The sequence below is a fragment of the Hyaena hyaena genome, unplaced genomic scaffold, assembly GCF_003009895.1.
Source record: "Hyaena hyaena isolate Hyena2069 unplaced genomic scaffold, ASM300989v1 scaffold_100, whole genome shotgun sequence".
In the NCBI taxonomy this organism is placed as follows: domain Eukaryota; kingdom Metazoa; phylum Chordata; class Mammalia; order Carnivora; family Hyaenidae; genus Hyaena; species Hyaena hyaena.
The window spans coordinates 718,124-789,215 of NW_024080732.1; the positions used below are offsets into that span (position 1 = coordinate 718,124).

At 45.7% G+C, this 71,092-nt stretch overlaps 2 protein-coding genes across 2 annotated transcripts; one reads left to right on the forward strand and one right to left on the reverse strand.

Moving 5' to 3' along the window:
• Positions 1-2,864: 2,864 nt before the first annotated feature.
• Positions 2,865-26,276, forward strand: AP3M2 (adaptor related protein complex 3 subunit mu 2). The gene is made up of 9 exons (XM_039235658.1): positions 2,865-2,940; positions 5,079-5,421; positions 8,562-8,733; positions 12,773-12,910; positions 20,201-20,286; positions 20,547-20,680; positions 22,229-22,436; positions 22,711-22,855; positions 24,023-26,276. The coding sequence occupies exons 2-9, from the start codon at positions 5,149-5,151 to the stop codon at positions 24,121-24,123; spliced, it is 1,257 nt and encodes a 418-aa protein (XP_039091589.1). The 5' UTR covers positions 2,865-2,940; positions 5,079-5,148; the 3' UTR covers positions 24,124-26,276.
• A 4,574-nt stretch (positions 26,277-30,850) lies between these two features.
• PLAT (plasminogen activator, tissue type) lies at positions 30,851-54,840 on the reverse strand. The gene is made up of 14 exons (XM_039235574.1): positions 54,775-54,840; positions 43,499-43,593; positions 42,936-42,978; positions 41,048-41,185; positions 39,857-39,967; positions 39,319-39,493; positions 38,563-38,654; positions 37,163-37,337; positions 36,533-36,618; positions 34,776-34,971; positions 34,529-34,665; positions 34,228-34,368; positions 33,214-33,380; positions 30,851-31,660 (listed from the first exon to the last, which is right to left on the reverse strand). Exons 2-14 carry the CDS (start codon positions 43,565-43,567, stop codon positions 31,502-31,504), a joined length of 1,689 nt encoding a protein of 562 aa, XP_039091505.1. The 5' UTR covers positions 43,568-43,593; positions 54,775-54,840; the 3' UTR covers positions 30,851-31,501.
• Positions 54,841-71,092: the final 16,252 nt, after the last annotated feature.

The window sequence follows — 71,092 nt, forward strand, 5'->3', positions numbered from 1 at the left end:
ACACACACACACACACAGAATACGAAGCAGGCTGCAGGCTTGGAGCTGTCAGCACAGAGCTCAATGCAGGACTCGAACCCATGAACCGCAAGATCATGACCTGAGCTGAAGTCAGATGCTTAACCGACTGAACCACCCAGATGCCCCTCCCCAAAGTCCTTTTAATCTCATTTGATGGAACTGTCCTTCCAGATGCTCAGGCTGAGTTGCTCCTCACTTTTCTCTTGTTCTTCCTCCTTACATCCCATCCATCTGGGAATCCATCTGGCTCCTCCTTCAGGCTGGAGACAGAACCTGACTCCTCCTTACAATATTCACGGCTGCACTATGGTCCAAGCCCCATCGTCTGTCACCTGGATTACTCTAGTGGCCTCCTGACAGGTCTCCTTCCCCCGTGTCCTCTCCACAGTCTCTTCTCAACCCAGCAGATTGGTAAATCAGACCCTGTCACTCCTTTGCTCAGACCTTCCATTGGCTTCTCACTTCACAACTACTACAAGCCAAAATCTTTATGATAGATTTTAAGATCCTGTGTAGTCAAGTCTTCACCCTCCAGTCTGTAACCTCGTTCCCTACTTTACCCGTTGTCATTCTACTCCAGCTATAGTGTCATCCTTACTTTTCCTGGGACTTCTCAAGCATGCTCTGGTCTTAAGGACTTGGCATTGCCTATTCACTTTACTGGAATGCTCTTCCCCCAAATATCTCTATAGCCAACTTGTCTCCTCCTTTAAGTCTGTGCTCAAATGTCTCTTCTCAGTGAGATGTACTCTCACTACCCTTTTAAAAACTATAACTTTGCCTGCAGTCACATGGCATCCTAATCTCCCTTCTGATTTTTTTCCATTACACTTACCAGCCTCTAACATACTATATACTTTACTTATTGTGTTGATAGATTATTATTTGTCTTCTGCTAGAATGTAAGCTCCACTGGAGCAAGGATTTTTGTTTTATGTTCACTGGTGTTATGTATCCAAACACTAGAACAGTGCTGGTACATAGTAGGGTCCACCAGATATCTATGGAATGAATGGATAGTCCATGGCGCACATTTATAACTTATACTTATAATTATAATATATATTATTATATATTATTTTATAAACAAAATGTGCAGATAATTATTAAGCTTACAACTGCCTGGTTCCCATGTATCTTCCTAATCTCATCCCCCCGCACTCTTTCTCCAATTCTAGCTCAGCTATACTTAATTCTCTCATCTCTAGAGCTTTCCACATGTAATCTCTCTGTCCATTCATCTTTTTATTTGAGGAAGCTATGTTCATCTTTCAGGTTTCAGTTTGGAAGGACTTCCCTGATTCTAGGTCAGCCCCCTCCACCAGCAACCCCCCTCCCGCCACCATGTGTTCCTTGCTCATCACACTGATTTCTAATTACTCGCTTCTCATTCATCCTCTCAGCCAGTCTCTGGGCCTGTGATGGTAGTCATTGCAGCATCCCCAGCACCCAGCACAGGGCTTGATACATAGGAGGCTCTCAGTAAACATTACTGCAATGAATGAGAACGGCCCACAGCAGTGGTTGCATTTCTGCACCTTAGGCACATTTGCCTGGTTACCATGTGCAATTGCATCTTGTGCTGCTTCTTAGGTAGTAACCATTGCTGACACTTTTCTAACTCAGTCCTCACAACTCTGCGAAGTAGGTACTGCTAGTGTCCTTATTTGAGAAGGTAGCAACTTGAAATTTAGAGAAGTAAAGGTACTTTCTCAAGGTCACAGAGCTGGCAAGCACTGGATCCGGATTAAAACCCAGGCAGTCTGTCACCAGAGCTTATGTGATGCCACGTCATTCAGCCATTTTGATGTTGGATTTTCTCTTTTACTTACTTAAAAATTAGTCAACTATCTGTCCTTAGCAAGTATGTAAAAGAACAATCCATACTGCCTTCAATATACATTTATAATGGGCTTCTTTACGGAGGAAGTTACTCATGCTTCCTTTCACCTAAGTGAAAACTAAAGCTCAAGCAAGTTAGCAGCCTTGTGGGCTAGATCAACATTATTACCACTAACATCAGTTGCTGTTTTATTGAACCCTTATAATGTTCCAGGCACCCTTCCCTATGTCATCTCACTTAATAACTAATTTTTAGTTTAGCCGAAGGCGAACCTTGTTTTCTGACTTCCACTCCATGACTCTGTGGATCACAATGATTTAAATCACTTAAAAACGTATTATCAAAGTCATTAGAACTCCAATGCAATTTGCAGAAAGGCCTGCCCAACTCTCTCATTTTCAGATCTGGGAACTGAGATTCTGAAAGGTTTAAGTGTCTTGTCCAAGGTTCAGTTGTCTAGTTGGAGCTGAAAGAGGCCTCCTACATCCAGGTCCAGAGCCCTCGATGCTATATACAGCCAATCACCTTTACCGGATGCACATGCATGAAAAGGCATCGTGGCTCTTTTTAAATGCATTTACTTAATGGATATTAGTTGTTACTGCTCATGATTTATTATCCATGATGTGCTATTTCACAAATCATGCCCTGTAAGTCACACTTTTTAGCAACCCCCTCGAGGTTCCTTCCACGTTTACGCAGGTGGCGGCAGCAGCCGCCCCTTTGTGACTGGTTGACTAAGGGCCAGGGGGCCCTCAGACCGATCACGACAGCCAATCAAGGCTCGGAGCCACGGAGACGCACCAGTCGGAGGTTAGCGAAGCCTCAACAAGGGCCAATTGGGAGCTCGAAGCCAGGAAGAACGTGACTGTAGGACAGCGATCAATCAGAGGGGAGGAGCGGATCACCGACGTCCAATCAGCGGCTCTTAGACCCCGGTCGTGGGCGGTGCTGGCGTGAGGCCCGCCGGCCAGCCAATCAGCAGGCGAGCGGCTGTCGGCGCGAGTGTGGGGGGCGGCCGGGGGTGGGGCTTGCCCGCGCGTCGGAACTGTGGACGCTGCGAAGAGCAAGGCTGGGTGAGAAGGGCTGAAGACCCGGGGGCGGGGGGGAGGGGGGACAATGCGGGCCTGCACCCGGCCAGGGCGGGGGCTGGAGGCTGAGGCACGCGAAGGGCCGGGCGGGGGCGCGCGGGGGTCCCAGAGGGGCGTGGGTGGCAGGGGCAGACTTAGGGGATGAGGCAGGATTGACCCTCAGAACTACAGGATGTGGCGGGGAGAGGTGAGGGACGAAGTACCGGGCTGGGGAGGTGGCCCACAACGACCAGGTGGCTGAGGGAGGAGGGGACACTGTTGCCATGGCAACGCACGTGTGCAGTCTGGCGACCCTTTTCACCGCCTGAATGTGCGCACACCTTAAATCCGCCCCCTGACCACCTCCACCCTAAACGGCCTCCATCATCCTTTGCTCGCAGGCAGCTGGGCTGAGACCAAAAATAACCTACTTTAGCAGCCGCCTCTCCCCCTCTCCAGCCTAGTTACCCCCCCCTTCCCTCCTGCTGTCTCTTCCGCTGGCAGAGGGATTAAGCTTGCCCTGGGGCCCTTGGTACAACAGGCCTTTGCGGTTTGACCATCTGGGCCAGTTCGCAGCTAGCTTGGGGAATGGCCACAGCTGGGGGCCAGCGCAGCCGCCTCTTACTGGGAACTGGCACCGTAGAGACGCTGCCGCCTGAGAGACCTGGGGTATCCCTCCGATTTTTTAAAGGCGTCCAATGCAGAGCCTTGTGCATAACAAGTACTCAGAGAATGCGGTGTGACTCAATGAATAAAGACCACAATGATAGCTTCCCATCCATGGATCAGCGCCGTCCAGTAGATCTATAACGCAAACCGGATACGTAATTTTACCTTTTCTAAGTAGCTACGTTTTTTTAAAAGGTTCAGTTAATTTTAATATACTGTATGTAACCTGATATCAGAATATCAATATTAACTGAATATTAATGAATCAATATTAAATTCTTGGTGTCTAAAATTCCCTTTTAATACAAGGCCTTCAAAATCTGGTGTGAACTTATACTTACTGCACATCTTATAGTTCAGACCGGGCACATTTCAAGTGCTCATTGGTCGCCTTTAGCTGATGGCTACTGTATCAGACTGGGCAACCATAAGCATTTCTCATTTCATGTGGCTGAATCCATGAAACTCCTCAGTATTCTTTGAAACTCTCTTCGGTGCAGGGAGCACTGTGTGAGGCAACAAAAAACATGAAGCATGGTCTTTTTTTTTTTTTTTTTAATTTATTTCTAGGAGAGAGAGAGAGAGCGTGAACAGGGGAGGGTTAGAGAGAGAGAGAGAGGGAGACACAGACTCTGAAATAGGCTCCAGGCTCTAAGCTGGCAGTCAGCACAGAGCCCGACGCGGGGCTCGAACCCACGAACCGCGAGATCATGACCTAAGCGAAAGTCGGACGCTTAACCGACTAAGCCACCCAGGCGCCCCAGGTCTTTTTTTTTTTTTTTTTAATGTTTATTTATTTTTGAGAGACAGAGACAGAGACAGAGAACAAGCATAGTAGGGAGACATAGAATCTGAAGCAGGCTCTAGGCTCTGAGGCCGACGCAGGGCTCAAACCCACAAGGTGGAAGATCATGACCCGAACCAAAGTCGGACATTCAACCAACTGAGCCTTTCAGTTGCCCTATGGCATGGTCTTCTTTGTCAAGGAGCTTCCAGACCAGTTGAGAAATCAGACATCCAAAAATTAAGTTGAATTTTAAATGGTAATGATGAAGGTAGTAGTAAAGATAACCAGGCAAACAAGATGGCTGATGACTTATCCTTGGGAATTTTAGGGAGGGATACTTCAGGGTCTTAGAGAAGAGGAGGACTTGGGTCTACTCTTGAAAGATAGGTAAGGGGCGCCTGGGTGGCTTAGTCGGTTGAGCGTCTGACTTTCGCTTAGGTCATGATCTCGCGGTTCGTGGGTTCGAGCCCCGTGTCGGGCTCTGTGCTGACTGCCAGCTCAGAGCCTGGAACCTGTTTCGGAGTCTGTGGCTCCCTCTCTCTCTGACCCTCCCCTGCTCACGCTGTCTCTCTCTCTCTCTCTCCTGGAAATAAATAAAAAACATTAAAAAAATTTTATAAAAAAAAAAAGAAAGATAGGTAAGGTGTTTTGGTTGAGTGGAACTGACAATAACTTCTTTTATTTTTAGGGTTGAAAATTGGCAGTCCTGAGGCTTTCAGACTGAAAGAGACTTTTCTGTCTCACTGAAAATCTCCATCATGATTCATAGCCTTTTCTTGATCAACTCCTCTGGAGATATTTTCCTGGAAAAACATTGGAAAAGTGTGGTCAGCCGTTCTGTCTGTGATTACTTTTTTGAGGCGCAAGAGAGAGCTACTGAGGCAGAAAACGTACCTCCGGTTATCCCGACCCCTCACCACTATCTCTTAAGTGTTTACCGTCACAAGATCTTTTTTGTGGCTGTGATCCAGACAGAGGTCCCACCTCTGTTTGTCATTGAGTTCCTTCACCGAGTAGTGGACACGTTTCAGGTGCGTGGATGTGAGGAGGCTCATATGTGTAAATTATAAAGTGTCTGCATAGATCTGTTTCCATTGTACTCAGCTTCAATTAAGGAACTTTTTAAAAAAATCACAACTGACTTTGCTCACTTCCTCTCCCATCTGATAAGATCCTTGTTTCTGTTTATTGAACTGGCTGCATCTGAAATGCTACATTGAATACTTTTGAACCTGTTGGGTAAGGAAGCCACTCTACTTGGTATGATTATATACAGTCATTTTAGTTTTAGAGATTGGAATTACCCTACTTTTTATTCATAAATCAGAGGAATTTAGTTTTTTTTTCTTTTTTTAGTGGATTTGAGGCTAGCCATTGTTAACTGCATTGCTTTGAGTTGCATCAAAAAGTGATGCATGTGTAAAGATACGTATATTTTCGAGTGTTAGAAAAAGCTAAGTTGTCCTTGTTTCACTCTCCTTGACAAGAGTAATTTGTGAAGCCAAACTTCATCTTGGGTTTGGGGTGCTTATTCAGTGTGTGAGTACTGGTGATGAGCTCTCATTGCAAACTAAGATTGGAAAATCTTCTGTTCCTCTAAGAATTTAAGTGACACATTTTAAAAGACACAGTTTTCACTTCGAGTTTTTCTTTCAGGAGTAGATTTGAAGATCTTGGGGAGCAGGGTACAGGGGAGGTATAAGTAAGTTATATCAAGATGTCAGCACTATTTATAGCACAGAATTTTAAGCTGCCCAGACTCTGGATTCAAACACGGGATCCTCCCTCTAAAAGAATTGCTCAAATTCTGTTATAGTCATTTGCTTAGCTCAGACAATAAGTGAGAAGCAAGGGCCTTTTGGTTTAACTTCTGTGTCACGTGAGGTCTGGAGTTGGTCATATGAATACAGAAATTGTGGAATTAAAGAAGAAGAGAATGATGACTCAGATATGACAATGAAATTAAAAAATAAGTCAAAGAGCCCTTTCATTTCCAGTCATATCTGTATCACATGTCTGGAAATTGAAAATAGGTTTTATAATTTTTTTCCCACAAATGCTTTCTGGTAGTACTGTTCTGGGTTTCCAGTTCTCATGTGGCATACCAGTTCCTTCCCACAGTGAAAACTTGAGAATTATAAACCCCGGTATGTGGAGGAACTAAAAGTAGAAGAACCCAGTAGTTACGACCTTAAACTACTCTAATTTGGGCCTTATTATGATTTCCACATATGATATTTTAACCCCATTCTAAGATTAACAGTCCCATTGGTGAAACCCAGCATTTGCTTCATCCCTCCATAGTAATATTATGTAATTTATTATGAGACAGGAAGTGAGAAAAGTTGTTTAATCTAGTTGAAACCACAGAGGACTTTGGGATAACAGTAAAGTCCCTAGTTTGGAAGTCGGGGACTTCAGAGCTTGTCATTTTTGAAGGATTTGTTAAAAGTAAATGGACATACCCTGATTTTAATGTCTTTTCTTTCTGGCTGCATTATTTGTTTAGTACTAGAATATGATGGAAGAGTTCCAGCTATAGAATTGCAAATAATATTGCTATAACAACTTGTCACACTCATAAGTCTTCTTTCCAACTGCTCAGTTCATATTTTGTCTGATTGATAAAATCTGGTGAGGTGTTTTATTTATTTTTCAAAATAAAACACTCTTGGGGAGGACATGTGTCTCCCCCCACAAGTCCTCATTTTTCAAGAAGTCTTGTTTTAGAAACACATTCCTGACTCTTAGTGTCTTGGGTATTGGACTGTCTCTGATAATTGTTATTATCTGATGTAATTTAGATCACATGTAGAGTCTGTTCAGTTTTGGATGTCATGATTTTAGGAGCATATTGGAAAACTAGAGCATATCCAAAAAAATAGCAAGATGGTGAAATGATCTAGAAACCATACCATAGCGTGAGTAGTGGAAAGATCAAACAGGGTTTGGCTGGGAGAAAAAAAAAATGAAGTGAAAGTTTGTAGCTGTCTTCAAATAGCTGTGGGGCTATTATGTAAATTTGTTCTGAAAGGCAGATCTAGAAAGCAAATTTCTGTTTAGCAAAAGAAAGAACTTTCGAATAATCAGAGCTTTCCATGAATAGAATGGACTTTCTCAAAAGATGAATTTCCCTTCAGTGGATGAATTCAAGAAGGGTTATCTGACCATCTCAGAGGTCCTATAAAAGATATGACTGACCTTCCTGGAAGGGCCACGCCAAATGACTACAAGCATTTTTTTCTTTTTGCCATCATGCACCACGTTTTACAAAGTGTTTTTTTGTTTTATTTTATTTTTTAAATGTTTTATTTCTGAGGGGGTGGGGGGCAGCATGAGCAGGGGGGGTCAGAGAGAGAGGGAGATGCAGAATCCAAAGCAGGCTCCAGGCTCTGAGCTAGCTGTCAGCACAGAGCCTGATGCGGGGCTCAAACCCACGGACCGTGAGATCATGACCTGAGCCAAAGTTGGACGCTTAACCGACTGAGCCACCCAGGTGCCCCTAAGAAGTGTTTTGTAGTTTACAAAGCATTTTCACACATATTATTTAATCAATCATGCTTAGTTTTTATAACATCCCTGTGTGTCCAGTGGTATTGTCCTGATTATATTCTTAAAGAACTTGACCTGAATCAGTTAACATGATTTATTCTAGTAAGTGACAATAAGGTTGCCACCCAGATCTTTTGATTTGGAATCCAGTGCTTTTTCCAAGACCCAGATAATTTAGTATCTAAGTTTAGCCTGTGTTGGTAAAAAAACAAAGCATTCTTAGAATCCTAGCATCTTAGAGACTTTCTGCTGTGCTAGTTCATCTCCCTCATTTCATTTTATTTCCCTCTCCATTCTTATTTGCTGCATCAGTGTTAACAAATACGCAACAGAAAGGGTTAAGATTTTTGAGTCCAATCTGTGTCATATCAGTATTATTATTTTGCATAGTTCTTTCAAATTCTTGTTCCTAGGCACATATAATAGTTTAGGTTCTTTGAGCCTACCAAACCAGGCTGCTGAAGAGATCTAAGGTTATGCTTTGTTCCTTCATTGCAGAATAGTCCAGAAACACTGAGTAAATACACGGACAGGACTGGGTCCTTAGTTTTTAGGAAGATTCTTTCTCTTTGTTACAGGCCCTGAATGATATATATTCTGTGTATTATATTTTCATCAGGATTATTTTGGAGTATGTTCAGAGCCAGTGATCAAAGACAATGTGGTTGTGGTTTATGAGGTACTGGAAGAGATGCTTGACAATGGGTTTCCACTGGCTACCGAGTCAAACATCCTCAAAGAACTGATAAAGCCTCCCACTATCCTTCGGACCGTTGTCAACACCATAACAGGTACGGAGAGAGGGGTGACCAAGCCCACCATCCTGGGCATGGCTTACTCCGGTGCGCTGCATTGTTCTGAGTGCTTGTCTTTGGGGATTGCAGATGGCCAGGTGCTTTAATTTTGCTCATTATAGTCTATGATTATGAGCTGAAATATGTTTTCATTACGCAGAAAATACCTTGATTCCAGTGACCGAATAAGGTATGCTCCTTCAAAAACCATTTCTTTCTCATTACGGAAGAAACGCATCATTATTAAAGAAATGCCAGAGATACAGAAAAGCACAAAGAACTTGAAAATAATCACACGACGGTTTTGACCTATTTTTTGTCTCTTCTAGACAGATGAATAATGAATAGATGTATAGATTTTTAAAAAAACAACTCTTGTATATTTTTTAAAACTTACATCAATATTTTGTGAACATTATCTCATTATGATACATTTTCTTCTATATAATTTTTAGTGACTATAATTTTCTACCATATAGAATAGATCCTAAGTAATTTGTTCAGTCCATATTTTTGATGGTTCTGATTTTTTGTTCTTTTAAATAACAGGAAATTAACACCCTTATACTAAAATCTTTGTGAACATCTTCTTAGATTTGTTCTCAGCAATAGGAATGGAAGTACTAAATCAAAGGGCATGCACATTTTAAGGACTTTAATGTATCGTGCCAAATTGCCCTCCAGAAAATGTATTCTTTCAGTAGCAGTTTCTGTGCACCCTAGCCAATCCTATTGTTAATTGTTTTCAAAACTTTGGCATTTAATAGTTTAGTCATGTCTTATTTACACACTCATTTTTCTTTAAGTTTATATATTTTGAGATGGAGAGAGAGAGAATCCCAAGCAGCATCCATACTGTCAACACAGAACCCCTATGGGACTCAAACTCACAAACCATGAGATCATGACCTGAGCTGAGACCCTTAACTGACTGAGCCACGCAGGTGCCCCTACACACCCATTTTTTTTTTTTTATTACCAAAGAAGTTAAAACCCATTCGAGTATTTATTGACTGTTTTTTCTCTATCGTGATTTACCAACTGTGTCCTTTGCCCAGCTTTTCTTTTGCTGAAGTGTTTTTCTTTTTTCATACTAACTTACAAATTTTTTTTTAATGTTTATTCATTTTTGAGAGAGAGACAGAGCACGAGCAGGGGAGGGTCAGAGAGAGAGGGAGACACAGACTCTGAAGCAGGCTCCAGGTTCCAAACTGGCAGCACAGAGCCCAATATAGGGCTCGAACTCACGAACCGCAAGATTATGACCCTGAGCCCAACTGAGCCACCCAGGCACCCCTCATACTAATTTAAAAGAAGTCCTTTCATTTAAGGACATTAAACCATTATGTATATTTCAAGTGTACATGATAGTTTGTAGTTCTGTAGATTTTTGAATCGTGTGTTACAGATATTTTCTCACAATCTGTCTTTTAACATTCCCGTGGTGGTTTTGTTTAGCCACATTTAAAATTTTCTGACTTAGTCATATTAGTCATTCTGCTTCATTCAGGTTTTACATTGTGGGTCTTGCTTCACATTAAAAACAAGGGTCTGCATGGCATTTGACAAACTGATGGGAAAACTGATGGAAAAAAATTTTTTTTGTTTTTATTTTTTGAAGGAGAGAAAGAGCATGGGCGCATGTGCCTGTACACGAGCTGGGGAAGAGCAGAGGGAGAGAATCTCAAGCAGACACCATACTCAGTGCTGAGCCAGGATGTGGACACGGGGCCTGATCTCATAACTGTGAGATCGTGACCTGAGCTGAAATCAAGAGTTGGTTGCTTAACTGACTGAGCCACCCAGCCTCCCCATCCTGAAATATTTATATTTTTTAAGTATAAATATGCAAGGATACTGGGACAATTTTGAGAAAGTATTGCCAAGCATTGGATGGATTTTCCTTATCAACAACAAATATCAAGCTATATTAAATTCATATAGTACAGGAGACAAAAACTCATACATAGATAGATAAGCTGTTAAAGGCAAGACAGTTTTGAAAATAAATACTTTTTAAAAAGAGCAAGAGAGAGGCACCTGGGTGGCTCAATCAGTTAAGCGTCTGACTCTTAGTTTTGGCTCAGGTCATGATCTCATGGTTTGTGGGTTCAAGCCCAGTGTAGGGCTCCTGCTGATGGTACGGGCCTGCTTTGGATTTTCTCTCCCTCTCTCTCTTGTCCCTTCCCAGCTTGTGCACTCACTGCACTCATGCTCTCTCTCTCTTTCTCCCCCTCTCTCTCAAAAATAAACTTAAAAAAAAGTAAGAGAGAAAATGTGTTCTATCAGATACAAGATATAATTGTATATCTTTTATACAATTTTATATCTTTTATATCTATATCAAAAAGATTGATTTTTTTAAAAACATTGGCCCAGTAATAGATAGATGACTGAGATAAGGTCGAAAGTTCAGAAACAGACCCAAATTTATAGGAATTTGATATAAATAGATGTCATATATATCAAATCAATGGGTCAGGGGCCAATTGTTAATGATACTGTATTAGGACAGTCAGCTTTGCTATAGAACAAAATGAAGTCCTTCCCTACTCATTCTGTACAGTAAATTCCAGCAAAGAGTTAAACACAAACCTTGTAATTGTTAAAAGAAAACACAGGGGAGTGTCTTTTTGATCTCAGAGAAGGGAAGGTCTATTTTAAAAAGTGTATTTTCTCTGGTTCTTTTATGGTTTTACTTTTGGATTTAATTGGTTAATCCATTTGCAAATTATCTTGGTGTACAGTATCAAGTAAGGCACTGTCTCTTTCTCCAGCATTGTCTACCAGTTTTCCTAGCCCCATAACTTATCCTTTCTCCCTGTTTTAAAATGATATTTTTATCTTGTGCTAAGTCATTATGGATTATTGGTCTGTTTTTAGGTGTTCCTGCCTTTTTGTACTGCTTTAATTATTATTTTTTTTATGTTTGTTTGCTTTTTGAGAGACAGAGACAGAGCATGAGCAGGGGAAGGGCAGAAAGAGAAGGAGACACAGAATCTGAAGCGGGCTCCAGGCTCTGAGCTGTCAGCACAGAGCCCGACACAGGGCTCCATCTCACAAACTGTGAGATCATGACCTGAGCCGAAGTCAGACTTAACTGACTGAGCCACCCAGGAGCCCCGTACTGCTTTAATTATTACAGCTTATTGACATGTTTTAAAATACGGTGCCTCTTTTTAAGAAAACACATTTGTTGAGTTTTTCAATATTCTGGATTCATTTAACTCTTAAACTCTTTGTTAGTGCCTGAGTCATTTATAAATACTATGGAGTCATTTATCTGAATCTCTCTTAAATCTAGAAAAAGGTACCTGAGCTGAGAGTCATTTTGAAAAGCTGAAATGTTTTATAAACATGCTGAATATATGTGTATATTTAATATTTCTTTCTTTAGATTAAAAGATCCAGGTTACAAAAGAAGGAAAAGATTTTAAGTTAGTTATAATATTTCAGAATTTCAGTATAGAATCTTTGAATTAAAAATTTTTTTGATGCTTGTGGGAGGAAAAAACAATTGATTTGCAACTCTTAGAGAAAGATCTAATTTGTATTCTTTTCCAAAGATTTAGTATATATTAGTTGTAGTAAAATGTGTACATTTTAATACCTAGCAGAAATGTACCTAAGAACATACCTTAAACTAGAATACTGTTTTTACCCATGAAAATTTTATATCAATATGTAGATTACCATCCCTACTAAAAGCCAATACATTATTTAAGCTACAAGCTATTGTGAAATTTGAGAGACCAAGTTCAGGTTTCTTTCAAAACCAAAATATGATATCTGTTTCTCAAGTAACTTTTTTAACCTTCATTCTGGTCGAGGAAGCAGACCAGATGGCAACAAGTTTTTAACATAGCCTAGGCTACCCATATAGAAGTTGGGAAACTCTTATCTTTTTTTTAATTCTTCAACTGAGTGCATGAAGAGTGGGAGCATAGAACTCCTAGGGAAGTGTTCTGTGATCATTAGGTAACTCGTTACATCTAATCAAAATGGAGTTAAATTACAGTAATATTCATTATCTTAGGAAGCACCAATGTGGGTGATCAGCTTCCTACTGGGCAGCTGTCAGTGGTGCCCTGGCGACGGACTGGAGTGAAATACACTAACAATGAGGCCTATTTTGATGTGATCGAAGAGATTGATGCCATCATTGATAAATCAGGTAGGTGCTTTTAATCTGTTTTGAGAACTAGAAAGTAGAAAGATGGCATGCCTGGGTGGTTCAGTCGGTTAAGCGTCTGACTTCAGCTTAGGTCATGATCTCATGATTTGTGAGTTCGAGCCCTGCTTGAGCTCTGGACTGACCGCTCAGAGCCTGAGACTTGCTTCAGATTCTGTGTCTCCCTCTCTCTCTGCCCCTCCTCTGCTTACACTCTGTCTCTCTCTCAAAAATAAACATTAAAACAATTTTTTTGAAAGTAGAAAGAGTGCCCTTCATATAATGCTTGCTAGTATCAGAATTATTCCCCATTCAAGATCATTCATTTTAACTTAGGGCTTACCTGTGTCAGGCACTGTGCTAGGTTTTGGGAATAGACTTAAATATAACGCAGATGACACGATCATATATATAGAAATGCCTAAATACTCAACAAAAACTCTTAGAACTAATAAACAAATTCTGTAAAGATGCAGGGTACACAATCAACATACAAAAAACACTTCTAAATACAATGAACCATTCTAAAAGAAAATTAAGAAAACAGTCCCATTTACAATAGCAACAAAAAGAAGAAAATAGTTAGGAATAAACTTAACCAAACTTGTACTCTGAAAATTATAAAACATTGATGAAGAAAAATTAAAGAAGACACAAATAAGTGGAAAGACATCCTATGTTCATGGATTGCAAGAATTAATATTATTAAAATGTCCAAGCTACCCAAAGTGATCTACGGATTCAGTGTAATCACCATCAAAATCCCAATGGCATTCTTTACAGAAACAGAAAAACAATCCTAAAATTCATATGGAACCACAGAAGACCCCAAATAGCCAAAACAATCTTGAGCAAGAACAAAGCTGGAGACATCGTACTTCCTGATTTCAAAATATATTACAAAACTTCGTAAATGAAACAGTATTATACTGACATAACAATAGACACATAGACCTCAGAGAGCTCAGAAATAAATGGGCTTCCTGAGTGGCTCAGTTGGTTAAGTGTCCACTCTTGATTTTGGCTTAGGTCATGATCTAATGGTTCATGAGATTGAGCCTGCGCATCAGGCTCCACACTGAGCATGGAGCCTGGGATGCTCTGTCTCCCTCTCACAAGTCTGCCCCACTTGTGCTCTCTTTCAAAATAAATAAACATCCAAAGAATATCTTTTAGGGGCTCCTGGTGGCTCAGTTGGTTGAGTGTTCGACTTCAGCTCAGGTCATGATCTCATAGTTGATGAGGTCGAGCCCCACGTTGGGCTCTGTGCTGACAGCTCAGAGCTTGGAGCTTGCTTTGGATTCTGTGTGTCCCTCTTTCTCTTCCCCTCCCCTGTTCATGCTCTGTCTTTCTAAAAAATAAACATTAAAAATTGTTTTAATTAAAAAAAGAAAAAGAATTGGCTAGCCTTTGGAAGGGGCAGTCTTAAAAAAAAAAAACCTTTTAAAAAAGGAAAGATTTGAAGATCAACTGATCTTCAATAGGAGAGCCAAGATTATACCATGGGGAAAGGCTGGTCTCTTCATTAAATAATGCAGGGAAAACTGAATATCAATATGTGGAAGAATAAAACTAGACTCTTATCTCACACCAAAAAAAAATTCAACTCAAAATGGATTAAAGACTTAAATGTAAGATGTGAAATCATAAAACTACTAGAAGAAAACAGGGAAAATGCTTCTTTTTTGGGGGTGGGGTGGGGGAAAGCTTCTTGACACTTGTCTGGGCAATGATTTTTTTTTTTTTTTGATTTGACACCAAACAAAGGCAACAAAAAACAAAAATAGACAAAAACTAAAAAGTTTCTGCACAAAAAAAACAGTCAACAGAGTGAGAAAACAACCTGTTAGAGAAAATATTTGCAAACCATATATCTGATAAAGGGTCGGTAGCCAAAATGTATAAGGAACACACAGAACTCATAAACAAAAAAAACCAAATAACATGATTAAAAAGTGGGCAAAGAACCTGAATAGACATTTATCAAAAGAAGACATACTGATGGCCAGTCAATGTATAAAAAGGTGCTCAGCATCACTAATTATTAGGGAAATGCAAATCAAAACTACAATGGATATCACCTCATAGTAGTTATAATGGCTAATATCAAAATGGCAAATGATAAGTGTTGTAGGGAAAAGGAAACCCTACTACACTGTTGGTGGGAATATACATTGATACAGTCATGGAAAACTGTCAAAAAATAAAAAATAGAACTACTTTGTGATCCAACAATCCCACTTCTGGATGTATCCAAAGGAAATGAAAGAATTACCTGAAGAGGTATCTGCTCGACCATGTTCACTGCAGCATTATTCACAATAGCCAATCTAAATGTCTTTTGATGGATGAATGGATAAAGAAAATGTGAGATAGACACACATACAGGCATATTATTCAGCCACAGGAAGAGAAGGAAATTCTGCCATTTACAACATGGATAAAGCTGGAGGACAGTATGCTAAATGAAATAAACCAGAGAGAGAAAGACAGGCAATGCATGGTCTCACTTATCTGTAGAATCTAAAATAGTCAAACTCATGGAAGCAGAGGGTAGAATGGTGGTTACTAGGGCGAGGGAGTGGGGAAAGTGGGGAGATAATTGGTCAAAGGGTAGAGAGTTTCAGTTATGCAAGACGAGTAAGTTCTGGAAATGTAATGCACAGCACAGTGACTATAGTTAATAATACTGCATTTTATACTTTACTCAGCTTTATTGAGGTATTACGAACAAATGAAATTGTGAGATATTTAAAATGTATATTGTAGTGATTTGCTGTATGTATACTTTTCAAAGGACTCAAGTTAAATTTAACACATCCATCATCTCATCATAATATGTATTGTAAACTTGAAATTTGCTAATTGATATGTTAATTAGCTTGTTTGCAGTGATCATTTCATAATGTATATGTATATCAGAATATCAAGTTGTATATCTTGAGTATATACAATTTTTATTTGATAATCACACCACAGTAAGGCTGAAAAAGGCAATTAAAAATAGTATGATACAGACCAATGCTTGTTGGTGTTATAGGTCTTATCCTCTTGAATAAAAAAAGTAGCAAACGAATCTCTTTTAGATTTCATTTTGAATGTATAGGACTCCCAAATCTGATGGCAGAACTGAAATTGTAATCACTAAAATTTAGGGAGCCTTCTCTTCTATCTATTCTGAATTAGAAGAATATCTCCTAGAGCTTAGAAATTTGTAGAAAGTTCTCTTCGCAGTAGTGAACTCATTCATTCCACAAATGCTTATTGAAAGCCTGTTATATTGTAACACAGTGCTGACTGGTGGATATCTGATGATGAACAAGATATAGTGAAAGAATATTCCAGGTAGGCACAGCCCCCTCCTCATTGAGAATCTTTGCTGACAATAGTGTAATAATAATAATGACAGTGGTGTGTAATGGGAGGTATCACTGCTGTGAGGATGTCATACATGAGAATTATGTGCAGAAAGAAAAGGCTAAGGATCTCTGGAAATGAGCAAAGGAAGAAGAAATGAATTCCTTCACCACAAATGAAAAACAACAAATATATATTTGAAAATGAGATATAGAAATTTTCAAAATGAAAAGGAAACCTAGTAATTAAATTATTGAATAGCGACTTATAATATCCCCATCCCAAACAATATAGGGCAACAACAATTCTTTGTTAATAATGAATAAAGGTATGTCATGTACAGGGTCAGCTGGTAGTCACTCAGCATAGAGGGGTTCTACATCTTTCCCCTGTCGAGCCTTGTTATGTAAACGTGGGTGGTGGCCACTGGCTTTGGGTTCAATGATGATTTCAACATTTTTTGAGTAATAATTTCTAAATTCTGCAGCAAAGTCTTTTCAAAACCTTAATTCTGAATTGTGTTCAATACACAAAATTCGGGACCTCTTTGTGACCTGCCTTTATTGTAGCTATTGTTATTGACAGTGATCATGATTATGATGTTATTTTGTTGTTGACAATGATGAGGTTGTACAAACAAAGGAGACAAAAGAGGCCGGAAAGACAGAAAGGTAAAGTTTCTGGTTGCAAAAACTTATTTAGAGTCTAGTGAGGGAGGGAGGGAGGGAGAGGTAAAAAGGCAGAATATAGGAGATGTATCCCACCCAACCAGAGCAAAGTATAAAGAGAGCTGGTAGTGTTTATGCTTAATCAGTAGAATGAATAGAAGTTATTAAGACCTACAGGGATTTGGGAGCAAAGTAGGTACAAACACTTTAAGGTGAGTAAAACATTGTTGGGAAATAAAGTAGTTCAGTATGAATGCATTGAGAGGCATTAAAAATAATAATAAAGAAAGTAATGAGGCTTTAAAATGAAGTAGACATAGGAACTTTTCATATTAGCCAAAAGTTGGGAATAACCTAGATGTCCACCAGTAATAAAAAGGATACATAAATTTCAATACAGACCCATAAGGGAGTACTGTGTAGTAATGAAAAAGAATTAATAGTACATATACCCAACAACATGGAATGAATCTTACATTGTTGAGTAAAATAGTAAGATGCATAAGATTATATGTAGTTATATACATTTATATGAAGTTTGAAAACAGGTACAACTTCATCAAAGGTAACAGAAGTCAGGGGGCACCTGGGTGGCTCAGTCAGTTGAGCATCCGACTTTGGCTCAGCTTCATGATCTCACAGTTTGTGAGTTCGAGCCCCATGTTGGGCTCCGTGGTGACAGTTCAGAGCCTAGAGGCTGTTTCGGATTCTGTGTCTCCTTTTCTCTCTGCCCCTTCCTCACTTGTGCTCTGTCTCTCAAAAATAAAGAAATGTAAAAACAATTTTTTTAAAAAGATAAGTCAGAATTTAAGGGATGCATATTAACTGGGATGGGGATGCAAGAGCAGCATGCTGGGATGCTAAGAAGGTTCCTCATCTGAAGTTATTTACTGTGGAGGAGGGAAAGGCAGTATTACCACATACGACCCTCAATCCCCAGCCTCCCATCATCTTTTCTTCCCCTGTATGTATCTGTCCATATGGCTGACTTTTGACATGTATATTTTTATATCATGTGAATTTAAAAAAAATTTTTAACATTTATTTATTTTTGAGAGACAGAAAAAGACAGCATGAGCAGGGGAGGGGCTGAGAGAGAGGGAGATGCAGAATCCAAAGCAGGTTCCAGGCTCTGAGCTGTTAGCACAGAGCCTGACACAGGGCTTGAACTCACAAACTGCTAGATCATGCTCTGAACTGAAGTCGGATGCTCAAACGACTGAGCCACCTAAGTGCCCCACATCATGTAAATTCCTAATCAGCTTGTCTTGTTTAGACTGTATTCATTCTTATATCTGACATTCTTGTAACTACTGTGTGATCAATAAGATTCCAAGAAGAAATTCTGCTTTTTTTACAAAAAAAAAAAAAAATGTGGAGAGGGGTGACATATATTCTACATTAATGGGTGGTCAGTCTATAGGATCTTTAAAACAAGTATATTTTTAACAATTAAGGTGAATAAAGGCACAACTAAAAAGAGGGAAAAAAGTTTCTGCATCTTGATGCGGGTGGTATTTGCATGGGGTGTATACATATTTAAAAATGATTGAGTTGTACACTTAAGATTTTTGCATTTAAGTAGAAGTTTTCCCACAATAAAAAAAAGGTACACAACAACAACGTGATAGCTAGGTCATGATGAGCCTCGCATGCCATTTTAATGAGAATGATTTGGAGCAATTGAAGAGGTTTGTTTTTTTTTTTAAGTTTATTTATTTATTTTGCGAGAGAGAATGAGAAGGGGAAGGTGGCGGGGGGGAGAGAGAGAGAGAGAGAGAGAGAGGATCCCAAGCAGGCTCCACACTGTCAGCACAGAGCCCAATGCGGGGCTCAAACCCACAAACTGTGGGATCTTGACCTGAGCTGAAATCAAGAGTCATGATTTCAACTGAGCCACCCAGGCACCACCACAATTGAAGAGTTTTAAGTTGGGGAGTGACTTGATCAGATTTGTAGTTGAAAACTATCAGTCTAGTTGCAATATGAAGAATGGCTTCAAGTGGGGTATGACTGAAGGCAGGGAAAGCAAGAGGCTGCTGGCTGAAGTCCAGGCACAAAATATAGATTCCATAATGGTGGTGAAGAAGGAGAGGAATGAATAGATGTAAGAGATAGAAGTCAGAAAAGAGAGGAATTGATAATTGATTGGATATGAGCACTGAAGAAGTATAATTACTCAAAGGTGCATGTATGTTTCTGGCTCAAGCGGCAAGATAGATGGAAGGAATAAAGAAGGAAAATAGGGGGCTCCTGTGTGGCTCAGTCTGTTGAGTGTCTGACTTTAGCTCAAGTCATGATCTCACAGTTCCTGAGTTCAGGCTCCACATCGGGCTCTGTGCTGACAGCTCAGAGCCTGCAGCCTGCTTCAGATTCTGTGTCTCCCTCTCTCTGCCCCTCCCCCACTCATGCTCTGTCTCTCTTTCTCAAAAATAAATCAACATTAAAAATTTTTTCAAAAAAAAAAAGAAGGAAAATAAGAGAGCAGATCGAGGAGTGGAGCTGATGAGCTCACTTTTTGATGTGTAGGGTCTGAAGTGCCTCTGTGACGTGCAAATAGAGCTGTCTAGTTTAGCAGGAGTGAGACTGTGAACTGGAAAAAAGATTAGGATATAATTGGCCATTAATGACAACGGAAGCCTTGGGAAGTAGGTGAAGCAACTCAAGGAGACCATGTTGAGTGAAAGAGAAGTTCAGAATTGTGAAAACGCATGGGCATGCAAAAGATGTACAAAGAAAGAGAAGCCCGCAGAAAGCACAGAGGAAGAGGAGCTAGAAAAACAGAAAGCTGGCGAGGTTAGGAGAAAAGAGGGTTGTACAAAGGAAGAAGTAGCCAGCACTGGCATGCTGCACTGCTCCTGTAGGTTACAGGCCGAAAGTGCCCACGTGAGTGAGCAGCAAAGCTCATTGGTGACCTTAGGGAGAGCAGGTTCTGCCATGGCACTTTCTGAACCATTGGTTATATGACATCCTGTTTGACTCTGGGACTAGAATGAACACTTCTTTAAGCTAATAACTGTCTCTTTAATCCCCATTGCTTGCTATATCCTAGTATCTCATACTTGATATGATTCCATGTTTGGAAGGATGGACCAATGGATTGGGTAGATGGACAGAAGGAAAGAAGAAAGGGAAGGAGGGAGGGAGAAGAAAAAAGAAAGGAAAAGAGAAAGTTAAAGAAAGTGGTAGGGAGGAAGTAAGTTGGTTGGGAAGGACAGAGAAGTATTGGAAAACTTATTACTTTCTCTTTGTTTTGTTCCTGTCTCAGGTTCCACAATTACTGCCGAGATCCAGGGAGTGATTGACGCCTGTGTCAAGCTGACCGGAATGCCAGACCTTACACTTTCCTTCATGGTAAAATCCTGAACCACAGGTTCAGATCTTGGGGTGGGAAATCAACTGCTTCTGGGAAGACAGTGGTGAGAATAGAACGGAACAATAAGAAATAAGGACAGCCACAAAGTTTGTATCAGGCTTGAATTTTCTGTAAGTAGCTGCAGTGTGTGTGTGTGTGTGTGTGTGTGTGTGAATAAAAACAACATCTGAATGACTTTCCTAAAAGAACTGTGGGTGTTTAATCCCTACTCCTTGCTCTTCCTTGCCTGCACCTGCAGAACCCCAGGCTGCTGGATGATGTCAGCTTCCATCCTTGTGTCCGTTTCAAGCGCTGGGAATCTGAGCGTATCCTCTCCTTCATCCCTCCTGACGGAAACTTCCGCCTGCTCTCTTACCATGTCAGTGCACAGAAGTAAGCAGCCCTTATCATTAAGAACAGAATCTGTGTATATGTATATATGAGGAAACAGTATCCATAGTGATTAAGGACCCAGGCTCTTGAGTTACCAGGGTTCAAATTCCGGCTTCTGTACTTACTAATCGGGTAACCTCAGGTGAGTTGCTTAACCTTTCTGTGTCCGTTTTCTTATCTGTAAGTGGAAAATGAAGAAAGTACCTTGTTCGAGAATTAAATAAAACAATCTAAATAGTGCTTAAGAGAAAGTTAGTGCTCATTAAGTTTGCTGCTGCTATTTTTGTGGTTGTTATATGTCTAAACAAGAACATTTTTTTTTCTCAGATTGGAATCTGAGTCCACCTATTCAGTCCCCATCCCAAAAGAGCATTAAATTATGCTATGAAAAACTATAAAAGGCAGTCAAGTTCAAAAGGTCTTGAACATTCTCTTTAATGTCTTGTCTAAGAACTTTTATTTTTAAAAATGTTTTGTTATTTTTCTGAGAGAGAGCATGCAAGCAGGGGAGGGGTCGGACGGAGAATCTGAAGTAGGCTCTGTACTGACAAGCTGACAGCACAGAGCCCGATGCGGGGCTTGAACACAGGAACCGTGAGATCATGACCTGTACCAAAGTGGATGCTCAACTGACTGAGCCACCCAGGTGCCCCTGTCTTGTCTAGGGACTTTAGAAGGTGTGTAGTAGAAGGTATGCACATTGAAGAGAGCCATGACACCTCACAGTCACCAATACTTTCCTGTGTGCTTTGGAATAAATAATTTAGGAAAATATCTGTGTGCTTGAGAGCAAAGACTCTGGACTCAGTCGGCCTGCACTTAAATCCCATCTTCAGTACTTATGGTATATGACCTTGGGCAAATTACTTAATCTTTGTGAAGTATAAGGACATCATATTTATCTATAAAGTCAGGACAGTAGCAGTACCTACTTCCTACTTATCAGACAAGGTAATGGAGCGAAAGCATTTACCATAGTACTGGCACACAGGAGTGTTTAATAGATGTTAAGAACTGTTACTGCTTTGGTATTAGTCTGTGATTTCTGTTTCCTGTTCTGTCCTATAGTGATAACCCACCGTACCTCATAGGGTTTTTGTGAGGAGCAGAGAAAGCCAGGTAAAGGCACTCCCAAGATAGTATCAAAGGTCCATGAGGTATGCCTGTTACTCCCAAGTACAAATAATTATTGGTCACATGTCATAGAGTAAAACACAGAAATAATGGTGACTCCTCACTTTGATTTGTAACCCCTTTCTCATAGTAGTAGGCTTAGGATACTCTTTGATTTTTGTTACATAATTCAGAGTCATTGGAAGAGTTAGTTTATTTACAGTAAGACAGCATCTTAGCTTTACAAAAAGAAGAAAATTAAAGATTACTGGGTTTTTCCTGTGCTTATTTTTTTAATATAAGGAGAAAAGAAGTAGTTAAGGAAGGAAAAGCTGTCAATGAGAAAAAAAAAAAAAGCGCTTAGGATAAAATGAGGAAATGTTGCCATATTTTCCAGTATAGCAATGGAATTGGTTTTTTGTCTCTCTTTTCCAGTCTGGTGGCAATTCCAGTGTATGTCAAACATAACATCAGTTTCCGGGATAGTAGTTCACTTGGACGCTTTGAAATAACGGTGGGACCGAAGCAGACTATGGGGAAGACCATAGAGGGAGTGATTGTCACCAGCCAGATGCCCAAAGGGGTCCTGAATATGAGCCTGACTCCATCTCAGGGGACACATACATTTGACCCAGTTACCAAGGTAGGAGGAGAATATGCAGGAGGTTTTGAATTGCTGATGCTAAATAGAAGTCACTCTGCAGGAGCTCACCGCTATACTCTCCACCTTGTTGAAGGGGGAGCTTGACCAGCGGGACATTGTTTTTTCCTGGAGATAATTTACGGTGACAGCTAGTTTTCTCTACTGAAGACCACTGTAGGGGCTGCTTGTAATACTGTGAACAGATGCCCTGAGGTTAGAGCTCAACCTCCTCAAAGGATGGCTTCCACCGTAACTTCTTTCTTTTCCTTTGAAGATGCTGTCTTGGGATGTAGGAAAGATAAATCCCCAAAAGCTGCCAAGTTTGAAGGGGACCATGAGTCTTCAGGCTGGAGCTTCCAAACCAGATGAGAACCCCACGATTAACCTGCAGTTTAAGATCCAGCAGCTGGCCATTTCTGGTAAGTGACTCTAGGCTTCAGTGGCTTGATGAGAACAGAAGTGGCTTTCTCCCGTAGGGACACAGACATCACAAAGCCTCCTGCTGACTCCGTGTTTACAGAGTTTGGTTTCATTACCTGATAGGTAATCTGGAGTAAAATCTTTTCTAGCATTTCTGGGGGGGAAATTTATAATCCTGACTTCAAAGTTGGCTTAAAGGACCTGACCAAAAATATCTAAGACACAGTTGAAAAGGAAACAGTGTAGGTGGACGGAGTGTTCCCGAGCAGGTGTTGAGTCATCCTAGGGTTGTCGGTTTGGGGTTGCAAGGTTTTTAGCATGGGAAGACTTCTACGTTCTCAGCTGGTCACTGAAAAGAATAATTTCCCCTCCTTTCCTCTCCTTTCCTCCAGTTTCAGAAGACTTTCGTACTTGCTTTTATTACCATGTGGAACCCAAGTCAGCCCACTGTCGTCTACACCTGTCTTAGGATGATGATGAGAGTAATAGTTACCACGGACTGGGCACTTACTATGTGCCAGGCAGTGTTTTAAGCCTTTGTCATCTATTATTTAATCCTTAGAACAACCATGTAAGATAGATGGGAGATGACTTCAGCCTTATATGAAGTTCCTATTTTCTTTACCAATAAAACTTGTCTAATTAGCTTGTCACTAAGGCTAAGTGATTAGCATTCACTTAAATTAGAAACTCATCATAAATGTTAGAGCCCTATACGGTATAAAATGTGCTCCGCTTAGTACAGTGAGGATATTTAGGAAGCACTCATGCATTTATTAGTGCATTCATTGAGTTATATTTTATTTCATTATTCATTAATTTTATTAATTCATGTATTCTGTCCAATAGGTGGAGAAAAACATAGAGTGGTCTTATTTTTTCCTTATCCTCCTTTCATCTACATATAACTTTCTGCCCTTCCCCTTTAGAAACAGGTCTCCAAAGGATAGCTTCTTGTTGGAACAGTTTTTTTTTTTTTTTTTAATCAGTGTGTGGACCAGGAGTGAAAACTCTGTGAGCTTCAGAAAAGTGAAATAAATAAGGGACAATTGTTATTATTTTCCTGGTTCACTGTTATGGTCTCTATCCCACCGATCTCTGAATTGAAATTAATTTAGACGGATATGCTCCATGCTTCTTTTGAATAATGCTCGTTTTCCTTCCAGGACTCAAGGTGAATCGTCTGGATATGTATGGAGAAAAGTACAAACCCTTTAAGGGCATAAAATACATGACCAAAGCTGGAAAATTCCAAGTTCGAACCTGAAGGGCAAGTTTTGCAAAAAGAACATTCACGAACGCTTTTTCGTTTCTTACTTGTCTAAAAGTAAAAAATATCAGCCTGTCTCCTAGGTCAGTATCCCCTTCTGGACCCACCCGCTCCCTTTTTTCCTTAGCCTGCAGTGCCGTGGAGCTAATCAAGGGAGACAAGGGTCGCCAGGGAGAACCGGACAGAACTGAAACACAATCAGCACCAACTCAGTTCTGAGAGAAGAGATGTGTGACCGAGGGTAGAGATACCTAATGCCATATTTAACTATTTTTAACGTGGTTACCACAGAAAAGGACTAGCCTTTGTTACTTGCTTGGCTTTACTTCTGTAAAGCCAACGAATGACTTCTGTTTGTTGTTTAAGGTGGAGAGAAAGATAAGAAAGAAGGAAAGAATGCTTGGAATAAAATGAATGCTAGTCAAGGAAAGGCCAGCGAAGGGTCTGACCTTCGAGGGAGAAGAAGGGAAGCAGTAGTAAAGACTTGTGAGCACACACGCTCAGGTGCTCAGGCGAGAGTGGGAGGAAGAGCAGTCAAGCCCCGCAGGAAGGAGGGTTGGAAAGAATAGAGTTGACTTGGTTTCTTTCTGATCCCTCTACTTTGATATACATATAAAAAATCACCAGTACTTCTAGAAATGAACTGGAAACTTCTTAAATTCGAGTCTGCTAATGACATGGAAAACCCCAGCAGAATCAGATTTTCCCGTGAAGACTGCCGATATCTGGCTGGTTTTCAGATGCTAACTACTGTTTGCCTTTAGCGCTTGGCCTGTCCTCTGCAGTGAGAAGGTGCCCTGCCCTCTTCCTGGTGAGGTGCCGGAAACGCCCCTTCCCCTAACCCAATACAGTTCTACTCACGTCACAGAATTCACCAGCCTTTTCCCTGTTGCACAAGGACAGTCTCAGAAAAGCCAATCCCATAATCCCCAGGGCAGCTAGAGTCTGTGTGTCACAGTATTGAAGTGTAGGTGGCCAACTCATTCCTCACGAAGTACGTGACAGCTGTACCCCAGTGACTCCCTGTTCCCTCTGGTCAGTGCTGGACTGGTGCCGGAGTCTAAGCCTTGCGGTCTGAAACTTTTCCATCAGCAACCCTAAGAGAAAAGAATGCTTACCATCCAGGGGCAAGGTTCATCCTGGAAGCTTCTCAGTAATGTTTATTTCCTTGGAGTCTTCTGTGCTGGACTGTAATAGATTTATCAGCGGGATATACCTACCAACCCATCTTTGTTCGAGGCAAAAAGAAATTCCCTAAACCTTTGAATAAAACCTGATGTTGAAGGAAGATGAGCCATGTTGGTCATGTGTAACCCAGTTTCAGAAACATGGCAACTGGGGGGGGGGTGCCTCAGACTTTCCCAGTGGGTAATTTTTATTCTAGTTCAATATATGTATTACCCATTTAAATATTTATATAAAAGACAGGTTTTTCAGTTATTGTTGATATAGCTTAAGGAGTGATACCGTGCTCTGCTTCACGCATGGGGAGAAATGAAGACCTAAACTCTTCAAACCCTGTAATTTTTCTCTCAAGCCCTGTTTCCAAATACTTAAGTAATTTTGTTTTGCTGGTTTTATCTCCCGACTTCCTGGACTTGTTTTTGCTGCAGAGTAACGTTGCTCTGTGGTTTTCCTCTGGGATAAATTGTGTTATATACAAACAGATGTGTTTCATACTCCATCCCTCCAGAATTTTCCTGAACTAGTATGTCCTATACACATCCCTGGCACGGTAGGGGAAACATCTCTGCCTCTGTGATCCCAGAATACTTGGAATTACTTCTCCTGAGGGCTCCGAAGGATTTTAAGGGTTCCTAGGTCATAGGAAACAACCAGTGTTGGTCTCTGGATATTTTTAGGTTTACCTGTCCAGCTGTTCTATTTCCTCCGGGACAGCTCACCCTAATTTCAAGGGAAGAACTTGAGGAGAAATAAAGTATCTAGGGTATGGGACCTGCAGGCCTTGGTGTATGAAGTAGCATGTCACCTGTGTAGCAGCCCCCCGGAGCCCAGTGGAGAAGTCCACTGCCACCACCCAGCGGTGTGCAGGGTGTCTTGATTGAACTGTTCAATTCTGTAACACGTGTCTAACATGTGTGGAAGTATCTCCTGTGCTTAAACCTTAATAAAGTTGAGCTTTACCAGTCCTCTGTGTCCTAAGTGTTCTGTTACTGGAACTAACAGTAGTGCTCTGCCAGGCAGGCCTCGGTAGAAGCAGTAAGAAATAAAGTGGTTTGGGGGAGGATCTTATGACTTCTGTCTCTTCAACCAGCAGGCCTAAAGCCATACATTGTAGTGTGATTCTCTAGTTACCTCTGGAGATACGGGATGTTGGTATTAATGTCAGTTTTAAGGTTGTAAGAGCAAAGGTTGAGATCACAGTTTTCCTGAGTGTCAAAAAGACAAAACCATTCAAGCTGCTGATGGCTATTCTCGTGCTTTCTTTACTCTCTTGATCTTCTTAGGTTGGTCAGTTCAGGCATGAAACCGGGCTTCAAGGACCTGCATCTTTTTTTTTTTTTTTTAAATCCATTTTAGAGAGCGTGAGTTGGGGAGAGGGGCAGAGAGAGAATCTCGAGCAGGCTCCACACTCGAAGCAGAGCCTGATGCAGGGCTCGATCCCACGACACTGGGGGAACTCATGACCTGAGGCGAAATCAAGAGGTGGATGCTCACCTGGCTAGCCACCTAGGCGCCCCAGGTCCTAGACATCTTACTTGTGATAGGGATTTCTTGGAAGGTAAGTCATTGACAGTCTTTGTAAAGCATGGACACTGGTCATTATCCCATATCTGTACTGATACCCTTCTGTGAATCCCGCCTGGCCACGAGGAGGACTTCTTTCTGTTTACAAACCACAGTAGTTGGTGTTTATTAATACTCCAGCCTGCCTGTCTTAGTCGTTAACACGTCTTCCCCCTTGGTCTGGCCGTTGTGGTTGCGCCATGGTGTGACCAGGTGAATTTTGTAAAACTTGTACTTTCCTCTGTGGCCAGTAGGTGGTGACACCGCGCTAGGATGGGATTAATTTTTTTAATTGTTAGAATTTTAATCAGGGAATTGAATTTGAAACTCTTTTTTTTTCTTTCATAGTTTATTGTCAAGTTGGTTTCCATATAACACCCAATGCTTTTCCCAACAAATGCCCTCCGTGTCCATTACAACCCTTTCCCTCTCCCCCACCCCCATCAGCCCTCAATTTGTTCTCAGTATTCAAGAGTCTCTCATGGTTTGCCTCCCTCCCTCTCCCCAACTATTTTTCCCCTTCTTCTCCCCCATCATCCTCTGTTAAGTTTCTCCTGTTCCACTTAGGAGTGAAAACATGGTATCTGTCCTTCTCTGCCTGACTTATTTTGCTCAGCATAACACCCTCAGGTTCCATCCATGTTGCTACACATGGCCAGATTCCATTCTTTCTCATTGCCATGTAGTATTCCATTGTATAGGTAAACCACATCTTTTTTTTTTTTTTAATTTTTTAATGTTTTATTTATTTCTGAGAGAGAGAGAGAGACAGTGTGATCGGGGGAGGGTCAGAGAGAGAGGGAGACACAGAATCTGAAGCAGGCTCGAGGCTCTGAGCTAGCTGTCAGCACAGAGCCCGACGCGGGGCTCGAACCCATGAACTGAGATCATGACCTGAGCCGAAGTCGGACGCTTAACCGACTGAGCCACCTAGGCGCCCCAATAAACCACATCTTCTTGATCCATTCGTCCGTCGATGGACACTTAGGCTCTTTCCATGTTTTGCCTATTGTTGAGAGTGCTGCTATGAACATTGGGGTACATGTGCCCCTATGCATCAGCCCTCCTGTATCCATGGGTAAATTCCTAGCAGTGCTATTGCTGGGTCGTAGGGGAGTTGTATTGTTAATTTTTTGAGGAACCTCCACACTGTTTTCCAGAGGGGCTGCACCCGTTTACATTCCCACCGACAGTGTAGGAGGGTGCCCGTTTCTCCACATCCTCGCCAGCATCTAGAGTCTCCTGCTTTGTTCATTTTAGCAACTCTGGCTGGTGTGAGGTGGTATCTCAGTGTGATTTTGATTTGCATTTCCCTGATGATGAGAATTTGAAACTCTTAAGCCTTCCCCCAAGATACCAAGTATGGGATTGTGTGAGGTTTTGGCTTTTGAAGTGAGACGTGGAACCAGAGTTTATGACTCTCTGTGATCACCAGACTTCAAATCTGGGCTCCAGAAGGATGTTTCTGTTATCTGAGTTCCTCTAAGTCTCTGCCTGCTAAAATGTATGGCACAGCTTCCTGATAATCGTTACTGTTCTTCAGATCTGTTAGCATCTAGTTGCTTTATTAGCCAACTGAGGATAAGGAACTATTTAATTCCCCCTTATACCCTGTTCCCTGGCCTGAGAGGTTCCAGACATTTTATCCTGAATTTCCTAACCCACCCTGGGTAATGATGTGTTGTTGCTCTTTGAATGTATTTTAGTATAATTCAAAGGGGTCTGTTTGCAGGGCTGGGACCCTGTCCTGCAGCCCAGTCAGTGGCCCCTTGTGAGCAGTTGTCTTCGCCTTTCGTGGCCAGGACTTCATCCAGAGGAATGTTGGGGCCTTGGCCCACCCCCATGAGGCCTTAGTGCTTCAGTTCATTTTCTTCGCCAAGCTTGTCGTCCAAAGGGGAGGGGCTGAAACCACCTGAATTTCTGGCGGAGATGCAGGAGCCGGGGAGTCTGGCCCATTGCTGTCCTCTACCAGTGTTTCTCTAAAATGGCTGAGGGGCCCTTCCATCTAAAGCAAAACCTGCCCCTTGCACAGGGAAGTAAGCAGGCAGTTGAAAGTTGAGAAATCTGTGACTTCAGTCTCTGCGATCTGCATTTATTCAACTGCTCCAGGGACTTGAGCATTTCAGGGAAGTTGTGTGTGTGTGTGTTCTCCTCTAAATCAAGCTCTTGGGCTTTAGAGGGTTGCTTTTGTGAGTTGAAACTACATACTTCTAAGAACCTCTACACAGAGCAGTTCTAACAGCCTTTCAAGAGATGGAGACTGTAGCCTCCTTTTCTCCTCTCCAGAAAGCTGTCCGTGCTTACCCAAGGGCCGGGATCTCAGCTTTATTCTGGGATCTGGAGTGTCGGCTGCAGCCGGGAGTAGGAGTCGCATCTCTGGTTAAGAAAGTAGTCTAAGCAGAAAACAGCATTACTTAAGTCACATGGACTGGTCTGGAAGTCCATTCTTTCTGATGACCGGCAAAGGGAAACGGGATGGGAAGAAAATGGCCCAAATACTAGCCTCTCATCTGCCCAACAGTGGGATGTTGCTATGCTAGCCAAGTCATGCCTCGTTCCCCTCGCTTCTCTTTTCCTCTGCCGTGCTTGCTGTCACGGAGCCTCCCTGTCCAGTCTCGCTTTCATTCCGTCCACCTCGCAGTACGTTTTCCCCGGCTCTGCTCAGTTCATCACTCCTGCTACACATTAGCCCCAGTGGCTCTGAGCTGCCTACAGAATGAAGTCCCAAACGCAGCCTGGCATTCAAAGCACCGTCATCTAAATTCCTACCTATGTTCTTCATGAACTTCACTTCTGACAACCTGTAGGAAATCCTCTCCCTACTCCCACTGCTCTTTTTGCTCTCCAGATCTTTGTATTTTCATGCGGTGACATCCCCTGCCTCTGGAGTCCCTTGCCCACACCTCTCCACCAGGCCAAATCTTGCCCGGCTTTTAAAAGACCTACCTCTGTTTTTTCCTTGAGAATCCTTAATGCAACTGAATGCCAGTAAAAGTTTCTCTCTGCTGTTTTGTAACCCATCTCTGTTCTACCTTGGTATTTCTTTTTTAATTGAGAGAGAGAAAGAGAGAGAATGTGTGAGCCGGGGAGAGGGGCAGAGGGAGAACGGCTTGATCCCAATGACCCTGGGATCATGACCTGAGCAGAAATCAAGAGTTAGAAGCCCAATCAACTGAGCCACCCAGGCACCTCTACCTTGGTATTTAAGTGCCTATTTCCCTGTCAAACCAAGAACTGCCTTCTTCCTCTCTTTTACTGTCAACAGCACCTAGTGATGTGGGAAACAAAGGCAGAAGGCAATGGCAGATGAAACTAACTTTCCTTATAACCTGCAGCCCATTGACAAAAACTTGAGGCGGGCAGACAAGAACATTTCTCCAGAACTCCCTCTTGTCTTAATGCTTTGCTAGAGGGGAAAACCACCTTAGCTTGACAATAGCTAGAACTCCAGGATCCTGAGTGCCTTCTTTAGCATAGGAAAATCCCTTTGGAAACTTCCCCTTGACTTTACCTCCCCCAGCTCCCAAGGATGTAACCAGACTCTCCTCACAGTCTCAGCACCAGCTCTTCCTGCCCACGAGTCCTGTCCCTGTGCTTTAATAAAATTACCTTTTTGCATTCAGGACGTCTCAGGAATTCTTTCTTGGCAGTCGGCTCGGGCCCCCACCACCACCATTCCAAGACCCCATCGCTAGCGCATTACAAAGTATTCTGTATATGTCAAATGAATGAAAGGAAATACTCAAAGTGATTTTAAAGATGTGACCATGAATAACAGGAATAAAAAAGCGGGATAAAAAAGTAAAATAAAATAAAAAAGTGAGATACTGCCAACGTAACAAAATTACCCACTCCGATTTGGGAAAATATGTGAAAAATATATCTGAATTTATTAGCACAGTATAATACAGGCGTGTGGCAACAAGTAAAAATGAAAATGGGTTGATATAAATATACTAAAGCCTAGTTTATCGGGTATTAAAATGATACAAGTCTCCTGCTTTATTATGAAGTTTATAAAGAAAAAAGATTTACACTATCCACAAAAGGATTTCCTTCCAAGAACTGTAGAGTGGAGAAAGGGAAAAGCCAAATACTGGATTTAAAAGATGTTGAGGAACATGATCTGGCCGGCCAGCCCATCCCTCATCAGGAGGCCCCCATTGGGCTTCCTTGTGAGTATAAATAGACACTCCATTTCTAATGCAATCCTTCCTTCCTGAAAGCTCCAGACTTTTTTTTTTTTTTTTTACACTGCTGAGACATACTTTCTTCTTTGTGGTCCCTTTCCCAACTCTCCACATGTTGACAGCTCGGGTCGGGCTTTTGGTCTACCTCTCTTCTGCCCTAGATGGTCGTATTCCAGGAGGGGTTGGCTTTTATCTGTCTTCTCGGCTGACAGACTCCATTCTGAAATCCAGTCTTAACCCCCTGAAAACTTCTAAAATGGGAAGTACCCGTGAAAACCTATCCTGTCCCCTCTCCTATCGGTCCCCCCCCACCCCGCCACCCACTTGTACTGTGTTACGGCTCATCTCTCTGAAGAAGCGCCCCGCCTTGGTGTGTCTTCGGAAGTGGGGGAAGCCCCAGCTTCCTCCCGTGATTTCGGGGAACTGGGCGCCCTTGGTCATGGTCGCATATTGTCTTGAATCCAGTCTAGGTAATTAGTAACCTTGGTATATACACCTGGAACATCTTTCTGCCCACAGCCGAGGCCCCAACTGATGATGCCGACCAAAGTCATGTGGTTGTCCTTCATACACACCAAGGGGCCACCTGAGTCACCCTGCAAAAGAGAGAACAGGTCAGTTTGCAAAAAAACACAGACTCTTTAGGAGGAAGTTAGGGTGACTATTTGTAGTGCTAGTACTGTACTCTTCAAAGTACTTAGCTCAGAGAGGGAAACTGTTATCTCAGTGATCTTGATCCTGTAGGGGATTAGGTTTTATCTACTTTGCAAAGTAGAATTGAGATAACTGCTCAGACATTTCAGGCCACAGCCCTGGTCTTAACTCTATCCCTTACTAGCTGTGTGGCCTTAGGCTAACTGTGCTTCAGTATTCGTACCTGTAAAATAGCCATCATGCTATACCTACGGTATGAGAATACTCTGGGAATTAGTGAGGAGAGCGCCTGAATCTCAGAGAGTCTGAGAACAACATATGATCTTTGGTAAGACTCTTGGTCATTGTTGGCTGTTACCGTCTTATTGAATCAAAATAATTTCTTGTTTTTGTTTTTAACTTGAAGGTTGCTGATCATAGTTTCACTTTGCATACAACTTTTTATGACTGTTGAGCCAACCATTCAGAAAGAGACAAAGGTTGTCAAGGAACTGAGGGCAGATGCTGATATGATTACCCTATAAGAACAAAGCCCACAAAGTCTTTGATGCAAGAGCCCTGCTTCCTTCTTTTTGTTTCCCCTCCAGCCCCCAGGCCCTTGATGGAGAGCCTGGCACACTGTAGGTTTGAAAATGTCTCGTCAATAACAGCGCCCTGGTTATATTTGGGTCCCAATGCCACAGGTTGGTCTGTGTCCCATACCCAGTCCCTCATTATCATGAAAGACAAGTACTAACTCTGATAAGGGTGCAAAAACACAGAGAGCCTGAAATGGTTTGTTCTCCCAGGCTAAAAACCTCATATTAAGGCTGAATGGGAGTTTTTAAAACTTATTTCTCACAAATCATCCGTGTCCCCTTTCCTAATTAGCCGCAGCCCCTCTTCCCCCTTCTACACGGCAGACCCCAATTCTCCTGCACCCCCAGAAGTCAAGAATTGCTTTATTTGGGGGCACCTGGGTGGTTCAGTCAACTTAAGGGTCCAGCTTTGGCTCAGGTGATGATCTCATGATTCATGAGTTCAGGCCCTGCGTCGGGCCCTGTGCTGACAGCTCAGAGCCTGGACCCGTCTTCAGATTCTGTGTCTCCCTCTTTCTCTGCCCCTCCCCCCTGCTTACACTCTGACGGTCTCTCTGCCTCTCTCTCTCAAAATTAAATAAACATTAAAGAAAATGAATTGCTTAATCTGTGTTGCTTTGTCCATCACTTCAATAGTCAATCAATTGCCTGGGCTTACAGGAAACCCTGAACCAGGTGGAGTTTCCGGTGTAGACACTGGGGAAATTTCCTGCAATTTAGATGTCTTAAGTTTGGGTAACTTTGACCTTTCTCTGATTGTGTTATTCTTTGAGGCCCTCATCTTGAATCGCCAACGCCTCCCCAAGATGAAGTCCCTGGTTTCTGGCTGTAACTTTTTTCTTGGTCAGGAACCTGTTGGCCAAGGAACATTTCTACCCTCAGGCGAGCTCAGGGCCTGGCGAGACACCCGTGCTTACCTGGCAGGCATCATGCAGGTTTGCCTCGTTCCCACCGCTTCGTGTGTCTCCAGCACACAGCATGTTGTTTGTAATGGTTTTGTTAAACAAATGTTGTGATGTGCAGCGGCTGGCTGGGTACAGCCTGACATGAGCCTCCTTCAGCCGCTCAGAATAGAAAGGAGAAGCTGAAAGAGAGAAGGGGAAATGTCTTATGGCTTTAGGGAAAGTTATTTGTAAACCCTCCAGAGGGAGGACGCCAAGTTTTCTAATAATGGCTATTATATATTGGGTCGACGCCTACGAAACTGTCAATATTGTTTTGACTGACAAAGCCAGAAATTTTAAAGAGTTTAGCCTATGGTTTCTCAGTAGTCGCACTGTTGACCTTGGGGCCAGAGAATGTGAGGGGGCCGGTCCTGGGCATTGCAGATGTCCGGCAGCATCCTTGGCTTCTGCTCCCTAAATGCTGGTATAAACCTCCATCCTGAGTTGCGACCATCAAAGATGCTTCCAGACATTGCCAGGGTCTGCCGGGTTGGGTCGGGGGCAGCAAATCACCCCAGTTGAAAACCACTGCCTTCACCTACTACCACTTCGTTCTCATCGCCTAAGGAGGCAGCTAAATCTACCCCCACGTTACCGGTGAGGACGCGGGGGCTTGGGACGGTGTAAGACACCCCCATCCTGGGCCACACTGCTACAAGGTGCAGATCTAGGATCTGGACTCGGGCCAGCAGGACCAGAAGGTCCAAGAACCACACCCCCTGATCACGTACTCCACTTCACACCAGAACCTTCCTGAAGTCTGAAGCTCTTCAAAGCACTTGTACTATTCAGACCCTTCACGGCCTTACCCTGTGAGGTGGGGAAGGCAGGGGAGGGGTTCTCCGTCCGCTGGGAACCTGCCTACATTTACATCAGGGCCTGAACCAAGGCTAGAACGTTCCCGTCACTGCTTTTCCCTCCGTCAACAGCGCGTGCCCTGCTGTCCTGCCGGCAGACAGGATGGGGCCGACACTTCCTTCCACTTACACGCCTCGTGCTTCCCGTAGCCAGACAGCTCGCACTCCGTCCAGTCGGGCAGCCGCAGGTCGGCGTCGGGCAGGCAGACGGTGCGGACGGTGTCGCTCTCCCGGGCACACTGGAGCGAGTCCGACTGCAGTTTCAGCAGTGCTGCGGGAAGGGCGGGGAGGGAATCAGCCGCGTGGGAAGGGCCGCTTCCGACTTCAGCGGAAGGCGAAGGAGGCGGCGAGGGGGTGGGAGGAAGAGGTGTGAGCGCACGTGTGTGGCCGCGTGGGGCGCCACCTGGGGCGGGGAGCCTGTCGCCCCTTACCGATGTCGTTGTTGTAAGTGTCGTCATCAAACTCCTCATGGGTGATGTATTTTTCGACTTCGAATTTCTGCTCCTCCTCTCCGGGGACCACTCGGTAGGTTCTGCCCAGGACCACCTTGAGGTGGTGGGGAGGATACCTAACGGAGAAACAGCCTTATGCCCTGCTTGCTCTGAGGCTCCTTCCAACAGGCCTGGGCTCAAGGCCTTACAGTCCAGGGAGGCCTCGTGGGTTTCCTGAAGAGCCTACCTCTCCTGCAAGCAGTGTGCCGCAGACAGGACCCAGCAGGAGCTGATCAGTATCCCCCCGCACAGAAACCTCTCGCCGGGTGACCTCCTGTTCTTGACGAAGACGGCAGCCTGCCACGGGTGAGAGGTGATGTCCGCGTAGAGTCCTCCTTTAATGCGGAACTGAGGCTGCTTGTACTGTCTCACGCCACAGGTGGCTGCGAGAGGAAAGGAGAGAGAAGGACCATCAGACCCGTGGGCCTCGGGGGAGGTCCTTGAGCGCCTATCTTGGTTTCTTCTCTCGGAACCCCGAGTTTCTACGGGTCAGTGCCCTTCTCCAGGTTAGCACGGAGTGAGAGGTAATAAAAACCACATTTTGTCAAGGACGTAGTCCATGCCAACCACCGTGGCTGCGCTCTCCTTAACCCTCACGACACGGAACTTCAGAGAGGCTGGGAGATTTGCGCCCCACATCACAACGGCACCTGGATTAGAACCCAGATCTGCCTGACTCCAAACTGGGGGTCTTTCCGCCATGCTTCCTTACCCCCGGTTTTTCCTGCACCTGCTTCCTGGCTGCAGAAATAAGGCGGCACTGCAACTTCCTCCCATGGGAAATGTTTCCCGTATCTCTTTTCCACCTACTAACTTTGCCAGCTTTTCAGGGCGTAGGTGAAAGAAATCCCATCTCCTCTTGAAGCTTTCTTAACACTCCCAGCCCGCCAGACTCTGAGGGAGCTTATGATCCTGCCCACTGAGGACCAGCCATACAGGACCTTGGCCATGAGTTCATTGGTGGCTTGCATCTTACTTGCCCAGTTAAATACTATGTTCCTGGAGAGACATTACCGAGTAATAATAATCTATTCTCAGAGGGGCACCTGGGTGGCTCAGTATGTTAAGTGTTCGACATCGCGGCTCAGATCATGATCTCATGGTTCATGAGTTCAAGCCTCGCATTGGGCTCTTTGCTGACAGCATGGAGCCTCCTTGGGATGCTCTCCCAACCTCTCTCTCCCTCTCTCTCCCCTTCTCTCTCTCTCCCTCCATTCCTCTCACGCTTGTGCTTTTCCTCTCTCTCTCAAAATAAATAAATAAACTTTAAAAGAGATCTATTCTCAGACAGTTTCTAAAGTGTCATTTTTTAGCAAAATGTGCCAACTTGAATTTCCTCTGTGTCTCCCACCCCCTCCACTAACACAGTCCCCCTGTGTTAAGTGGGTTCTGTGGGAGAGGTGGAAGAGCTCACAGCAGAAGTATGTGAGCAGAGGACGTGGGGTCAGACCCCAGCTCTGCGGCCCGGAGCCCAGTGAGCTTGGCCGGGCCGCGTGGCTTCTGGGCTGCTTTCCTCATCAGCAAACTGGACTTAGGAGGATGGCCCTTCACCACGTTGGCGGGAGCACGTGGTGAGAGCACTCTCTGCTATCTAGGGAGTCACATATGCGAGCTGCCCTCCTTCATGCTCACCGTGACCTCACCGTCATTCCCTAAGAAAGGCATCTGGAGAGAGAAGTTCCGAGCCTAATACGTTCTAAAAGCAATTGGCAAGTTCTTCTCTTTCTTTTTGTCCCTCCGCATCACGGTTGTGCATGGGAAGTGGGCACCTGCCCTGAGTGTTGTCATCCTACCGCGGCTCCGGCCACGGGAGGCTCCTCCCGACCAAGGCCCTCCTAACAATCTGGGTCGGAAGCAGATGGCTGTGAAGACACAGGAAGTGGCAGAGGAAATGGCCAGGAGGTGAGGCTGGGCAAAGGGAGGTGGCCAAGGGCCAGTCCTTACAGCACTGGGGCACGTCACAGTATTCCCACGTCAACTTGTGGTCCTTCATCACGTGACACCAGGGCTTGGCGTCCCCATCTGGGTTCCTAGATGGGGAGAGAGGTCAAGGTTCTCGGTCACATTTTCAGTCCCATCGCAGGCCACGTGAGCCGGGAAGGAGGCTCAGTAAACCAACGGCAAAAACACTGAGCTGGGTAGGAGGGGCCTGAGTCCTGAGCTTGGCTCCGTCGGAGACCTCACCGTAGGAAAACAACCTTAACTTGGTTTTTCTATCAGCAACATAACATTGTCACCTCACAGGTGTGCCGGAAGGTGCCATGAGCAATGCCGTGAGGACACTCTTATGACTCATTGGCAGAAAAGTGCCGCAGAAGGACAGAACAATGAGAACAGGGTGGCTGTGGGACAGCACCTCTAACCTGGGACGTGGGCTCAAAAACCAGGGGACTTCACTCTTCATAACAGGTGCCATTCCAGCAAATGAAGACATGTGACCAGATGCTACCCATGGTGCCTTCCCACCCACCGAGTCTTTCATATAACTTCAGGCATGAAATCTCCCGCCCCACACCCCACACCCCACTCCTGCCTACCGCCCAGATACGAACCCACCGCCCCTATGCTCTGTACCGGCAATAGTTGTGTTTGCCCAGGCCCATTGTCTGGGCGTTGGTCTTCCACGCTGTGTAGACCTTGCCTATCAGGGCCACGGAATTCCACTGGAGGCAGGAGGCGCCAGACACGGTGAGGCTGGAGGTGCCACGGTATGCTAACCCCTTTCCAACATAGCAGTCCCCATTTTTTTCTGGAACGAAAGAAAGTCTCAGACTGACACAAAACCAATTAAGTGCTACAGCAGGCGTGTCGGGGTTTGCAGCGGGAGCCACTGGCCCGAGAGGCGGTAGGCAGCCAGCCTCACTGTAAGAAGGACGTGATACCATCCGGCTTCCCCTCTTTCCTTATTCTTCCAGCCCTTATACATAGGGATGCTAAGTGGCTTTTATCTGCCGGGCCAACTTGCATGATTGGATGTGGCTTCCTAGACTGCTGTGTTGAGAGGTGCTGAGGGTGGATTCACATTCTGCGGAAAGGGACGCTATGTTCAGTTACAGGTGATTATTGCCCAGGCTGCTTTGAAAGTCATCAGGGTTTTCCTGGTTCATACTTGACAGGCTGTGGGGAAGCAAGGATCTTCAACGGATGGACGTGTCAGCAGCCCCTACCTTCTTAGATTATGTCTGCCTGTGCTCAGAAGGATTTGCTGGGCTTGAGCAGGAGAGGGATTATGGACCTATGAATGCTGCCTATTTTCACTTATTTGCCCCATTTTGCTCTCCTTTCCCCCCATTTGAAACTGGCAAGGTGTACCACTAGAAACAGAATAGTTAAAGGCATCTCTAAGGCCCCCTAGACCAGTAAGTCCCAATTTACCAATCCTGGGAGGGGGAGATGCTTTAGAATTAGTGTAAGAGCCCTCAAATTCAGACAGGTGTGTCAGACTTACCTGTAGACAGAAGGCACATTGCTACTGTATGTGAAAAGGTAGAACTTTAAGACCTATTTTTCATACTATTGTGACATCAATATTTGTGAAAGCACTGCAGAACTCAGGGTGCTTTTTTGTAACGTAGGGTTTTTAAATTTGGGAAGTGTTCTCATATTAAACATTTTTAAAAAGAGAGAGAGAGAAAGAGGGATTGAGAAATAGGCCCATTGAGAAATCAGTCACAAAAGGGAGAATCTCCATTCGTCCTCAAAAGGACAGAAAACCACCTGTGCAGCCCACCTCCTCCTCTGTAAATGAGGAAACTGAGGTTCAGGGGGATAAAGAGACAAGCTCAAAGTCAAACAGCTAGCTAGAAGCCAGGTCTGGGTGAAGAGCTAAGTCTCCTGACTTTCATCTCTCTGCAGCCAAAATGGTCAACCACCAGCCCACTCCTCTGTCTCCTGAGTTCTAGAAGCACTACCAGCTCCATCTTCTTCCCGGGACATTGCTGGGGGTTGGGGTGGGGGTGGGGGGCTGCGCTTACCCTCGGGGCAGGCGGGCGTGCTGCAGAACTCGGTGCTGTACTGCCCGGCCTTGAAGACGTAGCACCAGGGCCTTGAGTCTCTGTCTGGGTTCCTGGAAAAGCAGCCAGGAAAGGCCAGAGGAGGTGAAAAGGGAAGTCTCCCTCGCAGACCCAAGGCCTTTTCAACCTCTTCTGGGGAAAAGATTAGTGCATTTTTTGGTTGTACACGGGATAATTGAATCATGTGAGGTGGAAGTATGCCTCGGCTGTTGTCTTCATGTGGAGAGTAAGTATGGCTTTAAGATGTGTCCGGGAGCCACGTTGCCAAGGGGTGGCCTGTGATGGTTAGTTCTGTGTGTTAACTTGGCCATGGCGCCCAGTTATTTAATCAAACATGAACCTAGGTGCTGTGGTGAAGAGATCGCTTTGGGTAACAGCAGCGATCCGCTGACTGTGAGTAGAGATTTCCCTCCATCTGTGGGCAGCCTTGTCCAATCTGCGGAAGGCCTTACTAGCCAAAGCTGGGGAGAAATTCTGCCTCAGGACTGCAGTGGTCCAGCCTGTCAGCTCCCAGCTCGCTGGCCTGCCCACAGATTTGAGACTTGCCACCCCTCACAATGGCGTGAGCCAATTCCTTCTAAATCCCTGTATGTGTATCTGATGGATGGGGTCTCTGTCTCTGGGGAAGCCTGGCTGACCTGATCTAGGTCTTTCCCTCGGCTATAGCAGCTCCTCACCAGGGAAGAGCCAGCCCAGGAGGGAAGACAGCCCTCTCACCTGCAGTAATTGTGATTCCCGAGGCCCAGCGCGATGGCGTTTGGCCTGCGCCCATTGTAGGGCTTCAGGGCCAGCGCGCTGCTGTTCCAGTTGACACACTCGGCCCCGCTTTCCGCTGTGCTCCATGTGCCCCTGTAGGTGATTCCCTGGTCCTTGTAGCAGGTGGCACTGGCATCTGATGGAAAACAGGACAGATGACATCTCACATGTGAGTCCCCCTCTTTCCTTTAGATTCCCAAAGGGCTTTCTCATCTGCTCTGGCGTCACCCCCAAACCAGTGAGGTGCACCAGCCGCTGAGGCTCCCAGAGCACAGCAGGTAAACGGGGCAGCCAGGGTTGCCCAGCTGGCCGGCAGCAGAGCCAGACCGCAGACTGGCACCCAAGATGGTGCCCATCAGGCCCAGCACCTTGATTGCCTAACCGACCCTTGGATCACCCTTCCCTGTCCCCACCCCACCCCTGTCACCACACACTTCTTCCCCTTTCTGGGAAGATTTGGGATTCTGCCCCTCTCTCACACCACCTACCCACCGCTCACCTATTTCACAGCGTTTCCCCAAAAACCCTTCAGGACACTGGCAGACAAAATCTGAGAAATACAGAGCCTGCCGGCACGTCCCCCCGTTGAAGCACCTCGGCTCGCTGCAACCTGCCAAGAACAAACAAGGAAGCCTCTAATTACTTTAAAGGAATTCCAAGGAGAAAGGAGTTAAGACTTGAAGAGTGCGATCTACCTGCCAGGCACTGTTCTAGGCGGTTTACAAAATTAACTCATTTAATCCTCACAGCACCCATGAGGATTATTCTCTCCATTGGACAGACCAGGAAGCTGAGGCCGCGCAAGTGAAGGCAGAAACTGAGGCCCCAGTCTTGCTTGTTTGCTTGGCTCGTTCACATCTGACCAAGGCAGAAGGAGGTCTGAACTAGTTGGAGACATGGGACACAGGGTTTGGGCCCGGGAGAATGGACCCAAAGCTCGAAGCTTCTACGGGCAGTCCATACATACATTAAAAAAATTTTTTTTTTTAATGTTTTATTTATTTTTGAGAGAGAAATAGAGACAGTGTGAGCAGGGGAGGGTCAGAGAGAGAGGGAGACGCAGAATCGGAAGACAGGCTCCAGGCTCTGAGCTAGCTGTCAGCACAGAGCCCGATGCGGGGCTGGAACCCACGAACTGTGAGATCATGACCTGAGCTGAAGTCGGACGCTTAGCCAACTGAGTCACCCAGGAGCCCTGTACATTTTTTTAAACATCTATTTTTTAAGTTTATTAATTCTGAGAGAGACAGAGAGTGCACGTGTGGGAGTGGAAGAACAGCAGATGAGAGAGGGAGAGCGAGAATCCCAAGCAGGCTCCACCCTGGCAGCCCAGAGCCCGACTCAGGGCTCCAACCCATGAAATGCAAGATTATGACCTGAGTCAGGATTAAGAGACTCTAGCTGACTGAGCCACCCAGGGCCCTCGTATTCATTTAAAAAAATACTTCATTAAAAAAAATTTTTTTAACGTTTATTTATTTTTGAGAAGCAGAGAGAGACAGAGCACAAGCAAGGGAGGGGCAGAGAAAGAGGGAGACACAGAATCCGAAGCAGGCTCCAGGCTCCGAGCTGTCAGCGCAGAGCCTGACGCAGGACTCGAACCCACAGACTGTGAGATCATGACCTGAGCCGAAGTCAGACACTCAACCGACTGAGCCACCCAGGCGCCCCACCCCCACCCCATACGTACTTTTGACGGGTACCGAGTGGCACAGCGAGCGACCGCTGTTGCACCAGCAGTATTCTAGCCTGTTGCTTCTGAGTACGGGGCGCAGCCATGACTCGTTCTCCAGGTACAGCATCTGTGTTTTCTCATCTCTGCAGGTCACTGTATCGAAAGACAGGCTGGCCTCTTGAGGGCACAACTTCACCAAACACTGACTTCCCATCCCTGGTCCCACTGAGAACATCCCTCACTCAATTTTTTTTTTTTTAAATTTAAATTCAAGTTAGTTAATATACAGTGGCTTCAAGGGTAGAACCCAGTGATTCATCCCTTACACCTAACCCCCAGTGGTCATCCCAACAAGTGGCCTCCTTAATGCCCTGCACCTATTTAGCCCATCCCCCCACTCCCCTCCCCTCCAGCAACCCTCAGTTTGTTCTCTGTCTTTAAGAGTCTCTTATAGCTTATAGTTTGCCTCCCTCTCTCTTTTTATCTTATTTTTCTTTCCCTTCCTTTGCGTTCATTTGTTTTGTTTCTTAAAATTCCACATATGAACCTCTCTCACTTTTAATACAACCCATCCTCATTCCTTTCTTGCTCTCAGCGGGAAGATAACAGGTACCTAAGAACTTGTCACCGAAGACTGCTTTTATTATTTTTCTTCCGATGGGCCCTCATCTGGGGAGAATTTATCTATCAAAATATGTTTACAAAGTAATAGTCTAATTTTTCATTACAATTCATCAAAAATATGCACATGGATATACAATGGCCTACCAGATTTTTTGATCCACATGGGTATTACCACACTGAAATGATGCATTGCTAGCCCAAGAGAAAGAAAATCCACATTTTAGTTCGTGGGAAATGTGCTGCTCCCACCAGTATTTTTGTTATAAATGAAAACAATTTAAGTGCTTGCATTGATATTCTTGCCCTTTGTCTCTGTTTGCAAACCAGAATGCCAACTTCACAAATCTTTAACTTTTCATTAATTAAAAAGTGACATGGGCTCATTGTACATCATTGTTTCTGTTTCTTTTGAGGGTTCGCTGGGGCCAGGACACCCTTATCGGAAATGCTTATCTAATAGCAAAGACATTAAGAGTTACGGGCATGACTCACTCCGGGGAAACTTCCACTTTAAAAGAGGTGTTGCAAAGCCTCCCAGACCCAATGGGAGTAGGTCATGAAGGACAGAGATGAGGGCCCCAAGCTGGTGGTTTCAGACTTGAAGCTGGGCTCAGAGTTCCTCCGACCAGTCAAGACAATCCAGGTGCTGTCATGTTTTTTTTTTTTTTTTTTGGAATCCTGCGTAATGCTCAGAGGGATGTTCCTCAGGTTTCTAGAGTCGACTCTGACATGGTCTTCTAGAAAGTCTTTCCACACCTGTGGGACTCCTGTGAGGTAGCCCAGCCTAGTTACCCCATTTTTACCAACCGGAAGAAATGGAAGCACAGCGATGGCATTTGACAAAGGTGCCGGGTGGATTCTGGGGTGAGGGGGACCCTGGAGGACCAGCACAGCTACAGCTGGCCACAGGGTGACCTTAGGCAAGTCACTGCTCCATGTCCAGCTCTGTTTTCTCACCTGTGTCACAGGGCTTTGGGCCACTGAGCCGGCAGGTTCCCACCAGGTCTGTGACTCCCTGACCACCTGACTCCTGAGGGCGCACCTGCTCTGATCTCTCAAACCCAGCTTCGGCTAACTGGGTGGATGGCTGAGGGATAGGTGGAGGCACACGGGCATCTTTGCAGAATCACCCTGAGAAATCTCACCTGCACACAGCTCAGGTAAGCTGGCGGCGGTGGCAGACAAATTCCCCCAACAGAGCCTCCAGTGCCCTGAGCTAAGCCCTGAATCTGCCTCCCGCCTCCACTGACCCCCTCCGTTGACCTCAATGTCGTCTCACCTCTGTAAGACCTGGCTCCTCTTCTGAATCGTGGGTGGGCTTCCTGCAAAGCAACCAGAGGCGGAGGAAGGATCAGCACAGGTTGGGTGTCCCAGGAACACAGGGGGTTGATCCAGAGACCACCCACGCGTCTGCCGATCAGATGCCACCTGCCCCAGGAGCCCCCTCCCAGGTAACTGGCCCCAGGTGCAATGTCCACTCCTTGCCTTCTTTTCCAATTCTTCCTCCCCTTCTAGACCAGTGCTGCCAGAATAACTTTCTGTATTTCCAAATGCTTTATGGATTCATTCAAGCACATTCTTTACAAACAGCTCCAGAGGAGGCAGTCAGAGGCAGTGGGGTAGAATTAAGAACTGTTTACTGAGGTCAGCAGAACTGCCTAGGATTCTGCCCCCCGGAACCTTGAATCCCCAACATTCTGCCCCGAGAGGAGTGTGTGCACTATCCTCCACGACTGCCGACCTCTGCCTCTCCACTCTGACATTGGCCCACCTTGGGCTCCCAAAGGCCTTGAGGGTCGACAGGGCCTTGGGGCAGAGCACATTCCTGACCCGCACACCCACCTGGCTGGCCAAGGTGAGGGTTGCTCCACAAAGCAGCAGAGTACACACCAGCTCTCTCAAGTTATTCATCGTTCCTTCAAAGCGTCCCTTAAATTCTGGAAGAAGAAGGGAAAAAAAGCTCACCCGTGTGACTGAGGTATCAAGGAGTATGACAAAACTCAAGAAACCCGTGACTTCATCAGGGCCAGTCCCTCCCCTCCAGCATCTGCTCCCACAGAGGGAAATGCCACAAATATCTGGAAGATTTCTTTAATTGTATGTATTTCCCATCTTAACCATTGATACGTGTGTACAGTTAGGTGGCATTACGCACCTTCATCACCACCACCATCTCCAGAACTTTATCATCTTCCCGACCTGAAACTCTGCACCCACGACACACCAACTCCCCACTCCTCCCACAACCACCACTGTACTCTCTGTGTCTATAAAAGTGACAACTCTCTAGGTTCCTCACATAAGTGGAATCGTACAACACAACATCCGTTTGCAACTGGGTTATTTCACTTAGCATAATGTTCTCAAGGTTCATCCATGTGGTGGCCATGTGTCAGAATCTCCTCCTTTCTTAAAGCTGAAGAAGATTCCTTTGTCTATATAGACCACATCTTGTTTATCCATTCGTCCATCAATGGACACGGGTTGCTAGAAGATCATTTTGCCCAGAGATCTCTGGGGGCTGAATGGCGAGACCATCCCTGGCACTTCTTGGCAGTCTGGGTACCCTTTCCCTAGAAGTGAATTCGTGCCCTGGAACCACCAGATAGAACCACAGAAAATGTCCCCTCTCTGACTTTTTCGGAGGACAGCGTAGGGGCTCGACTGCAGGCATGTCGCAGAGCCAGCCTACCTCAGACTGCCTAGGTCCTTCCCCTCATAACTGGCATGCCTCCTTGTCCAGCACAGGAAAGGCTCCCCTGCACCAGCTCACACCCTCCCCACTACCCCCTGGGAAGGGCTGTCTCTTATTTTACAGACAAGCCCGAAGTGTAGATTGGCAGAAAGGAACAGAGCCATCTGGTTTTTGGTCATTAGACTCAGATCTTCCTGGACCCAAAATTCTCAGTTTCCATGTGCCTTTCCCCAGTGATCTTGCCTTCAGCAGCTTAAAGTAGGTTAGTTGGTCGGGGTGTTATTTTGTGGTCTGGCAGGCCCACTCACTCCTTTGTCCACAAGAATTAAATCAGGGCATTTCTTCCCTTGACTCATTTCCCTTCAGTCACAACAACTTTAGGTCCCACCCCTCCCCCCCATCCCCAGGGTCCTAAGGGCCCTGTCAGATCAGGGGCTTCCAGCACTTTCCTGGCCTGGCTCTGGCTCCTTCTTTGTGTCTTTGCAAAGAGCTTCCCAGTTGGAAGCGCCCTTCCCCCTCACTGGCCACAGGCCCCCCTTCAGAGCAAGGATGACAAAGAAAAGGCGAGTGGGGCGGTGGGAGGACTTTATGCCCCACTGCTGCTTCTGAGGCTGCAGGGGACAGGCAGAGGAGGGAGAATGGAGCGAGAGGGCGGGGGGGGGGGGGGGGGGGGGGGGGGGGGGGGCTGGTCAATGGGATTCCCACAAGAAAATGCACACCCAGGCTTTCAGAGGGCGTCTGGCCAACCAGCGCGGCCCTCCCCCACTGTGAAGGAAGCCAAAAGAAGGCAGGACCTGGGCCCTTGTTCCAACTTGGTGTGTCAAGCAAGGCCCCCCTCCTGGGCAGGGTAGGGTGTGTTCTGGGAGGGGGAGGGGGAGGTGGCGACTTTCTCGCTCAGAGGAGGAAGCTCTCTACCGTGCACAGGTTTCCCGCAGTTTCGGAAGAGAGCAGTAGGGAGTTGAGATCATCAGAAACAAGAGCACTCGGTGTAATCTTCTGATCACAGGGATCTGCTCCAGATTTTCTTTTCCCCTTTCTTAAAATGTCCCCAAACCACCCTTAAATTTCCCTTCTTCATTTTATCCCATTTCTTATACCCCTTTAGAAGAGATCTTCTTACATGCATTCCTCCTCTTTCTTCCTGATGTTAGTCTCGATTCACATAGTCTATAGATTGTCCCATCCTTGATTATCTGGGCCAGGCCTTGAGGTTAGGGGGACTTTATGAAGAAATTCTGAATGAAACAATGAATGAATGAGGAAAGGAGCCACCTATCAGCAAAGAACTTCACCCTTGTAAGTGTTGCCTGTCAAACCTACCAGCCCTTTCAATAAACTCATCACCCTGAGCCCAGGGGGGCTGAACGCCCACCAGGACACTGTTTTACTTCAAGAACTCCGGGGCTTAACAACAACAACAACAATAAATTCTGGGTCCTCCTAAATGGAACACCATTCTAGATGTAGACAGTGGCTAAGTGAGAAGTGGACTATTAACGCATTTGCGTTCCCTGGACACATGGGGGAGGGGGACCAGATCAGGGAGGCGGGGCGTGACTGAGGACTGGAGTAGCGGCTCCCACAGCCACATCACGTAAAACCCTTTGGCGACTAAGGGACATAAGGGCAAAAGGAGTCTATTTTTGTCTTCTGTCCCTGGGAGAGTTCGAGACGGTCTCTGTTCTGTCTGTCCTTCTCTTCCTCCACTTTTTTGGGCCTTGAGCTGATCCGGTGACAGGCTCAAACACGGCAACAGCTCCATCTCTCTGCACAGAGGCAATGAGAGCAGCTGGACAGGCTGAACGGGATAAGAGGATGACAAAGAAGTGAGTCATCCCGCAAGCAGACCAGCAGTGTAGACCGAAGACAAGGGAGAAAGAAGGAGAGGAGGAAAAAAATGTGTCCTTGTCTCGCCTTCGTTAAAGAGGTGGGCGTAGCGATCTGGGGGCAGTGCCTAGACAAAGAACCAAGTAAATACCAGAAACAGGGGCTCAGACTCTGGGTGTGGGGGGCCCCTGCCAGGGCAAGACCTCAGCGACATGAACCACAGGCGGCCACCAAAGGCAGAAGCGCCATGTGCTCACAGTGAGGAGGGTGGGAGTGAGAGGTGAGGTGTAAGGGGAAGAAGTCCTTTGAGGTTCATTTAAAAATTTTTTTTAATGTTTCACTTATTTTTTTTATTTACAAATAGTTTATTGTCAAATTAGTTTCCACAGAACACCCAGTGCTCATCCCCACAAGTGCCCTCCTCCATGCCCATCCCCCCACCCCCCCACATCCATCAGTCCTCAGTTTTTGTCAGCATTCAAGAGTCTCTCATGGTTTGCCTCTCTCCTTTTCCCTCACAATGTTTTACTTATTTTTGAGAGAGAGAGACAGCGTCAGAGAGAGAGAGGGAGACACAGAATTCAAAGACAGGCTCCAGGCTGAGCTGTCAACAGAGCCTGATGCAGGGCTAGAACCCAAGAACCATGAGATCATGACCTGAGCCCAAGTCGGACGCTTAACCAACTGAGCCACCCAGGCGCCCTGAGGTTTATTTTATAAATACAAAGACTTGTCATTTTTTCTGTGTTCTCTTCCTTTTGCTATATTTAATAGTTTCTAGAGTCAGAGCGCTAAAAAAGCAAGGAAGTAAGAGGAAGGAAGGAAGGAAGGAAGGAAGGGAGGGAGGGAGAATGGAAGGAGGGAGGGAGGAAGGGATGAAAGAAAGGAAGGAAGGAGAAGAAGGAAAAAGAAAAAAGACAAACCACCAGGATGTCTCACTTTGGTTGGACCAGAATCTCTGAATCACTGAAAGCAACACCGTGTGAGAGTAATGGTAGAATGGCCAGAAAGCCTGTGGTCCCCAGGGTCCTAAGGACCCCGCCCGGCAGGCCCACCCCAGCATACAGAGTTGATTTCAGCGAATTTGCAAAAGGCACCCTCTCTGGTGGATGGAATTCAACAGACATGGAGCTTGGCAAGTTGACAAAGAATCTGTGCAAAGTTAACAAACAGGACATAAGGCCTGGCGAATAAAGCAGGGCCTGGATTCCAAGGAAGCATGGACGGGCATCCTTGGCTGGGACTCAGCTGGCATGTCTGCGTGTTGCAGCCTCATCTGCTCCCAGAGCCTCTCTGACCTCCCTGCCTCAAAGCTGCGTTGGGCCCTGCTGGCGACAGGAGTGTTCACTGGCCCTTCTGAACAACAGTGAATGACGACTGTTCTGGGGGGCAAATGGGAACCATGGACTGGTAACACTTCCTCCTACGGCCTAGGAAGTGTGCCAGTGTGGCTGAGAAGTCAAAGATCATGCCAGGCAGAAACTCAAGTGTTCATTTCTGCAGTGGTAACCCGACGGGATGGGACTGATGGGCACCTGTTAATAGCTGTTTGAGTCTGCACTGGGTGAGTCCCCTGGAATGGTAGCGGGACAGCCAGAGGAAGGACCCGGGGAAAAGGAGATGACCTGTTGTCCTCAGTGCCTTTGCATTTCCCTTTGCATTCCCCTCCACTGTCCTGCCTTCTCCATCCTCCCTCTGAAAAATCTGCCCTCCGGAAACGAACCGCTATGCTCATTCACAGAAGGTTAGAGTGACTGAATAAAAACTGATATGCTGCCCTTCCCAAAAGCATCTATATTTTGAGACATAAAATCTGCTCCCCGGGATGCAAAACCAAGTGGTCTGGACTCTGGAGGTTTCCTCCAGGGCTAACAGTCTGGGGTCGTCGCCGTTGTCAGAACAAATGATATAATGGGTGCAAACTAACACATTTATAAAAGAGTATAAGTACTTTTCTTTAAACACAACCACATGCTTGGAAGCGATCCGCAATAAAAGAGCTGCACAAATACAATCGATCAAGATTTGTGGTTCTAGAAACAATGCAATTGCCCCGGCTGGTAGAGAGCTGGAGGACTTGAGGTTGCTACTCTTGCAAGACGAAGGCAGAAATATGAGCAAGCCAGACAGAGGGTGGAAATTGCATGGGAAAGACAAAAGTAAGTTGACACTATGATCAAATTTTACATCGTGTGCAAGGTTTGCTACCTTAATCTTTGGTAGAGGAGATAATTGGGTTATTATTGCTTTGCAAAGCTTCTCTCTGGAAACCTGAGTAAAAGAGAGTCCGTCTCCAAGAACACCAATACTCTAAAATGACTCATGGCTTTAAAACAAAAACACCCTCCCTCCACCCCCCCAATCATCGTGGCCCAGAATGGATGCCAAGAAGTTAGAAAAAAAAAGTAGTGCGAGGAAGAACTCCTTGGAACAGCAAAAGGCATGTCACTAGGGTCAGGGCAAGACAGGGGGTGAGATGGGGGAGGAACAGGACAATGGAAAGGTGGTGGGGCCCCCACAAAATCTGGTTCCAGAGGGAGCACAGGACAGGGGGCCAGTAACCTGGTTAACCCTGGTCCACATATACAGGTCCTGTTCTTTGCAAAGGCCCTGCTCTCAGAATAAAAACCATTTTCAAAAACTGACATCATGTAAACAATTCTCAACTTTTCAATTCTTCCTTTTCTGTGCGTCCAAGTTGATTTCCTCTCTTCTTGAATAGAGCTCTTTTACAACTGGGGTACAAGAGATGAAGGGCGTGTTTCTTATCTGCTTTGATTCATTCCAGTGAGGTGATGGAATAGAATCCTCTCCTGTCTCCGACCCATCTCACCAGTTACTCAAGGGCAGAATTCTCTCCGAGGCATCTTCAAAATCTAGGCAGATGACTTGGGTCTACATTAACCTGGCTACTCAGAAAAGTCTACCCCGAGCACTTTCATCTGCTCCATGTCCCATGCCCTGCCAGATAATTCTGGATATTTGGAAGGAATGAGGGCATGTTGGATGTGGGTCTTGGAAAACAGAAGTCCATCCTGCCCCTTTTACCGTAAAAACAAAAGCAACCCTTCCCTAATAAACTTATAATCTTATAAAAAAAAAAAAAAAGTTCCGCTGCCAAAAGCTAATTCAATTAGTCAGGGCAATAAAATGTTAACCCAAAGTCTGAAGCTAAACAACCTGATGTTAATCTAAAACAGTGTCTCGTTTTAAGCACAAAGGTAATTTCTCATATCCCTTCACTCCCTAAAGCAAACATCACCACAAGGCAATTAAATATGCGGTAACTTGATTCTTCAGTTTACTCCCAGATTTCAACACACATGAATGAGAAAAGTGATCGGAAGCTTTCATTGTATCATTACTGAGTTTGTCCACAGTTTACTGGGCTCACCTGGAAGGGATGTTCTTCTATGTTTTTGAGAACTGTATGTGGATTCACGCCATTTGCTCAACAGGCATTTGAGTACCTACCGTTTACAAACTTTACAATACTTTTACAACCATTGAGTCGTTTAAGGCAATATTATGATCTTGTTTTTACAGGTGAGAGAACTGAACTTCAAAAAGGTACAAGGGCCCGGGTGCTGGGGTGGCTCAGTTGGTTGAGCACATGACTTTGGCCCAGGTCATGATCTCCTAGTTCATGGGTTCAAGCCCTGGGTCAGGTTCAATGCATAGAGCCTGCTTCAGATCCTGTCTCTCTCTCTGTCTCTCTTTGTCTCTCTCTATCTCTCGGCTCCTCCCCTGCTCGCACTCTCTCTCTCTCAAAAATGAATAAAAGCGTTTAAAAATTAATAAAAAAGGTACAAAGATCTTGACCTTAAGAAGAGACACCTTGTGAGAAATGGTGTCAGGACGCAAACTCAACACACTTTCCAGCCCTCCTTACTGTGTCCTGATGCTGGACTGTAATGTTTTTTAAAACTTAAAAAAAAAAATGTTTATGTATTTTTGAGAGAGAGACAGCATAAGAGTGAGCAGGGAAGGGGCAAAGAGAAGGGGAGGACAGAGGATCCAAAACAGACTCTGCACTGACAGCAGTGAGCCTGATGCAGGGTTTGAACTCACAAAACCCTGAGATCATGGCCTGAGCCGAACTGGGATGCTCAACAGGCTGAGCCACCCAGGAGCCTCTGGACTGTAATGTTTTGAATGTGCTCAGAATCGCTATTTGAGAAGGGCACCATGTCCAATGCAAGGACGGAGCCTCTGCAGTCTTAACTTCAAATTCCTACAACCACTTACAGGTTGCGTGTGGTTTCCTGGATTTTGTAACGGGCTAATCGTTCCCGCCTTGCTGAATTGTTACAGCAATTAGAGAAGAAGCAGGCAGACGCCCTCTCAGTGGCCAGAGGACAGTAAGGTCGGCAGCACTCACGGCCACGAGTGTCCTTCAACAACGGGAGCACCAAAGTCTACAACTTCCCCCTGGAAAAACAACTGAAAGCTACCAAGGCAGAAAAGATGCCAGCCTCTATGGGGTTCCCAGGGTGGTCAAGGATTAATACCAAAATACCGTTTCCTGGATCACGATCATGTGGGCATCTTATGATAATCTGCTATCGGATTCTTTATGACTGAAAGAAAAGTTCACACCCTTCATGTACATGCACAGAACAGTATTAACGGGAGCCCTTATTACCTGGATGGGTGGTATCTCTTATCCTATTTTCAATCTGTTTTTCTCATTTGCCTTTCCTGGACCTATTTACACCACACATGCCAGGGCTGTTCTGGACTCTCGGAGGAAGCGCCCGAGACAGCTGGAAAACCTGGGCCGTTACTACTGATAAGGCCTGGCTGATGCCGACCACATGCGATGTTCAAAAACCAGAGACATTATGTGATAAAAATAAGGAAGCTGGAGCTTCCCAGAAAAAGAAAATAAAACACTTCCTTTTTTCTCTGCAGCCCAGGTGGCAGACACCGGCTCTTGCTATCACAAGGCAAAATAAACCCAAGGCAAAAGCTTCTCTTTTCTATGAACATGACAGATTTGACGGGTAGTCTTTCTCTTTTAGATTATTTACAGTAGGCTACTAGGTTTTAGCTTCCCTACATCCTGTCCCCAACCTGCAAAAAACTCAGCTGACATCAAACCGTTCATGCAAAGATCTCTAACAAAGGGGCTTGCGAACCTCTTTCTGAGTGTCGTCCTTGGATGCTACCTATCAGATCCTCCACCCGCTCACCTCTCCCTCAAGCCCCAGCTCAGTCTCATTTCCTCCTTTCTCGAATTCACAGGCGAAGATTTACCAACTGTATGTATTCGCCATCAAACACTTCTTGAGCACCAGCCATGCCCCAGGCACAGGCTCCATGGTATAAGGACATATATGCTCTATGCTCAGAAACTCCTAGCTTAAGAACAGACAGGCAAGTCATTTGGTAATCACAGTACAATGTGATCAGCGCTGTGATATGCAGGGATGTTGGGATAGAAGGTGGAAAGGCAGAGGAAGAAGGGGTCTTATGAGAATGCGGAGGAAGGAGATCTAGCTCCCTCTTGTTGAGGTAGGGGGCTGGTCAACGTAGGCGCCTGGAATGGGTACTATATAAGCTGTTTGTTGAACGGAATGAAGGCGCGTTCCCGACAGAGCACATCCCCCAAGATGGGACCATTGCGTGGGGCCCAGGATAACAGCAGCAAGCAGTCAGAGCCGCTTACCCTTCAGCACAAATACCTTCCACTGGGTAAAGGAAGTTGATTCACAAACCCCAGCCTCTCCCTTCAAGGGCATCCCTGGGAGGAAGTGTGGTTTGGAAAGCCCAAGAGTTCCAAGGACATAGGAGCCTTTGGGGCATGAGTTCAGTTTCGATTCCCTAAAGTCTAGCTGTTAATTAATGGAATATTTGTGACCATATAATAAACAGAAAAGGCTTTGAATACAAAGGTATCCCAGTATCTGGGGTCAGTGGTTACTTCAGAGCTCAAGGTGGAATCAGATCTTATAGATCAATCCCCAACCGACCTCTCCAAGCCACTGATGCATGCATCTGGAGCCCACGTAGCCAAACCATCCTTTGCACCTCAGCTAGGGGACATGCTAGCCAAGAGTCACCCTCTGGGTCATGGCTGTTTGCACACATAGTGCTAGGCAGCTGCTAAGGACACCGAGTTGCATTAGTTTTAGAGGAAGAGCAGCTAGTTAGCACGTTCTGGGTAATCAGGATAAGTACCAAAATCTGCCCGAAGTTCATAGCCTGAAACTACAGACAGGACTGTTCTCCCTGCAAAGCTAGTGACCCAAAGAAGGAGTGAATGGAATATTCTGGCCACTCCTTGTCCATCCTAACCATCTTACCGGAGCAGAGCTGTAATTCACTCACAGAAAATAGAAATATTACTCTGAGGCTGCAGGTGCACAATGCCAGATAATCAAGTGAAACTGAACATTTCAACTCCAAACCCCAATTTTTTCTCACCACCGGATACTCAGTATCTCTGAGAAGTGTATGGACTTTGTAATTTGACTACAGGTAAATTCATTACCATTGCTATGAACCGTGCTGCTCCCTCATCTGGCTGATAGAAAATAACATGCATACATACTAGAAGCTTTGAAAGTCCTGAAGCTAGCATGCTCCTTCCAAATGATGATCTTAGCCAGAGGGCCCCTTCCGTTGCTATAAAGCCCCATAATCAGAAATGCCGTTGCTTGCAGATTTAGTAATAGGCCTCCCCTGGACAGTAAGTTCCCCCGAATGCTCTGTGGTCCCAGCCAGTCATTTACAAAAGCCTTAGATGGGTATGGTCACTAGATGTGGCTGGGCTGTTGGTTGCAATAGGTTGAAATGCACTGAGCATAGTTCTGCTCAACATGATAGGACCCAGGGAAATAAAAGCCAAGTCCTAGAGCCCCTCCTCAATGAGCACCAAAAACAGCATCCCTGCTGTTCCCTCAGCTATTCCCTGGCTGCAGGAGCTGTCCCGGTGAAGCCACTGACGGGTAGCAGAGATACCCGGAGTATCTGATAAGAGGCATCACAAAGTAAACTGAGTTGGTCTCGGGCAGTCTGGACATAGATGGAGCCATTGGGCAGCTGGGAGCTACCAATTGCTCTCGATGAGATCCAGAGCTTTGAGGCTGGCGTCTCTGAGAACACTCTAGGTAGAAGAAATTGATGAGTGGAATGGAGCTGTTTCTGTTTCAAGATTCACAAATCCCTGCTGGTGCCCCGAGTCTGGTTCTGCTCTTGCAGGAAGAGCTCACGCTGACTGTCATCTATTGATTTTGGACAAGTCAGTGTCGGGGTCCCAGGATGAGTCCTCCTGGCCGTGGGCAAGAATTGCAAGGAAGTCACCTTTGAGGAGACTCCACTTAAGAGTTGTATTTGCAGGGGCGCCTGGGTGGCTTAGTTGGTTAAGCATCCGACTTTAGCTTAGGTCATGATCTCGCGGTTCGTGGGTTCGAGCCCCGCGTCGGGCTCTGTGCTGACTGCCAGCTCAGAGCCTGGAGCCTGTTTCAGTCTGTGTCTCCCTCTCTCTCTGACCCTCCCCTGCTCACGCTGTCTCTCTCTCTCTCTCTCCTAGAAATAAATAAAAAACATTAAAAAAAATTAAAAAAAAAAAAAAGAGTTGTATTTGCAGAAGTTCTTCATGGAATTGTAACCGCACACACACAACCACGCACACGCAATTTTTTTGTCATCAGTCCACTGCAGGAGACCACCATTATTCTAGCATGGTCACCCGCTCAGTCCTCGGTACCACAGTTGTCTGCATTTCATTTAAGTTTATCACTAGTTACCTGGGAGCTGGGCACATTTTCCTGCTTTCCTGGCTCCCTCCTGTCCTCGCTCCCAGTGTGGTTAAGAAAATAGAGATAATAACAGTGAAAATCTAGAAAGCCCTGATGTGCTTCCTGCAGAGTGCTCTTGGAAGGAAAGCCATTGATGTTATTTCTCTCCTGTAATTGAGAAGTCCTTAAAGAGGACCTCACACTTGCACACCGGGCAAAACGCCAGCGGACAAACTGACCGGTGGAGATGGGGAGGGGGTCATGGGGGGAGATCAGACCCTTCTCTGACACGTCCTTCTCTTTCCCAGCACTTCCCACCTAATTAGTCATGCTCAGAGGCAAGTCGACCATCCCACATCTCCAGCCCCGGTCCCTTAAAGGTCTTAACGGGCTCCGTTGGGAGCAGGGGCGGAGGGAGTAGGGAGGGCAGCCGGACTCAGCCCAGGACCCTCCAGGCTCAGATGGCCCCAAGTCCCGGAGGCAGCTGAGTTCACATTTCTTGCCCATTAGTCATGAGGTGCTCCCATTGTCTATTCAGAACATTTCTCTATCATTCTTTTCACTTTCCCCTTTACTCTGCAAGCAGAGATTTCTCCTCCAATAAATAATCTTTCCTATTCCCTCTTCCCCTGACCACCTCGCCCCTCCAAAACAGCTTCAGCCGATCCCAATGAAATGCAGATACAGAACGAAGGCTCTGTTTGGGCACCGATTCTGGCTAATCCTCTTCTTGCCTGCATTACAAAGTCAGTCCCTCATTAAGGCATCCCTCTATTGGCTCGGTTTGCCAGAAAGACTTTTAAGAGAGAGAAGAGGAGATGGGCGGGCTGAGAGGCACAGAATTCACCTACCGCCACTGTTTGCCTTCCTTTCGTCCCTCGGAGAGGCTTTCTCTTCAGCCCTGGGCTCTTGCAGGACCTCAGCTCCAATCTCCCTGCACAGCTCCGGCCTCCTTTAAATTTCAAGGCAGGGGGTGGGGTTGGTGGCCCTGGGTGGGCGGGTTTCTCTGCAGCAGCAAGATGCCCAGTGGACAGGGCCATGAGGGAGCCAAACGGGGCGGGCCTGTTTTTATAAGGAGGGGGAGGAAGTTTGTGATGGAAGCAGCACAGCCCAGCCTGGCTTCGGGCCAGGCTGATTATTCACAATCCTGATGTCATCGAATCACAGGAATTTGGGAGTTGGACGGAACCTTAACGATCATCTTCCTTTCAAGTCGAGTCGATGACCTAAAAGAGACCGTCGGGATCAGCAGGCTGTAAACCTATCATGGAAAGAGGAGTTTATTATTCTAAGAAACCTACACTGACGAGGCTGAGGGGTTCTTCTGGAATCTCCAGCATTGACTCTGCCCCTCTGGACACAAGAGATTGGAAGGACTGGGCAGGTGGACCAGTTCTCTCCAGGCACAGAAGTGCCAAGATTGGAGCACTTGGGGAAAGGGGACCAGTAAACAAAGGCGGGCAGCGCTCCTCTGCAGTGGAAAGTAACCCAGCCTGGAATCTGCATCCAGTACCTGCCCTGGCTCTCATTTCACTTGGCTGAGGTCTCTTCAAGCTCCAGCATTCCCCGAGTGGGCTGTGGAATAAAGGCAGGGGGCCCTGAGTCAATGCTCTGTCTAAACGCTTTTTCTACACAGCCTTGCCTTGAAATTCTATCACTAGCCATCCATCCCTTAAACGGAGGGAAGCTTTCCCACGTTCTGGAGTTTGCTCTTAAATGTAAATGCTCCTGGAAATAGATAGCCTGTTTGACTTGTTAATACCTGCAGATGACTGATAAAGAAAAGCAGCAGGTGTAAGGGAAAGGCTTAGGCTTGAATCAGCTGTACCCGTAATGAGGGATGTGACCTCAGTCAGGGTTTGCAATTATGCTGAGCTCTCGCATCAGAGGTCACATGCGCAGATTAGAGAGCGACAATGTACATAAGATCCCTGGCACGTCGTAGGGCTCGATGCGTGGTATCTGTATTACTGGCTGGTATCTGGCTGAGACAAGGCAGTGTGAAAGAGAGAGAAGGAAGAGGGATGCCAGGAGAAGGACCAGGAGGCGCAGGTTGGCAGAGAAAATGGAAAGATAACCAGCTCTTTTGGGAGAAGCCAGATTTCATATATTCTGATCCTGAATGTGCTCACGTTTGTCAAGCGATCGAGAGCTGATCTTGAGGTTGGAAAATAGGGCAGTCGGGCCCAAAGTCAAGCTGTTTCTCCATATTTTTATCAAGCTGTAGTTCTGCCAATGGCCATTACAGAAAAGGGGTAACATGGGGGCCAGGTTAGCTGCAAAGGAATGGGGCCGGGACGTCAGAAGCTGCAGCAAAGGGTGGCCTGTCCCATGGAGATGTATCTACTTCCCTGTAAGGTGGGAAACCATGATCAGGGTCAGAGGTTTTTTCTGGCAGTTTGGTTCAGCAGGGATGGAGGGGTAGTATACAGAATTTTTTTTTAAAATGTTTTATTTATTTCTAGGAGAGAGAGAGAAAGCATGAGCAGGGGAGGGTCAGAGAGAGAGGGAGTGACAGACTCTGAAACAGTTTCCAGGCTCTGAGCTGGCAGTCAGCACAGAGCCCGACGCGGGGCTCGAACCCTCGAACCGCGAGATCATGACCTGAGCGAAAGTCGGACGCTTAACCGACTAAGCCACCCGGGCGCCCCGGGGTAGTATACAGAATCTTTGATCTGAATTCCTGTAGAGGATGATTTGCTCCCAAATGATTACATTTAAATCCTTGGATCACATACAGTCTGCGGTCTGGGTATTGGGTCCCAAAGTCTGAGCAGTGGGGCGGGATATATGTGCCAGGATCTATACACCAGGGTGTGGTCCGGCAGTGGGAGGGAGAGTCCTTTCCCACCACGCATTGGGACACCTACCAGTCTACCTTTAGAAATGCATTTCCCTTACTTGATAGCCCCCAGGTAAAATGCAAATTACATTTAAGTACGATCTTCAAAGTAGTCTCCGGTGGGAGGAGCTGTCTCTTGGCCCCTGGGGTGCTGCAGGTCTGGGGGCTTGAGGGAGGGGGGCATAGACCAAGAGCAGGAAATTAAGAGGAAAGGGTTTCTGGTGCCCCTGAGCTTTGCTGAAATACAACTAAATGACTCAGACCAGATAATACCTTGCTAGGAAACTAGGAACTGGGGTGGCCTTTGTGTTCCTATTAAATATGAGATTGTTTCCTTTTCACAGACTCTAGGGAAGCCTGAGAAGGAGGAGGTACGTGTAGGGAAGCTGATACGGTGACAAGGAGGTCCTTGATTTTAGTGAAGGAATTGCGGCAGACTGTGGGGGGCGGAGGCGGGGGGGGGGTGGGGGGAGAAAAGAAAACTCGGTGAAATCACATTCTGGGAAAATTGTATCAAAACCCTTCGCTTTCAAGGAAGAGAAATAAAACCAAGGCCAGATAACGCGGAGAAAAAGTGGGCGCAGAGAAGCTGGAAGGAAGTATACAGCGCTTTCCCAGCCTGGCGCTGTTTCTGCAGTGACACCCCCACCCCCCGCAGAATGCCTGAGTCACCAGCGGGGTCCCCTTATCACTAGTGTGGGTGCAGGGACGGCCCAGGAGAAGAAGGACCCCACCGAGACCCCAATCGGCTGACTAAGAAGTGACGTGACGTCTGTGGAAATTCCAAGATGAGAGCCGAAGGACCAGATGGTTTAGGGCCAGAAGACAGAGATGCTGTGTACAGTCGAAGGAGGTTTAATTGTTAGCCATCGGGCTTGGTAGGGAGTGGGCTAAATATCACAACCGATGTTATGTGGCACGCATTGTCGGGGCTTCATGTCAACTAGAGACCCTCATATCGCTCAGCTGTATCAGGGGCCTGAATTCTACCAGGACACCTCAAAACATCAAATGGTCAGGCTGAATGCCTGGGAAGTGCCCTTAAATGTGGCTGCTTTTGTTAAGAATCATTCACCGGGCGGTATAGGAGTGCTTTGTACTATGTTGGCAACTCTTCTTTAAGTTTGAAATTGCTTCAAAATAAAAAGGTTAAAACTGGGTTGTTCTACTGGAGAAATAATTTTACTTCTGAATAGGGATGCCAATCCCCCATGCTGTTGAAAATCCATGTATACTTTTTGGCTCCCCACCCCCGAACTTAACTACTAATAGCCTGCTATTAACTGAAAGCCTTATGGATAACATAGACAGTGGATGAACGTGAGTTTTGTGTGTTATATGCATTATATACTGTATTAGTACAGTAAAGTAAGCTAAAGAAAAGAAATGTTATTAAGAAAATCACAAGGGAGAGAAAAAACATTTACAGTACTCTATTTAAAAAAAATCCACATATAAGTAGACCCATGCAGTTCAGAAATGTGCTGTTCAGGGGTGCCTGGGTGGCTCAGTCAGTTAAGCATCCAACTTTAGCTCAGGTCATGATCTCATGGTTCATGGGTTTGAGCCCCGCGTCGGGCTCTGTGCTTAGAGCCTAGAGCCCGTTTCAGATTGTCTCCGTCTCTCTCTGCCTGCGTCCACCCCCCACTCACACTCTATCTCCATCTCTCTCTCTCTCTCAAAAAATGAATAATCATTTTAAAATAATTTTTAAATGTGTTATTCAAGGGTCAGCTGTATTTAGCGCAATGAAAAAAAAATTTTAAATTCCCACACAAGAAAACATAGGTATAAAACATTATTTTGGCTATCTAAAACCTGAAAATAACATATGTCCAAAAATAGGGCAATAGTATTATAAAGCATGATAGTATAATGCAATATTACATAGCCATTATAATGATTGATAATATTATTTTATAGAATTTCAAAACTGGTCATAAACTACCTTACCCGAAAGACATAGAAAACAAAAACGTATATGTGTAAGTACCCACGTATATGTATGGATAAAGATTGGCAGAGAAAATCAAATGCGGGAGCACTGTACTTTCAGGTGAATTTTTTTCAATTGCTTTTGCAATACTTTTAAAATGTTTTCACAAAAAGAAACTTAACTGACTCCACAGCAGATCCGGGCTAGTGTGAGTGTGTCTAGCAATTTCTCTCTGACATAGGCACCGGAAGGGCAGACTTGATTACAACAATGTGTTGGAAGGTTAGGAATTTTCCTTACCCTGTTATAAAATTATCCGTGCGTTTATTCAAACTCTTCTTGAATACATCTCACCTTCAATCAATTCCTTCTTGGAGGGAATCGAGTTTCTCCCTTCTGATTCTCTAAAACAACTTCCTGTCTTTGGTTCTAAGCTACCCCTTTGACCTCTGAGGCGTGACCTACGATTCAATCTTCTAGAATGGGTAAACACAACCTTGTCCACCTGTGCACCCCGGTGAGCCTAGAGGCTGCTGGAGAGAGCCGGAGGCTCTAAATCAGGAAGTTTGTCTTTTTTCCCCCGAAATTAGTTGGATGACTCCAGGCCAGTTTGCCTTGTGCTTTTAGCTTTCTTGCGCTTCAGATGAGAGCAATAAACCCACAGAATTATTATTTGGCTCAAATAGGATAACACAGGAAAGAAAACACTTGCAGGCAGATGACATACTGCTGGCAATTTAATAAGCCGTCTTGTAAACGTATTTTGCAGCTCTGTGCCTTTCCCACATCTATCCTCAAATGGAAAGCCCTTTGTAGAGGAAAACTCACTCTGTCTGGAGAGCCCGAAAGGGACCTTAAAGAGCACCCACCTCAAATTTTCTCAAACTGTCTTCCAAGCAATATTAGGGTCACACTTGTAAAAAAAAAAAAAAAAAAAAAAAACCAATGCTAATTATTTTTTTTTTCTTTTAAAAACAATTTTACCACGGGGCACCTGGGTGGCTCAGTCAGTGAAGCATCTGACTTCAGCTCAGGTCATGATCTTGCGATTCAAGGTTCGAGCCCCACATCGGGCTCTGTGCTGACAGCTCAGAGCCTGGGGCCTGCTTCGGATTCCGTGTCTCCGTCTCTTTCTCTGCCCCTCCCCGGCTTGTGCTCTCTCTCTCTTCAAAATAAATAAATAAACAAAAAAATAAAAATAAAAACAAAAACAATTTTACTACACAAATCCGTGATGGGGGAAACTGTGGGAGGAGAGAAGGGATATGGGGGACATTCCGTACTTCCTGCTCAATTTTTCTGTAACCTAAAACATCTCTAAAAAATAACGCCTATTAATTTAAAAAAAGATTCATTTGAACCTGCAAAATACAGGCATTTCTGATATTATAAAGTTATATGTTCATATTATATTTATGTATACGTAAGAATCTAGTTTTGGTACTTTCTTTGCAGAGATCAGCTGGTCTGTGAAACCCCCTCTCACATCTCCTTATATGTAGGCATAGCTTACTTAGTCAGTATCTGTTAAATATTCTATCAACATCTTATGATTTCAAGGGTGTCTGTGCTCATCACATTTAGGTGAACTGAGCTGTTCTAATCGCTTACTTTGTCCTTGAGGACACTGAGAAGTGGCCGCATCGGGTCACAGTGTGGGTGCTGCCGGCTCAGTGCTGGGACGCTGCTCTCTGTTGCCGTGTGTCCTGCTGTGTATGTGGTCCCACCTAACCTAGCAGCCTCCTTCAAGGACTTGATTTGTCTCCTCTCAGCCTTTCTGGCCATTTCTTTTGTTTTAAAGCAGCGACGGCAGTGATAGCCAAAGCCAAATGAGCACAGAACACTCCATCAGGTCTGCCCTCCTGCTGACCCTGAAGTGTCAGTTAGGTCCTTGCCGGGTCGGGGACAGGCATTGGGGGGAGCCGCCGAGACCTCTTCACCTCTGCATCATCGCTGATCGGGGAGGCGTGCTCACTTACGCAAGGTAGGCTCTGCATCAGTTCTGGTCACCAGCTGGGGAGCAGCACGTGTTCGGGGCGACAGGAACGGACTGTTTACACTGGACCCGCCTTCCCACCGGACTGTGCTCCGGTGGCCTTCTTCCTGAGTCAGGCATTTTTGCCCAGTGAATCCAGTTCTAGTGTAGCTTTCCACAGCTCCCCGCTCCTCCAAACTCCACCCTGGGGAAATGATGCATATTTTACGAGATGCTCTTTTAATTCTTCCTGATGGACATGAACTTTCTTTTTCCCCCTGTGAGGGGTTTGCACCAATCTGAACCACCCTGAGATCAAAAGTTTTCCCTATCCTTCCGTTATCTATCGGGTACAGGGTTTCCTGTTTGATTTTAGATTGATAGCTGTAATCACCTTCCAAATGCCACTCATCTTATCTCACTGTGTTGGCTCAGGGGCAGGGTGGCTCTGCCCACGGCTTTTATTAGAAATTAAGGGAGGGGCACCTGGCTGGGTCAGTCCGTTGAGTGTCTGGCTCTTGATTTGGGCTCAGGTCATGGATCTCAGGCTGAACCCTGTGTTGGGCTCTGAGCTGAACACAGAGACTGCTTGCGATTCTTTCTCTCTGTGGCCCTCTGCCTCTCTCCCCCACTTGCAGGCTTTCTCTAAAATTAAAAATTAAAAAAAAAAAAAAAAAGAAATTGAGAGAAGTTGCCAGAACTCAGAGCACTGAACAAGCTCTTCTTGATTTGAAACTTCTGACATGATCGCCAATTTAAAAGAAAGTCTTTGTGAGCCCCTCCTTACCTACCTGTCGTGACCATCCCAGCTGTCAACAGGTCAAGGCCACAGACCCACCCATTTTCAAGTCAAGTTGCTATTTGGGGACTAATATGGAAACTACTTTGGAATGTGAAGAGCTACCTCAAGTTACAGAACACTGTGGTGCTGACTTATAACAAAACATACTCCCCAAAGTGTAAACAGCGTAGGAGAGGCTGTAGCTAAAGATCTGAGAAGCAGTTGCTCTCAAATCATATTTGAAACCAAGGAAGCGGGGTGAGCCTCTCAGGAGAGAGAGAGCCAACGTCCAAACCTTGGAGTCAGAATACCATTTTCTAGCATGAGCATTTCTAGCATGTAATGGGCCCTGGGCGATGGGTCCCTGTGTCCAGGCTGGCGGATAGCAAGTGGTCAGGGATGGGGGTTGCTGGTGCTGAAGAGTAGTGGGGATCCGAGGACCAGGGGGTGGGGAACTGCAAGGCTGTGGGGGCAGGAAACAGGAAGCTAAGAAGGAAAGCAGTCGTTGGGGAAGCCAGAGGTAATCTGAGTCATAAAGGAAGGTAGAAATTATTTCTGAGACTGATGCTGAGCATGCGGCCCTCCTTGTCACCACGGCACGGCTATGGTACCCATGGAGTGTGTCTATTTGGAGAGAAGATAGAGAGAGGAAGGATACTTCAAACAAGGAGAAGCCGGTATCTTCCATGTAAGCCTGCTTTGACCCGCCATGTGGTTGTGGCTAATAACTGATTTTACATGGTGCTTGGTCCTTTACAAAGCTCTTCCACAGACGCCTTCACGCCTGTTCTTCACAAATGCGATATCCTATGCTAGGGACAGAGGTGGTGATCTGCCCAATTCACAGGGCAAGAAACGGAGGCCCAGAGAGGACTTCCCTCTGGCCACAGAAGTGCTCACTCATAATGAGGGAGCCCAACACGGTCAACCAAAGTAAAACCTGGGCTCCGGCCCCGACCCCACGCAGCAGGGCTGCTGTCATCTTTTCGGTCACCTGTCAGCCGCCAAGTAGGGAACCCAACATCAGCCTCCCATAGGAGGCCACTCAAGTGACCACTGAGTTTGTTGATGTTTCTGTCTGTCCTGCACCCAGGAGAAGCCATGCCACATCAGACACACGCTCTCATGGCATGTTGGCCAGAGGGATCCTGTTGTGGTAGGTTTGAGTGCCAAGTGGCTTCCTGTAGCACACGCCACCCCTCAGCTCTTCGTGTCCTCAAGGCAGAGGCTTCCAGAGGGCTCTTGCCTCCACAGAATGTCCCTGAGACTGCGTATTACATTTCCTCCTGCTTGTCTCCCTCACTGATGGGTATGACCGCCCCCACATCTCCTCCAGGGCATCTCAGCTCCCACCCCCTAGTAGGGCACCCCCCCCCACCCCCCTGGGGAACCACTGGTCGGAACCTGCCACAGCTTCCTGGTCAGGGGGAGGGCACCAACACCCAGAAGCTGCAGCCGCCATGGCACTTTGCCCTTCCCACCTGCCTCCGCCCTGTCGAGCCCGGGACAGATCACTCTTTTTCCACCCCTAGAGATGCCAAAGGCATGCCCTTGCCAGAGTAGTTAAAGTTGTCCCCGTAGATGTGACCTCCCATTGGGCACAAGCCTCACTGTGGTGGTGGGTCTCCTGGCCTGTACTCCACGAGCAGCCAGAGTGTGGGAGCCAGAGAGTGCTGTGTTCCGTGTGCCTGCTGCCTGGGGCCAGGCTGGGGAAGCTGCTCTCTAGCTGAGCGACGCAACAGGAAGCGAGTGGGATGAACAGGCTCACATCTGGAACATATCCACCCAGCGGCCCGGACAGCCTGTAATAGCACCAACACGGTGCAGAGGACAAGCACCCTAAGTTCTCAGAGCCAGTTTCCTTATCTGAAAAATGGGAATGAAATCCAACACTGTCTACTTTTCGAAGAGTTTTGGAGGATCACATGATAATTGGTGAGACATTGCTAGGTAAACCAGTCATTTTTTTCTCTTAAGTAAGCTCTACGCTCAACGTGTGACTTGAACTCATGACCCGGAGATGGAGAGTTGCACGCTCTACCAGCTGAGCTGGCCAGGAGTCCCCAGTAAGTCAAGTTATTATTCCCTATGAAGTACCTTCATAAAGGGCACAGGACGAAGGGATGGTAGGGGGCAGGGAAGGTGGGGAAGGAAGTGCAGCTACTTTGCACACTTCCACCTGCCAACCCAGCTCCATCGGTCCTGCTTAGGGCCCCCCTGGTGTCAGGTAGCTGTCCAGGTGGGGCTGTCTGTCCTGGGGGGGTCAACAGTGTAGGGAGCAGACGGCTAGAAAGGCCAGCTGGCACCATTTCCTTTAAATACTCTGCTTGTCCTAAACAGGAAATGATGCCTGAGTGCTGGATTCATATAAATAATTCAAGGTGAAGCAATAAGGAAAAATAACATCTGAAGTGGTTCTATCCGGCTGAGAGTTGGATAAAAAGCTAGACACAACTGTTTATTAGTCGTGTCCTCCACGCCGAAGGGAGACCGTTGATCAGTGAACGGCCTAACCTTGTTCAGCTGTGGCAGAGGCAGCCGGGCTCCTGGCCCCCAGCGGCACGCATCGGCATGCTTCTGGAACCCGGGAACCTACATTTTTATGTTCCAGCGGTTTTAGACCCTGGCACGACCCTGCCATTCGCAAAGGCACGGCTCTGTGGTCCTGTATGACCCGTTGTGCCCCCACCTGACCATGTGGAGAGAAGCGGCTGCCTCTGGGGTCCTCCCCGTTGCTAGACCCGACAGAGTGGCCGCTGACACGCCCGCTGTCAAGGTTTCAAGCATTTTGCCACCTCTGGCTCCCTTGATCTGACCATAATTTTAAAAACTAGTTTTATAGGTTTATTAAAAGGAAGATCGGGGGGTGCCTGGGAGGCTCAGTCAGTTAGGCGTCAACTTCAGCTCAGGTCATGATTTCATGATTTGTGAGTTCGAGCCCCGTGTTAGGCTCTCTGCTGTCAGTATAGAGCCTGCTTTGGATTCTCTGTCTCCCCCGCCTCTCAAAAATAAATAAACGTTAAAATAATATTTTTTGAAAGAGGAGGATCGGGTTACTATGGAGAGTATGAATCTCTACCTCTTATATAGCACTTTCCATAGTCAGGCACCTCACAGGTATTTAATTCTGTGAGATCGGTGCTGTGATTGCCCCCATTTTGCAGACAAGAGAACCAGAGCACTGAGAGCTGCTGTCACTCGTCCAAAGTTATACAGCTAGTAAGCGACAGAACAGGGATTTAATCCCGCCTGACTCCAGAATCTGCCTGGGCAGCCACAGTGCGACACTGCCCAGTTAAGACAGGGGCTCCCAGATGAGACCCGCCCCGGGAGAAGGGAAAGGCCAGTAAAAAGGCAGCAAGCACTTGGCGCCTATGGAAGACAGATGCCTGGCGGGCTATGAAAAAGCCAGGAGCCCTCCATGTGCTGGTGAGGTCTGGTCCCTGTGAGCTATCTTGAGCAAGTGATGGGATTTACCAGCAGGCGCAGTCAAGCGGGCACAAGGGGCAACACACTGGGGTCTTTGCTCGTCATCTCTCCTCTTCTCTCTGTGCGACAGCTTCTCTCGGGCCGGCTCCAGGGGACACAGATGTGACAGCTGGCTCAGATTCTTACAATCCATTACCTAGGAAAGATTCTGGGGCCTGGCTCAGCCTGGCTCCTATGTCCATGTCTGCCCGGTGAGTGGGGACTGTTACCAGAAGGGGGTGTGAGAAGACTAAGGCAGTAGACACAACATACCACCACTTGAGACATGTGGGTGCTCAACCAGTTGGGGGTAGAACCGAGATGCCAGTTGTCTTGACCCAGCCCCCTCTCTCCAGAACACCATGAAATAAACTTCACTGCCCCAAAGAAATGAAATTAGACGAAGTTAAACATGGCCACAGGATAAGAGCTGTTGTCTATCTGAGGAAAGACTCAGTCTTTCTGAGGAAAGACCCTCCACAAAAATAGGTAAAAAAAAAAAAAAAAGCACCAGTCAATTTAATACATGAAGCCATTATCACTTCATGACCAACTGATTTGATCACTTGGTTTCCCTCTTTATAAAATCTGATGATATAACTTCCTCAGACAGAAGGGATCGAAACGAGTACACATAAGTGCCGGTCTCCCTCCTGTCATTCTGTCTGTACAATCTGTTCTGCACTTCTGGGGTATCCCAGGAGCTATCTTCAGGAGCACTTTGCAGAGAGCGAATCTCTTTTATGTGCTTGCGCTTTCCATGATCCAGATAAACAACGCCATTTTATTTCACTGTTTCATTCTGATATACACACTGAGATCTAGGAAAACTTGGGTCAGTCAAACAAGTCGTAGGCCTCTAAATTCAAGCCATGCAGTGGGTCCTCACTAAACCTAGGGATCAGGGAGACAGAAGAAGGCCTGTGCGTTCATTGATTTATGTGTTCAGTCTGTCACATCTTGAACATTTACCGGATACCTTGCTCTGTGCCAGGCAGTGTGCTGCATGCTGGGGTGATGGAGGAGAGTGACACTCTGCCTCCAGGGAGCTCCCAGTCTGGGGACGGGAGATGAGTTTGTACAGTTGACTTTTGAGCAACACGAGTTTGACTGTGTGGGTCTCCTTAGACTCGGGTTTTTTGTTTTTGATAAATACAGTACAGGACTATAAATGTATTTTCCTTTTTATAATTTATTTATTTGTGTATTAATGTTTTAAAGATTTTTTTATTAAATACATTTTAAATGTTTATTTTTGAGAGAGAGAGACAGATAGACCACTAGTCAGGGAGGGGCAGAGAGAGAGGGAGACAGAATCTGAAGCAGGCTCCAGGCTCTGAACAGTCAGCACAGAGCCGGATGCGGGGCTCAAACCCACAAACCATGAGATTATGACCTGACCTGAGCCAAAGTTGGGCACTCAACCGACTAAGCCACCCAGGTGCCTCAATTTTTAAGTAATCTCCATACCCAACATGGGGCTCAAACTCACAACCCTGATATAAAGAGTCGCATGCTCCACCAACTGAGCCAGCCAGACACCCAATCTTACGACTTTCTTAATAACATTTTCTTTTTTCTAGCTTACTTTATTGTAAGAACACAGCTATGTAATAATATAGAGTACAAAATACGTGTTCATCAACTGTCATGTTATGGGTAAGGCTTCTAGTCAGCAGTAGGCTCTTAGTAGTTACATTGCTGGAGAGTCAAAAGTTATACCCAGATTTTCAGTTGCACGGGAGGTCAGCACTCCTAACTGTACTAACTATACCATTATAGTTTTACAATATGCTAGAGAAGTCAGCGGAATTCTTCTGTAAAGGGTCAGATGATAGATACTGTAGGCTTTACAGGCCATACAGTCTCTGTCATAATATACAATGTTGTCACTGCAGCATGAGAGCAGCCAAAGACAATATGTCAGCCCAGAGTTAGCTGTGTTCTGGTAAAACTTTATTTACAAAATCAGGCGGCAGGCTGGATTTGGCCGGAGGGCTGTAGTCTGCCAATGGCTGGACAAAAACACAGCTGTACAGGATGGAAGGAAGCCCTTGGCATGGCGTGGCTCACAAGAAGGAGTTGTCACTTTTACTGAGGAGATGTCAGCTTTGAACAGGCTTCATGAAAGAGAGGTGGCACAAGAGGAGTATGGATTTTCCATACGGGCTGGGGGGAGGGGCAGCATTGCCGGGTAGGGAAGCACGTGGTAAAGCGGAGTGTAGGCAGCCACAACCAATCCGTGTGACTAAGGACTGGGGGGAAATGGGGAGCCAGCGATGAGGCTAGAGAAGGAGTTGAGGTCAGCTCAGATAGGCTCTCGAGCCACCCTGGGGACTTCGGTCTCTGTCTTCAGGGCAGAGGCGCAGGAGAGCAAACATGCGGGAAGCTTCTGTCTTTCAGCTGCTATAATAGATAGTTTACATCGACAATTTCATTTCATTCTCACAAAATACGGTGAGATCTGTATTATATTATCATCCCAGTATTACTAACCAATAATAATCTGTGATTACGCATTAATTTGTGATAGGAACATTTACCCAAAGTTCACACTGCTCCCCTGAAGGCGCAGAGTCGGGATTCAAACCCAGATCTATTTGGTGCCATGCTCTTGGCTGTCGCCACACGCTGCCCCTTGGGCGGCCCAAGCACCCGGGAGCCGTTCGTCCCTTGCTCCGCTGCCAGCAGGAAAGGTTAAGAGAATGCCACTGATGTCTCAGAGTTGGCGGGACTTTACGGGGGAAAACAAGTTAAACCCTAGGTGGTGGAGGAATCTCCTGCAGGGTGTGGAAAATAAAACGGGATCTCGGGGAGGGGAGACGTTGGCTAGTCATCCCGATAGTCAGCGGGTTCTCCCTGGCTCTGAAGGCAGGCTGGGAGCCAGGAAAGCCTGGGTCCCTGCGGGGACAGGGCAGTGCCTTCTGTGCAGAGTGTGTGAGCCCTGGGAGGGCCAGCTCCTCCTGGGCCTGAGGTCATGAAGTGAGGAATTCCTGAGATTCCTGCTGAGGCATCATCCCTGGCTCTTCTCCCACCCCCCAACTCGGTTGCTTAGTTGCTGAACATTTTGGTTCTTTGATTCCACCCTCTGAAAGTTAGGGTAATTCAGCAGGACAGATCTCTTTTTCCCTTACCATCCATGCCAGGCAACGAAATAAATATTTGTTGAATGAAACAATTATTACTAAAGTATATCATGTCTACAAATGTCTTTTATTTAGTTTTTCACGCTTGCTGAAGCCCTTTCACAGAGGGCTGCCCTTTAAGGAAGTCTGGCTTCTTCCTACTTCAAGAGGCATGGACACCAACTAGGTGGGGGGAGTCTCAGGCCCTCCCCAGACCTACTACATCAGAATCTTTATTCTAATCCGATCCCCAGGTGATTCAGACGCGCAGTTGAGTTTAAGAAACCACAGTGCATGATTTTGCCACTGTACCTAAAAATGGTGTCTAACCCCGTACTTTATCCTCAAAAACAATGTTCTTTATCTATTCTGAATCCAGCTGTAGTCTGAGTCCTCTGAGTCCAGATGACATTATTAACCCCCACAAGTTTCTCCCCCTTCACGACTTCTTCCCTTGTATGTATCTGTCCCCTTCCTGCTTCTAGTGGCAGTGAAAGGTGGCTAGGTAAAAAGGAAGTGAGAGTAGAAAATTTCTGAAGTGACACATTTGAGGATCAGAACCAAACACCTCACCTCTGAAATTCCCATCTTACGTAGCTACGGACATCCTGTTTCTTCATTCCTTTGCCAGGCCTTTGCAGGCTTAGAGTGAAAAGTGAGGTGACTTTTCCGAAGTCACACAGCTAATAAAGTGGCAAAGGCTGGGCAGGAGGAAGAGAATCCTCTAGTGGCACCACTGTCCCTGGAAAGACAGCAGAAATCCTACGGCCCTTGGTTCTCAGCTGGTTGGCTTCCCTGCACAGAAGGCAGGGTCTCTTCATGGCCATTGCCTGGGGTAAAGGAAAGAACACCGGCTTCAGAGTCAACACACGGTTTTGAACTTAGATTCACAATTTGCCAGTAGCGTGGCCTTTGGTGAGATTCATGCTCTCTGGGCTTGTTCCTCATTTGTAAAACAGAGACAATATTCACTCTACAGAGCAGCTGTGAGGCTCAGAGAAAGAATATCCACCCGGCCTGCAGAGAGCCGGGCACATAGAGGATGCCCCGAATTAGTTGTTATCGTTTCCCAGACGGTTGCTTCCGTGCATCTCCCAATGATGCCTTCTTCAGACTGTCACCTTGCTCCAGAACATTCACTGTCTCCCTGCTGCCTTTGGAGTGATGTGCAAACTCTTTACCACCTGGCTCCCTGCTGCCTTTTCCAGACTTCTATTCTGCTTCCCCTTTATAGTTTTGTGGGTTTGTTTTTTAATGTTTATTTATTTACTTTGAGAGAGAGAGAGCAGGGGAGGGGCAGAGAGAGAAAGGGGGAGAGAGAGAGAATCCCAAGCAGCCTCTGTGTCACTAACAAGGAGCCCCATGTGGGGCTCAAACCCACAGATTTCGAGATAATGACCTCAGCTGAAATCAAGAGTCAGATGCTCAACCGACTGAGCCACCCACATGCCTCTATCCCACTCCTTTAAATGAAGGTTGCTTAAAAATCCGATTTTCTTATTTCTAACTTATGTAAATATTATTTCTTCTTTAAAAAGTTTAAGTTTATTTATTTATTTTGAGAGAGACACAGAGAGAGGGCAAGCAGGGGAGGGGCAGGGGTGGGGGGGTGGACAGAGGATCTGAAGCAGGCTTGGTGCTGACAGCAGAGAGCTGTATGCAGGCCTCGAAACCACGAACTATGAGATCATGACCTGAGCCAAAGTCAGACGCTTAACCAACTGAGCCACCCAGGGGCCCCTAGGATTATTTCTTCTACAAATGTGTCCAATAGTTTGTTAAAGAGTGCTGGTTGGTTATCGGAATTGAGCCACTTAATCAATGCCTGCTATTATGTCTACTGGAGTTTTGGGCAGTTTCATTTATTTAAAAATAGTATCTCCTACTTCAAAAGACCTGTACCTCCTTTTCCTATCAATTTAGACTTGAGGTTATCGTTGCTGAAACTGCACTTTAAGTTTAACCTGAATCCCATTTTAGACAGTTGACTATCTCCAGGCGGACTTGGCCTCTCCCCCTTACTAATAAGCCCTCTCATTAGATTGCGACAGAGATGACTTCACCGTATTAATTGTTCATGAGTTGTTCATTTAGTTACGGGATTCAAACCAGTAGGATTTGGGGTGTATGGTTCTGGTTAATGTTTTATGCCAAAGATGTGTTAGCTTTTGCTAACTTTCACAATCCTTTGTCATTTTGTTTCAGCTCTTTCTTAAAATCCTTGATGTTTTACACTTGTATAAGCCAACATGGTTTGAGGAAATGGTAAGCACACTTTAATTAGACTTAGGAGAGGACTAGGGTGAGTTCAGAGTAACTAGGGGTCCCCTAGAGAAATTAGGTTTCTGGATTGAGCTCACAATTGGATTCACTCAAGGGTACTTTTCAGTCGTTTTACCATGATCTGACTCATCTCCTCTCCAAGTCCCCATCACACATGATACTGAGGACAGAGTGAAGTGGTTGTATGAGTGCTTTACACAATTTTCTATTAATTATTAAACCTCCTTTGGACTGTTTAACCGTGGAGACTTTCATAAGTACTGTGCTCTACAGAATGTAGTTTATTCCTTTTTTAGTTTTTAATATTTGAGACAGAGAGCGCCAGTGAGGGGAGGGGCAGAGGGAGAGAGAGAGAGAGAGAGAGAGAGAATCTTAAGCTGTTCCACATTCCACACAGGGCCTGATGCCGGGGGTTTAAAGACCTGAGCTGAAATCAAGAGTTAGACGCTTAACAAACTGAGCCCCTCAGGTGCCGTGATAGCATTTGATTTTTAAAGAACACATTAATTTTACAGTTGACCTCCTCCCCCCGAATGAAGGGACTTAACCCAAATGCTGCACCTGTTCCTGCTGGTTTTATGACTGTGCATAAGTTCAGTCTGCTTACTCTTCTACCGAACAAAGGCTTTGCTGTTATGGGGGTAAGAAAGGCTGAGGTGAAGGACACTATCGGTTACAGAACAGACTCTCAGAGACCTGTAAGAAGCACACATTATTTGAGTTTGAAGCCGTTACTAGCAGTTCTTCAGCAAAAAAAAC

Coding starts and splice junctions, on each gene's coding strand:
- PLAT (XM_039235574.1), bottom strand. CDS start 43,567: ATGAATAACTTGAGAGAGCTGGTGTGTACTCTGCTGCTTTGTGGAGCA. Junction 37,338..38,562: donor CACGCCCGCCTGCCCCGAGG/GTAAGCGCAGCC, acceptor CTTTCGTTCCAG/AAAAAAATGGGGACTGCTAT. Junction 33,381..34,227: donor CTACGGGAAGCACGAGGCGT/GTAAGTGGAAGG, acceptor TCTCTCTTTCAG/CTTCTCCTTTCTATTCTGAG.
- AP3M2 (XM_039235658.1), top strand. CDS start 5,149: ATGATTCATAGCCTTTTCTTGATCAACTCCTCTGGAGATATTTTCCTG. Junction 5,422..8,561: donor GAGTAGTGGACACGTTTCAG/GTGCGTGGATGT, acceptor TATTTTCATCAG/GATTATTTTGGAGTATGTTC. Junction 22,856..24,022: donor CCAGCAGCTGGCCATTTCTG/GTAAGTGACTCT, acceptor TTTTCCTTCCAG/GACTCAAGGTGAATCGTCTG.